General features: G+C 42.8%; 1 protein-coding gene across 2 annotated transcripts; it reads left to right on the top strand.

Annotated features, from left to right (window-relative positions):
• The first annotated feature begins 5,757 nt into the window (after positions 1-5,757).
• Positions 5,758-53,256, top strand: COL2A1 (collagen type II alpha 1 chain). 2 transcript variants are annotated; one of them, XM_072654503.1, is made up of 54 exons: positions 5,758-6,034; positions 10,614-10,820; positions 12,328-12,344; positions 12,614-12,646; positions 12,764-12,796; positions 12,902-12,955; positions 13,110-13,211; positions 14,090-14,167; positions 14,881-14,925; positions 15,027-15,080; positions 16,170-16,223; positions 17,264-17,317; positions 17,755-17,808; positions 17,961-18,014; positions 18,365-18,409; positions 18,520-18,573; positions 24,617-24,661; positions 25,057-25,110; positions 28,451-28,549; positions 29,927-29,971; positions 30,571-30,669; positions 31,282-31,335; positions 33,035-33,142; positions 33,560-33,613; positions 33,761-33,859; positions 34,498-34,551; positions 35,072-35,170; positions 35,652-35,705; positions 36,410-36,463; positions 36,876-36,929; positions 37,230-37,283; positions 37,617-37,661; positions 37,942-38,040; positions 38,293-38,400; positions 39,488-39,541; positions 39,892-39,945; positions 40,269-40,322; positions 41,275-41,328; positions 42,026-42,133; positions 43,012-43,065; positions 43,804-43,857; positions 44,968-45,129; positions 45,453-45,560; positions 46,042-46,149; positions 46,804-46,857; positions 47,229-47,336; positions 47,671-47,724; positions 47,831-47,938; positions 48,208-48,261; positions 48,928-49,035; positions 49,398-49,686; positions 50,294-50,481; positions 50,789-51,031; positions 51,602-53,256. In XM_072654503.1, exons 1-54 carry the CDS (start codon positions 5,941-5,943, stop codon positions 51,746-51,748), a joined length of 4,473 nt encoding a protein of 1,490 aa, XP_072510604.1. In that variant the 5' UTR covers positions 5,758-5,940; the 3' UTR covers positions 51,749-53,256. The 2 variants fall into 2 exon arrangements, with proteins under 2 accessions (XP_072510604.1, XP_072510605.1); XM_072654504.1 differs by lacking the exon at positions 10,614-10,820.
• Positions 53,257-66,486: the final 13,230 nt, after the last annotated feature.

Below are 66,486 nucleotides of genomic sequence, written 5' to 3'. Positions count from 1 at the left end.
TTATGAATTTGTTTTAGACTGCTCTACTTTAGTGAAGTTGTTATTTCAATTAATTTTTAGTTGGCTTTCTAGAAAAAGTGATAACCTTGTTTCTTTTTTGCAAAATGATTCGTTCAACTTTTTTTCTTCTCTTTTTGCTAAAGCTAGTAATTTATTTTTTAATATCTTATTTTTCCAATTACATATAAAAATGATTTTAAAACATTTTTTAAAAGTTTAGAGTTCCAAATTCTATCCCTCCCTTCTTCCTTCTCCTCCCCACTCCCTGGTATGGTAAGCAATCTGACGTAGGTCATACACGTGTAATTATGTAAAATATTTCCATATTAGTCATTTTGTACAAGAAGACTCAAATAAAAGAAGAAAGTGCAAAATAGCATTAAAGTTAGTATTTTCATAGTATTGGTTAGTATTAATAGTGGTAACAATGGACTTCCTTGCCTTACCCCTGATTTTATTGAAGCTTCTCTAGCATTTCTCCGTTACAGATAAAGCTAGCTCTTGATTTGATAGACAATACTTACCATATAGATGAATTGTTCATTTATTTTTATATTTTAGTGTTTTTAACATAAAATCGCTATTTATTTAAAAAGCTTTTTTTCTGAATCTGTTAATAAAACAGCATGATCTTTATTATTTCCTTTTTTTTAATTTTTTTCAAACATTGAACTAACTGCATTTCTGTCATAAATCTAATAAATCTCAAACATAATCTTTTAAACATGTTGTTGTTATCTTTTGCTAATATTTATATTAAATAATTTTGTGTTGATATGGTTTCTATTTTTCTTTCTCTGCTTCATCTCTTCCTAGTTTAGGTATCAGCATCATATCTGTCTCTGAAAGAATTTTTTTTAGGATCCCTTCTTTTACTACTATTGCAAAGAATTTTTGTGATATTGAAATTAGCTGCTCTTTCACAATTTGTAAGGATTCACTTTTAAATCCATCTGGTCTTTTTATGAAGGTGGAGATGTTAAATAAAGTTCCTTTATGACTTGTGTGATAGAGGTAGCATCCGTCTTATTTCCTCTTCACTTGTAAATTCTCCTTCAGAAATTTTTTATATTAGTAATTTGGTTTTCTTGGTTTTCCAAAATCAGTTTAGCTAATAGTTTGTCAATTTAAATTTTAAAAAATTTCTTATTTTTATTTATAAGTTCAATTATTTTCCTCCAATTTTATTACTTCTTTGATTTTCATAATTTCTATTTTCCTGTTTGGTTAGAGTGTTTTGATTTGTTCTTTCTTCCATCTTTTTAATTGCATGTTTAGTTCATTGACTTGTTCTTTTCCTTCTTACATGGATGTGTGTTTTGAAATATCAGTTTTCCCAAAGATTAGCCTGAATTCCAAAGGTTTTGGTAGATTACCTCACTGTTATAGTTTTCTTTAACAAAATTATGTGTTATTTGTATAGTTTGTTATTTGATCCTCCAATTCTTTAGGATTAAGTTTCTTAGTTTCCATACTCTCTTTAATTGACTTTTAATTGTATTGATTATAAATATATTGATTATATTTTTGAGTGATTATTATTTTATTGTGTGGTGGTCAGTAATTTCTGGGAATTTTTTGCATTTGTATAAGATATTTTTATGATATAGAACATGGTCATAAAAAGCTTATCTTTTTATTGAAATATGGGTTCATATAATATTCCATCTTATTTCCATTCAGTAATTACCAAAGATATTCAGGTCCTTAAAGGGTAAATGAAGTAATTCTCATTTACATTGTTAGATTTTCCTAAGTCTAAAAGGAGTTTATTGAGATAACCAATTATTATAACTTAATTTTCTATTTTCTCCTGTAATTTGGTTATATTTTCCCACTTAGATGCTATACTATTTAGTGCATATGTGTATATATGTATATATGAACATATGTATATATATGTATGTATGTCACTGATAATAATATGGTGCCTTTAAACATAATTTTACCGATTATTCACTGACTTGATAGGCTCTTGAGCAAACATGATTAAAGTAGAGTTTTGGGAAGGTCACAATTCTGAATAAAAATAATTCCACAGGGTACCTTGGGCTCCTCTGAATTGTGAGCTCCTTGAGAGCAAGAACTGTCTTTTGTCTTTCTTTGTATCTTTAGTGCTTAGCATAGAGTCTGGCACTTAACAGGTGCTTAATAAATGCTAGCTGCTGGGGTCAATTGGTTTAATTTGTCCACAAGAGCAGATTGCTAAATTTCCAGTATGAGCATTTAAATCTTGAAAATTGGCAAGCACTACAAATCAAGGCTTTATCTGTCGATTTATTCATTGTGTAGACTTAAGATAGTGACGGAGAAAATGTGAATAATGCAGATTCAACATAGTATCCCCTCTTCTTGCTCCCCTCCCAAGTTGGTTGTTAAACATTTATCAGCACACCTCTGCCTTGATTTCTACCTAGTTCAGGGCCAGCTGGATACATAGCTTTTCGAATCAGTTTCTTCATAGTGAGGTGCCATTGTTAAACTTTGCCTTTTCTTAATGAGAGCTTCACATTTAATGGCAGAGTAAAGGCAAACACCCTCATTTCCTACAGATTCTGACTGATTAGAGCTGAATACCTGAATGGCTAAGTGTGTAGTGTGGCCTTCCCATCTCTTTTCTATAACCAATTACTTATCTAAAGTCATAATGGCAATGAATTGTATCTCCTATCTGAAAGTCAGTGTAATTCATAAAAAAAATAAAAGTATGGTAGGCCTAAAGGCAGAAGTCCTTGGGAGGAAATAATGAATCCAATACTTAACAACTTTGTGAGGACCATAAATGCATCGTCCGAATGCATCTGAATCTAAAACAGGAATAGTAATACTTGCAGGAGCTAACTCATAGGTTTGGGTTTTTTTTTTTTTCTGCAAGGAAATCACTTTGTAAATATTAACGTGCTACAAAAATGTGACTAGGTTGGTTTTACTTTTTTCCTGTTATCTGGGACTCCAGAGATTGGAGTGGGACTCATTACAGTTTTTCATTTGATCATATACAGTTACATATTCAAGTTTCTAAGGAATGGATGGTATACTATAAATACTGAAATTTTACCTTAGTCCTTCACACTAAGATTGCTAAAAAAAAAAAAAAAAGGCAGAGAAAAGCACAAGTAGCTTGTTAAAGCATGCCTGAATTAAGTCTACTCAGAGGAAGCCGAGTTATGTTGAGAGTTCTGCCAGTCTATCCTTCAATTGCAACATTGTCTATTTTCAGTAGGACCAGAGAGGTCTGAGAGGACTGTGGGTATTGACCAGCTGCCATACTTGGGGTGGGCTCACCTCTTGGAATGTCTTTCTTTCCTCATTTTATCACTATTTTTAAATTTGTGAAGTGGGAGGAAGGGAGAGTTTTTCCTTTATATTCTACCTGCACATCTGTTTTCCAAGAAGTCTGTGTCCACATGATGCCGAAACATCCAAAAAAAAGTGAAAATCATAAATCAAAAAGCAATTTCAGGACACCAAGTAACTACTTTGATCCATTTCACTGACTGGACTTGACTTCTACACAATGTGCGTGTGTTACATTTCTAATTTTTATTTTTGCTGTTGGATGGTAAACATTCCTACCTTAAAGGGTAAATGAAGTCCTATGGCTTGGTAGGATGCCTAGGTTATGAATACTTGTATTTTGCTGAAACAAAGGCTACTGTAAAGTGACTTTGAGACATGTACAGAGTATAGTTCAATGCTTCGGTTTTAGTTCAACTGTAGCAGTTTTAGAAAATAAAGTGAACCTTCAAAAAGGACAAGCCTTAATAATTTAAATTATTTTGAGGGAAATCATAATATCTAGAGCTGAAAGGGACCTTAGAATTCATCTAGTCCAATCCTTCAGTTTGTAGATAAGGAAACGGTGACTCAGAGAAGTAATATAATTTGCCCATGATCACAGAGTCAGTTCATTGCAGATGTGGGATTAAAATCAAGGTCCTCTTATTACAAAATCAAGGTTCTTTTCAGTTCACCGAGCTGCACTGAGATTTTGAAAAAATGGATTATAGGCTTCTCTACCTTGTTAAACAGCACAAACCAAACATAATTTAACCTTGATTACTTAGGGTCATTACTGTGAGTGTCGATTACTTAGCTGGTACTGTGATGGAGTGATGCTCTTAGAGGATGTTGAAATGTGTAGGGTTATTTGTCTTTCACTCAATGATCCTAGATTTCCGTGCTTTTCCAGTTCTTGTGACCTTCAGGCACTAAGTAATTAACATTATCTCTCATTCACTCAGAAATTAAACTGCTCTCACCTAAGTAAGCTCATACAGAGGAGATCCTAACACCTATTTCAGTCTCTGATCATCTTTGTTGGTCTGTGGTCTGAGCCATAAAGGTGGCATTTGTAAATGTGTAGAGAGATTCTAGGCGAAAAGACTCCTCAGAAATAGTACATGGTGTTCTCATTAAGCCAACCATCCTGCAGCTCTAGGAACATTACAAGGCTAAGGGTTGTTGCTTTTTGGAAGTCCATATTTTCCCTCCAGCTTTCATACAAGAAACTAACAGAGCTCAGGCATAGATAACTCACTTCAGCACAAAATAAGAAATGAGAGAAGAAAAGGCAGTAGGGAGGGAGCGAGGCAGAAAGCTTGTAATATGGCAAGAATAGAAGGGAAGAGAAGGAAAGCTTTTTGGAAACTGAGACCCTTTCCTTCTGTTCTCCATACCTTATTCTAGTTGGATCTGCCTCCATCATAACCTGGGCCAAGATAACTGTGTCCCAAGATTGCCTTTGGGGAGCCACCCACCTTCAGATTCCAGTTTTCAGAATGCTCTCAAATCTCCTGCCAAGTTTCATTGACTTAATATCTGACAGAAGGGCACAAGATTCTTTCTAGAACAAAGGATCACTTGATCCCCAAGCCATCCAGTCTTCAGATTCAGAGCCTTTCCTTCTGGTCCAGGGCTCCTTGATTATCCATCTACTTCTCCCTCTTCCTAGTCACTATCCTTTACACTGGTCTTCTCTTTCAGCAACACATCCTTTCCCTTTCCTTCCCTTTGCTGATGGAGGTGCATCCAGTGTTTTAAGCTTACTCTGCCATCCCCTAGCCAGATGCACAAGTGAAGAAGCATTCTCTCTTACTCTCCCTGATTCACATGGTCAGATCCCATGGCTAGGGACCTCCGGAAGAGAGGGACATGGGGAAAGAGTTTGGATAGGGGGAAAGTCCTAAGGATTTAGCCCCGTCTTCCCTGCCTCAGTGGCCTTAAATTCCAGATTTCCATAACGGCTCCCCGCTGCCCCCTGCCTGCCCACACCTGAAGGTCCCTGTCTCTTTTCTGCTTGCTGGGCTTCCTCCCTCCTTCCCTCCTCCATCCAGGGCTCGGTGCCCTCTCCTCTGCAAACACTTCCCTCCCTCTCCTGCTCCCTGGGCAGAGCTCCGAAGGGAGGGGCCAGAGACACCCCCTCCTCCTGGCAGCCTCCTCTCCTGCTTGTGGAGGTAGGGGGGCGCTTTGCATTCCTCGGGGAGAACAGGGGTGGGGGGCGTCCAATGTGACTCTCTTTCCTCTCTCCTCAATTGGGGGCATCCTAGGAGAGGGAGGCAGAGGGGGTGTTGAAGAGAGGTGCTCTAGAGAGGGGCAGGTGTAAAATGAGGGGCAGGGTGGGAGGAATGCTTTGGCCCAGAGCCTGGTATGGGGCAGGGGGAGGGGTCGGGGGAAGAAGCTCAGGTTACAGCGCTGCTGGGGGTAAGGGGGGTGGCCCGTGCTCTCGGCTTATCCGCTGGCTCCCGGGAGGGGCAGAGCGCATATAACGGGAGCCGCAAGCGGGTGCTAGGTGCAGAGTCCTGCAAGGCTGCTTGGGACTCCCTCCTGCTTGTCCTTTTCCAGAGGGGCCGGCTGCATGAGGGCGCGGTAGAAACCGGGACCAGCACCTTCCTCCGCCGCCTCCTTCATCCTCCTCGGCAGAGGGGTCCCGGGTTAGTCATGTTTCACCTGGGGGATCCAAGGACTCTGCTGCTTCTGGTCACTGCCCAGGTGCTGCTGATAGCTGCTGTCCGGAGTCAGGACGTGGATGTCCGTAAGTCTCTCTTTTCCTTACTTTTTCTCGTAGCATCGTCCCAGCGCGACGAGGGTCCTCCTGGAGCCCGCTGGTCATTTCTCTCTACCAGCAGGTGATATGGTAGCAAGTGATATGCTCCGGGGGCCTGAAGGGGATCAGGGACCCAGGGCCCTCTCACCAGATTGTAGCCTTCTCTTAATGTCTCTTCTCTAAAGCTGGGGTGAAGATACTCTGCGGGGGTGTCTATTACAGCTGATGTCGGTAGAGTCACGGGTATGTCCTTAAATCCTTTAGGGTTATTCAATGAAAAAAAGGTTTTCCGAGAGGGTTTATAAATTCAGATTTTCTCTCTCTTCCTCTGTCTCTCTGTTTCTGTCTCTTTCTTGTCTCTTTCTCTGTGTCTCTATGTCTCTCTCTTCTTCCCCTCAGATATCCACACTAACATTCGTTCAGGCGCCTCACACTCCTCGCCTGAACAGTCAGAGGTCAGCAAACGGGTCACAGCCCATCTATCTATGGAGGAGAAGGATGGTCTGTGCCTGTTGGTTGACAAAGCAGCCAGGAGCCAAGGGGTTAACTTCCATGGTCTGGTGGGGGTGGGGGTTCAAAGGGGAACTAGACAAAGAGGATACTTTGAGATAGACTTGCCACAAAGAAAGATTTTTGTGGGGCTTTTAGAGACCTTACCCTGTCTTCCTTGCCATTACTCTTAACAAGGTGCAGTTGGGACCCAAAGGCAATCTTAAGCCACTTTCCTGCTGCATCCCATGGATCTCTCTCTCTCTCTCTCTCTCTCTCTTTCTCTCTCTCTCTCTCTCTCTCTCTCTCTCTCTCTCTCTCTCTCTCTCTCTCTCTCTCTCTCTCTCTCCCTCTCCCTCTCCCTCCCTCTCTCCCTCTCCCTGTCTCTCTCTCTCTATCCGCCTCTCTCTCTCTCTCTCTCTGGAGGCCACCTGAAGGGTAGAAAGCATTCCAGACTCACCAGGCAATTTACTCCAAACACCCGTTAAAATAGCCATCCCCCCTTTCCTAGGCTGGAGGTGGGGGTGCCATACAAAGAACTACTTTGGTACAGTTATGGAACTCTACACATCACAGTATCAGGGGGTGGTGGAAGGGAAGGCCAGTTGATTGTGTCTATAAATCTTTCATCTCCATGTAACTAAGGGTCTCAAGGTTTATAGCCCAAATCTAAGCACGGATCGCCCGCATCCTTCCTGCAACCCTCTTCGGAAAGGTTCCCCAGTCTGGGATTTTAGTCAGGACAAATGAAGCCTGGAAAGTTTATTAGGTAGAAAGGATTTTTTTCTTTTCATATTTTTTTTCTCCACGTGTTTGGGCACGTTTCCTATAGCTGGGATGCCTGCCCCCTTCTTTGTATGTTACAGATTGTAAATCAATCTTAGAGGGAAAACTTTTAAAGGGGGAAAAAGTCACTCTCCTGACGAGGCACTCTCCCTCTTCCCTGAAAGCAGGCGAGGATTCCAGAAACGATGTGGAATGCCGTCGCCCGGCACTCAGACGGAGTTTCCATTCATTAGCTGGGCTAGCTTGCCAGGGAGAGCTGGAGTGGCCACAGAAGTGCTCGCCATCAGGGGCACTTGGGAGGATAGATCAGGGGATATACGAGGCAGTCCAGTGATGTGGCATTTTCTACTCGCAGTCTGAGTAAATTATGGTCTTATCTTTGCCTGGCCACCGAATTGACACTTTCTCAACCTCAAATTCTCTTTTCTCAAACTGCCCTAACTACCGGTCTCTGAATCAGCTGTGCATTCGATCCAGTCTTTGAGAATCCCGACCCTCCACCCCCATCCCCGCCGCCAGAAAAACAAAAACCCTTCCCCATCTAAAGTCCTCCATCCAGTATCTTGAATCGCTTTCTAAAGTGGCAAAGGGCTTTCACTGCTGCCTCTTGGTTCCCAGGAATTAATTTCGGAGGTGCCTGGTTGTGCCCAGAACTTCGGTGGCTCCTCCCAGAAGGCAGTTTAGGTAATGTTGCCCCAGAGAGGCTGCCCTGCCCGCGTGTCCTGGCTGATTTTCCGCTGCTCCCCCTGGTCCCAAAGATGTGACGTGGGGAACAGGCGCAGCCTAGAGAGACGTCAAAAAATGTTAGAAACCTAGAGATCGCTAATGCCTCCCCAAGGGATTGAAGTGTTTTTGGCTCCGGTGTCTTTGACCCACATCTGCATTTCAGAGTCTGCGCCTCTGAAAGCTCTCTTCAGTTCAAGCTAGAGACCTCAATCCCCTTTTGTGAAGGTTTGTTTGCATTTGGGAGATTGGCAGCGATGGGTTCCAGATGGAGTTGAAATGCTGCCCGTATTTATTTTAAACTGGTTCCTCGCAGAGACCTGTGAATCAGGCTCTGTGTGAGCTCAGAAAAGGCTCATTCATGAGAGGAGAGGTCCGGTGGGCTCCCCCAGGCTCCCACCCTTAGCACAATGCCCCCCTCCCCCACCTCCCAGCCGCTACCGTAGGGGCTCCAGTCCTTCTCTGGATGGCAAAGGCAAACAATTCCCAGAAAGAGGTAGCTTTTTATAGGGCTCCCACAAAGGGTAACATACAGTACGGCTATAATTAGGGTAACCTTATAGGGGCCCATTGTGATGCTATCACCAGCCGTTTATTAACAGTAATTATGCCGATTAATGGTGCCGAGCTCCTCTGTCCACACCTAAGTTATCCAGTTACTACATTGACTGGATCTTAAAGCAGCAGTATTTGTACAGAAGCACACTTGCACAAGTTTCAGTCATAGATAATCACTCTGGCTTTCCTTTTCATAATTTACCTACCGTCATACCTGACACAGTTGTCCAGTTTCTGGCTTCTGCTCAGCTCCTCACCCTTCTATGCTTCCTGAGGCCAGGTCCCAGTGATCCCCACAGGAGGAATGTCAAGAGCATAGGAGGCTATTTCCCCTAGAGCTTTCCAGCTTTCCTTACAGGTATCCAGTCAACCCTGTCCCCACCTGGGTCAAGTCTCTGAGTCACCAAAGGTGAACACATCAACACCAGCAAGCTGCATTCTAGATTTCCCTTAACAGCTGAATTTTCCCAAGCAGCTTCTGCATAGCATCAGGATTTGCTTACTCTATCAATATTATAATTCTGGACTAGGATTATTTCCCCTGTGGAAAATGGAAAAATAAAAATCCCTTTATATTCAAATGGTAACACTGTCTCTTCCAGAGCAGTGAGTAGGTTGGTCTCCTTTCTGTCCTTTGCTTTAAAAGTCTCCCTTATTATTCAGTCCTTGATGCCCCTACTTTCAGGTTTTTGATGAGAAAACCAGCTCTGAGATCTCCTGAGCACATGCTGCCAATGCAGCCGGCTCTTTGGCACAGTATGCTCCGTTTCCTTGTCAACAAAGGGCTCCTTTGCAACACCAATTCCAGATGGGATGGGACAGTAAGCAAGACTCATCCTTACTCTGTTCCCTTGGCCTTTTTGGGCAGTAGGGACTGGATTGTCTAGACTTGACATGACCAGGCAATCTGTGCCCTTCCTAGCAGCTGGGGAGCTGAATGTTGTGGAAATGGAAGTTGGCTCTCTCTAAGGACACAGCTAAGTGAGGCATTAGGAACACAGACGATTCTGCATTCATTCATTCATTTATTCCACAAGGACTTTTAAAAGAAGCTATTATGATGTACAAAGCATTGTTCTGGTCACTGAGAGGAGAATACAAATATATTTAAGACATAATCCTTGCTGTTTGGGAAAGGTATGTGTGTCCGACACTTAGATCATGTGTATCTTAACATGGGAATGAGAACTTTTGCTCTATGACTCTTTAACTCCACACAGCTGTCATAATCCTAACACATTACAAGGCAGTTCTGAGCATCTCTACTCCCCCCCCCCACCCCCCTGCCCCCAGACCTAGTCCTTTAATAGGTATCTAATATTGGAGACTGTTACTTTATTTTGTGGGTAAAAGCTCTGACAGATTCAACAGAATGCCTTTGAGGTCATATGTGGTTAGCCAACCCAGTAAAACTCAGGCAAAAGGTAGGATAAACCAAACATTTCTCACTGTTTGTGTGAGAACTACCCCACTCTCCATTTCTCCTGTGTAAATTACTTCAAAGAAATGCCAATCCTGGAGGTCTCACTGGAGTCATAGTTTCTTCCTCTTGCCTCCCCCACTCTGCCCTTTTTGTAGCTCATCTACCAGGGAAGGGAGGAATTCAGGCGAGTATCCGCTTGTGAACCTTAACAGCCTACTCCCAAGAGCAACCATTCCCAAAGGGCTGAGAAACTGCAGAAAACATGCCATGTAGCCAACTCTACTAACCTCCCTTCTGTCAGCTGCATTACTGGGCCTGGATATTTCATTGGTGACTATCTTTGAGGGGAAATAATAAATCCTTTATATTCCACTTCTTAGATGTCTCAGAGATTTGAAAAAGTGGTCTTTACTGACACTGAATTTATTTTGAAGACCTGAATTTATATTTGACTTTTTGAATTGTAATGACTGCTGCAACCAATGCCAACATTATAACTCTATTTCTCCTTTTCTTTTCTGACTTTCCTCTTTCTCACCCATGACTCCTACTTTCTTCCATACTCTTACCCTCCTCCCTTTGGTACAGAAAATGCAAACAGCTGTGTTCATGAGGGGCAGAGGTATAATGATAAGGATGTGTGGAAACCTGAGCCTTGCCGAATCTGTGTGTGTGACACTGGGACTGTCCTGTGCGATGAAGTAATCTGTGAAGACATGAAAGACTGTCTCCACCCTGAGATCTCCTTTGGAGAGTGCTGCCCCACCTGCCCAACTGACCCACCTACCGCCAGTGGTCGTAATTTATTTATTTCTTGTTTCATAAATAAATTACTTGCAGTCAGAGCAAAAGCTTTCCCATGGATGGGGACCAGAGCCAGAACGTAGGGCCAATCCATGGGACTCCAGCAGCTGGGACTGAGAAGAAAGGCCACTTCTTGCTTACCCAAGACCCTTGGGACCACTCCTCTGCTAGTTGAGAGGGAATCCGAGACAGCAAAGGGGTTTTCTCTCTCCCTGCCCCTCTCTTTACTACCAGATAGTTACTGGTGGCACTGAAGCTTAGTTTAGTCAGCTTGCAGTCCATCTAATACCCTCTCAAGAGATCTAGTAATTACCATATCCACAAAGAAGATCAAAAGCTCTTTAGCCAAGCCACGAATCAAGTCTTCCTCAGTCACACACACACCATTACTCAGAGAAGCCCCTTCAAATACACAGTCACTGGACTGGGGAAGAAATCATCTGTTGGCCAGTGAGGAGACAGAAAGGGCAGTTTCTCTCTTTTTAAGTAAAGAGCTTGAATGATTTTTCCCCCTTTACATGTGCTTGTCTACCAATCAAGGACGTGTAACTAGGTGAAGTATGAACCAGGTTACAGAAGTCCTGTGTGTAGGGTGGGGCTGTGACTCTCTAGACCTATGTGGTGTGAGGTCTCAGACAATTCTTTTTAGTGTCTAGGGATGATGTTAAGGCATCTTCTTCCCCTTCCTCTCCCTTCCTCCCTCCCCATACTCATATTTACTCACCGATCTGCTCCATTTTTACAAGGGAAACAAAGTACAAATTTCTTGGTGGCTCCTCCATTGGTTTCCCTACCATCACTAGTGCAGCTTAGTTTATAAGAAACAGAGGTGATGGAGAAGCAAGAAGTTGTCTTTCTGTAACACTTTACCTACACTGACTGAACTGAGAACTAATTTTAATGGCCCAAATTTCCAAATTGTTTTGGAGGTGGTCAGTGTGAGTGAAGCGTTGCTTGCTGGTTACTTATTTTACTGGGGAAAAATAATTGGGAGATTGTAATTTGGGATCATGCTGAAATGCTTTTTTGTAACATTTGCATTTTGCTCTTTGCTGTGCTTGCTTGGAGGAGACAGGCACCTCTCTAAAGTAAGGCTTTCTAAGTAATCTTTAGCTTGGGAAGGTTGGGGGAGGGGGTGGGAAGCAAAATTAGACTGAACCAATCCTCCTATCTCGAGTGTTTCCTTTCTTTGTGGCTGATTCACTCTTCCCCTTGTTGCTGCACCACTATCTCACTTTGCTTATTCTGTTCGAGAAACCTAGAGACATTTCCACATCGAGCCACATGGCACCCAGAGTCTGAACATCCTGACAGTTCTGTGTGTAGGAATCACACATAGTTATTTTCTCAGCAAATTTCTCCCCTCCCCATTGAATCCTTTGCTGTATCTTCTTTCCTGTTTTGTGTCCTCTGAAGGGTAATCATGTGTGTAATAAGAAGTTTTATCGAGTCATCTCATAATACTTATATTCTCCCATTTTTTTCCCTTTCTAAATAGGGCATCTGGGACCAAAGGTAAGATTGCTTTTTTGTTTGTTTTTATCAGCAATTTTGCTTATATTTTCAGAGAGCTATTGTACTTGTTCTATTTGTATGTTCTTTAGAAAGTATCTCTCATGCAGTACAGCAAGCTCCCACCTCCGAAATCAGAGGTGCTTTGATCACAGTAAACTTGCTTGGGTTCCTGTTTGGTGGGGTCCCTGTAGTACAAGTGTCTATAGATTTACTCGACTAGGGTAGACTTACCGCCAACTGTCTAACCTAGGGAATATTTTGCATTACAGGGACAGAAAGGGGAGCCTGGAGATATCAAAGATGTAAGTTATCAGTTTTTCTCCATATAAAAGGCCTTGTTTCTCAGGGCCACCTGTTTTAGGAGGGGCCTGTATGTGCTTTTTCTAACTAATGGCTCTGGGTTCCTTTCTTTTATACAGGTTGTAGGACCCAAAGGACCCCCTGGCCCACAGGTGAGAAAAAAATAGAGAAATCAATCATCTTTAGCCCTTGCCCTAACTGAGTATGAGTCACTTGCAGTGCCTTGGATGTTATCTCACTGTTTCCTTCTCTTTCAGGGACCTGCAGGCGAACAAGGACCCCGAGGTGACCGTGGTGACAAAGGGGAAAAGGTAAATGAAGAAAGACCATCCATTGAGCCTCATTGCCTCCCTGTTCCTTCTGTGGTCTCACCACATGTCTGGCTACTTCCTCAAGGGCAAGCTGTGGTCAGGTGGTTACTGGGCCCATGTCACTGAACACTAATGCCTTTATCTTTATGCCAAGGGTGCTCCTGGACCTCGTGGTAGAGATGGTGAACCTGGTACCCCTGGTAATCCTGGACCCCCTGGTCCTCCAGGACCTCCTGGCCCTCCTGGCCTTGGTGGAGTGAGTATATTTATTTTACTGTCTTTCAGAAAACTGACCCCTGAATGTATATTCTCATTGGTGTACCTATTGATCTGGCTGGCTCCCAGGGTTTTCCAGTAGTAATTAGACTCATTATACAACCTCTCTAGACCCTCCAGACTATGATTTAGCACAATATTGCCTTTATTTAGTGTGAGGCAGGGGAGCTAAAGACTGCCTGATCTAGCTGAGCACTAGGGTTTTCAGTGGGGAAGAATTTACCATTGAACCTCAGAGTTGTGTGACAAATTGATTTTGGATTAAGGGGGAAAACAGTGACCAGTATCCCCTGCAGGATATCTGTCCCTGTCATATGCCAAATACTTTCCCTGTTAGTTGGATTCATGTTGCTGGGGAAAAAAATCTTAGAATTGACTAATTACATAATTTTATAGTTTGGATATTTGATGAATTTAAGCAAAATTAACCTTAAATAAGTACATAGAGACCTCCCTCATCCATTACCAAAGTCCATGGAGCCTGGTGATCTGGATTTCCCTCAGAGCACTGGTTGATTATTGGACTCTTAAATCACATAAACAGCTTTTTCTTATGTTTAGCAATGACTGTTATTAAACACACAATTATTTGATAATTTTTAAAAACTTGGTTAACTTTTTCATAAAATCGAGTGAACATAGTGAAGGAATTGAAGTAATATCGAAAAGGCAAAGAGTATGGTGACAGCAAGATGATTTAAAAGGCATTTCCAACTCTTTCTATCCTCAACAGATACTGTGTACTAGCTGGAGTTTAATCTAACAGATCTCATCCCTTTTAAGAAATAATACACCCGATAAAATGAAGAAATCCAAGAGTTTTCTTTGAGTTCCTAATGCTATCGAGTTTGTTTGCAGAATTTCGCTGCTCAGATGGCAGGAGGGTTTGATGAGAAAGCTGGAGGTGCTCAGATGGGAGTGATGCAAGGACCAATGGTAAGGAAGGCAGAAGTTATCTCAAATTGAAAGGATCCATCAATGAAGGGGACTGACTATCTTAGCACCAGAGAACCTGACTACTTCCATCAGAAAAAATCCCTGCTTACAGTAACGTCACTCTCCGTTACTTAGCAGAGAGCTGACTTAAATGTTTGGTATTAGTCTTTCTTCTTTGAGTGCACGCTGTCATATGCCAAGTAGTTTAAATGAATTACCGCAGGGGGTTGGGAGGTGGTGTTGATGATGGTAGTGGTTGGATGGGGAGGAGGGGTGCGTGTGTGGAGTCATATAGGCTGATTTGTTTAAGGGCTAACCTCTGTTGCTTTTGGAGGGAGGACTGGAGAATGTAGACAGCGGCTACTGTTCCTCAGGATCCCACAAGATTTTCAGCAGGAAATTTCAGCCCTGTGGCTTTACTTGGCACATGCTAAATGAAACTCAGAAACTTTAGTAAACAAGGCTGCTTTCCAGGAGAAAGTCAGGCTGGATTCTCTTTCTGAATGGCCTCTATGAATAAAAATAGGTGAATGTGTAGGGAAGGAGGCCATATGAAAGAGGTGGCTGACAGTGGACAGCCCCTGTAGGTCCTTCTTCCACTGTAGAATTACCCTGTTGTTTCTTGTCTGGGCTTTTTGGCTTGGATACAGAACACTGGACGATGGTGGTTAGGCATCTCCTGTTAAGGGTCCTTGTTTTGTGTTCCAATGCAGGGCCCCATGGGACCAAGAGGACCCCCTGGCCCCTCTGGCGCACCTGTGAGTATAGTGACAGCCCTGATTTTAAATGCTTTTAGACGGTTTTTCAATTCTTTCTGTAATCTTCTTGCTATGAGTGGCTAACTGACTTTCTGTTTTAGGGCCCTCAAGGATTTCAAGGCAATCCTGGTGAACCAGGAGAACCTGGAGTCTCTGTAAGTATCCAGATGTGGCTATTCCCCTTCCCCTGGGAATATCCATACAACATAACACTGTTACCCCAACCACCAACAACTTTGGGGCCTACACTCATTTCACTCCCATCAGAGAAGGCTGGCAGGGACCACCCAGGAATGTTATCACAGCATTATCTTTCTTGGGTCACTATTGCTAGCCTAAGATATCCCATTACAGTGACAAGACAAAATTGCCACACATTGCTTGGCAGGCTGAAACCTGAAATTTTGGAAACCACTGAGCCACCTAGCTGTCTAAAAGAATCCCAGGGAATAGATTTTTAAAAGTATACCCTACAGGATCACCAAAGTCAATAATCCATATTTGAAATCTTCAGGTTAAAGACACTCAAGCAAAGAGAATATGATGCTTCTCTGATCTCTACTTCTAGAGCAGATCTAGAATGAGGAAGCAGGGCCAGCAAACCCTTACTGCTGACACTGAGCAAACGCAAAGGAAATTAATTACCTTAAAAATCACCCATTGTAATTACTTTTCGAAGGATTTGGGACTAGTAAATGAGATAAGGGAAGGGCTAATTTCTAAAGAGATGTGATCACATTTCTCTCTCCTGACTCCCAGGAATGAAATCTTAGCAACCTAGATTTTTTCTTAATATTCTTCTCTTTATGAAACTGGGTGCCCTGTGCACAGGTCCCATTACATGACCAAAGGAGTTTCCACCCTTTCCTCACCCAACCCTGACTCAGCCCCAGTATAATGGGGCTACACCTCAGAGTTATATGCCATGAATATGGTCCCCACTCTTCTTGGGACCTATCAGTTAGGTTTGTGATAATTCCCATAACCCTCAGAAGTTTCTGAGCTTCCTAGAAGAACCTTCATTCTCAGCATCTGCCCACAGGGAGGCAATTTTGTATAGTTCTCTCCTACTGTTTTCCAGGACAATAACATTTGTTTAAGAGGGGAGGCAGGGAAAGTTTTTCCAAGCCTTCCTCCTGACAGTGGTAGTCAGACTGTTTAAAAGCCCTGGCTGTTGCCCATTGAATTGTGGGAGGTATTTGTCAACTGACTAAGCTCAGGATATTATCTCTCTTTGTTTCTAGGGCCCTATGGGTCCCCGAGGTCCTCCTGGTCCCCCTGGAAAACCTGGTGATGATGTGAGTATGAAATAAAACTGCTATTTTGAGAGGCAGAAGGTTGGAAGAGGAGGTTGAAAAGTATGGAGATTCTTGTTTGATGTGGTTCTTAGTATAAAAGAATCACCATTTTGTTGAATGTTGAATGATTAGAAGGGAAGGAAACCTCCCTACTTTAGGAAAGGAATTGTTTAACCCCACCTCCAGTGAGGAGAAAGACTCAAATTGTGAAGCCCTAGTCAGTGATGACTGTACTCTATGGGAGTTCATGGGATGATGGAGTCACAGAGTGAGGACTAGGAAGGATCTGAGGTCATCTAGTTCCATGTCCTGATTTTACCGAGAAGGGAACTAAGGCTTTCATAGGCTGTTGCTCCAGATGCGGTGGAAAGAAAAATGCTGGTCAGTAGCCCAAGAAATGATAGAAAAAGATCTGAAAAATAAAAGCAGGGATAGAAAAAACACAAAGAAAAAAATATGTAGAGAAAGATAAACAGTAACCGAAATGTCCAAGAGAGCTAAACTGTTTTTATTTAAATGAGTTGGAAAATAGACCAATGCATAATTTATAATTCATAACTAATGAAAAAGGAAAGAGTTGTATATATGTTATCACTTAAATCTAACTAGTGTTCATTACAGAGAGATGAGTAGTTTCCAGTATATGTAATATTTCTCAAAGTTGAATTCATGTACCTGGGGTAATAGGGATAGAGAAGTAGGCATGGTCTGGGCAGACTCAGCCGTAATAGTTTAAAATAGATCTTATTGGGTGACAGAGACATTGGAGGAAATCACAGGATAAGAACATTGGGAATTTGCTCATCGGTGAAGCAGTTGGCAAATGGAAAACAATTTTTTCTTTGGATGGGTGCAGAGGAGTAGTAAGTTCTAAAGAAGAGTTTGAGAGATTAAAAAAAATGGGTCAGCAACTAGGTAGAAAAATTCTCTAGTCTTTGAAGATGCATGGGATTAGAAATAAAAGGTGCCACTCTGAGGGTCCAAGAGTGGCCATGGTATTGTTCTGAAGTGAGCTTAGTGGCAATTCTTGCTCTCCTCAGGGTGAAGCTGGAAAACCAGGAAAATCTGGTGAACGTGGTCTTCCAGGTCCTCAGGTAAGTCTGCTAACTTTCTGCATCCCCAATACTAGCTTTTTCCTTAAAATGGAATAAAGATTTTCACTCCTAAGACCCTACTTCAGTTAGTTCATTTATACAAAGTAAGCACTCACTTAGGAAGAATTGCTTAGAAATATTTATAATTCTCCCAACCCAGCAGTGAAACAGTACTTTCCCTTATGTTTTACTAAAACTCTTAGTGGTAGGAAACGCTACTCTCTCTTTTTGATAAAACCAAGTTACATAGTGGGGAAGGGACACAATCATAGACGTGGATCTGGAGTTAAAAACCCATGAAGTCCACATTCTGGGCTTTATGTGTCCTGATTGCTTTCATTAGACTTTTCACCATTTCCTCAAAGTACTGTCCAAGAGACAGAGTTTCCACCACCTAGTGCCTCTCTGTTGCTTTACATTTTATTTTTGGTTTGCAGGGAGCTCGTGGTTTCCCAGGTACTCCTGGTCTTCCTGGTGTCAAAGGTCACAGAGTAAGTATTTTTCATAACCGGGGAGGAGGGTAGTCATACATCATGGTGGGGTAGCTGGGAGGAAAGGAAGGATTGGGGTGAAGTAGGGATATAGAGGTAGTAATGTCTCCATGTTTTGTAGGAATGACTGAATTTCCTCTCTCATTCTCTAGGGTTACCCAGGCTTAGATGGAGCCAAGGGAGAAGCTGGTGCTCCTGGTGCTAAGGTAAGGAGCTAAGAAGACACATAGAACATAGGTGCTTTGAGAGGGAACTTTTCCTTCAGTAAGAAAAATTCTACCAATCTAGAATTTACTGCAGGGAAGAAACACTAATAGACCATTTCATACTCTGTAGACAGCTTTTGTTGATGGTCTGTATTAACTTAATTTCCGTTCCTTTTTCCTGGTGGAGATTCAGTAGGCCTGGGTGCTCCCAGGAAAGAGCATAGGGAACTTTCTCAATCTGGGATGTTAATCTAGGAGTGTTTGTGCTTAGAAGACTGGTTGTACAGACACTGTTTTTACTCCCTAGGGAATAAGTTCACACATGCTAACTTGTTGCTTTTTTTCCCCAGGGTGAAGGTGGATCTCCTGGTGAAAATGGTTCTCCTGGTCCTATGGTGAGTAGAGGTTTCACTTTTCAACAGCTCTGGAGCCAGGCTTTTCCTGGCACCTGAATACACCTTGAGAAAAATCAAGAATTTTTACATTTGCTCTTGTTCTATCCCAGGGTCCCCGAGGTCTACCTGGTGAGAGAGGACGGAATGGCCCTCCTGGTGCTGCAGTAAGTGTGGAGTCACATCTCCTGCCTCAAGGGTCTGGGGTGGGCAGTAGTACCTGGGCCTAGCCTTGGGTTGGCTACTACTCTGGAGGACAGAGTGCCCCTCGATCATTTCACTTAGCCCTTTGCAAAGGTCCCACATCCTCCACTGAACCAGGTGTGTTAATTCTGAGCTCAGGCAAGGGAAATCTCTACTTTAACTAAATGCATCCTGATAAGAATTTTCCAAATTCCAGTTTCCAGAGAGAATCAGAAAGAAAACTTTTTCTTCACTTTTCTTTACCATTTAGTATTCCTCACCCAGGTGATCCCTTCTTCTCTAATTTTATAGCTTATTTTAAGTCCTCTCCTTTATTTATGGTACATTACTCCTTCCCCTGAGTTTCCTAGGCAAGGGCTACAGTGTTTTAGAGGACCTGAGACAAATCAGTTTGGTGTTGGCAGACACATACCAGCTGGTGGCATAATCTTGCCATGCTGTGTTCACTTTGCACAGACAGCTTCAGAGGAACATAAGGAATTCTAGTAGTAGTACAGATACTTTGGCAAGGAAGGGGAAAGATGTTTGGATGTCCTAGGCTCAAATGATTCTACTCACAGAATAGTGATTCTGGTTGAATGATACTGTTAACTGATGGATCATGTCTATATGGTGCTTTGAAGGTGTGCAAGGCGCTTTTACATCTTGCTTGATCTTTCATTTGAATGTGGCTCTGCCATCTGCCACCCTGGGATTGATGATTGCCTTTGTTTGTCTTACTCCTCAAGTATTTCATAGGCTGTAGAGTTGGAAGAGATCTTAGTAGTCACCCAGTCCAATTACATATTATAACATTAGATCATATTTATATAATGACTTTGGGTTTACAAAGGACTTCCCATGCAGCAACTCTGTGAGGTGGGGAGTGCTATTATTGTCCTCATTTTATAGATGAGGAAACTAAGGTTCAGATTAATGTAGATACCACAGTAGAAGAAAGAGAAGAAGGCATCTCTGCCCATTCATTTAATAAGTACTTATTGCATGCTTTGTTATTTCCATAGTATTCCTCAAGGAATTTCAGTCTCTTTTCTTAGAAGGCAAATGAGATAATTATGTAACATGCCTTATAACTGTATGCAAATTATACAAACTTTTAGCATCTAAACTATATAAAGTTGAGTTATTATTGTTACAAATATAAGTGCATGAGATAACCAGAATACAAAAGCCAGGACAAGATAATGAAATTCAAAATAAATCATGCAAAGATAGTACTCGGCAAAACGTTCACTCACTGGCAAAAGACAAAAAGGGGTATGAAACTTGAATTAATGAATGAAAAAACATTCATTAAGCATTTACTATATGCTTGGCGTTGGGCTTTTGAGGGGATTTTAGAATTTGTATTTTAATAATTGCATATGGGCAAGAGGAGGATAGAATCATAAAGGCAAGGAAGCCCCCTTGGGTGTGTGTTGGAAAGTAAAGAGAGGTGAGATTGGGTAGACATGGGAGGATCAGTTGAGGGAGGGCCTTATTTAAGAATGAGGAGCTCAGCTTTGATGTAATACACAATAGGGGACCACCTTAAGTGTTTGCCAGGGGTTCTTAATATGATGAAAATGGTGCTTTAAAAAGATCCCTTAAACTGAGTATACTTCCATCCTCAAGCTAAGGGATTTCAGCATGCTGGGCAGGAGAGGAATTTCTACATTTCTCTGAGCAGTGGCTAAAACAGTCACCAGCACATAGTGGTGCTGCTGACTATACATTTGTATAGGGAAAATTGCCCCTTCAAAGCACATCAGTAAAACAACTGGGCATGACCCTTGTTCATTAGCAAGAGTTGCCAAAGGGCATGCTCTGGAGCAGTATCACTTTGTATGAGAAGGATTAGAGACTATTTGGCCCTAGCCAAGAAGCATTGCCATTCCTGCCAATTACCAGGATCCCAGCTTGTACTATTAAAGCGTACAAGGGATTGCTTTTTAGAAGACCTCAAGTGAAGATGGTATTATGCCCTGTGAATAGATGAAGAGGGTACTTACTGGACATTTCGTCCCCCTTCTCTCCCTGTCTCCACTGGCCCAGAAAAAGAGCCAGTCCCCTCTTTTGGCTTCCTATTCTTATAGCACATCAGGATGTCACATTACAGCTTTAGTTCTGGCTTCTCTGACTGTATACCCACTGATGCTACTTCATTCTGCTTCCCCATACTGACTATCTCACAGGCTGAGAGGTGATGGTGTGGGCCATATCACTGTTGCTGGGGCTATGGCAGAATAGAGAGGGAAGCCCTTGAAGGCTGACGCTTTCTTGAACGTTGGACCTCGAGCTCCAGGGCTATGCCAAGCTGGAGCATCTGCCTCCCTGTGGTCACACACTCTCCTTGGAGCCAAACTACGTAGTAGGCCAGGTTTCTTCCCCAGGAATAGAAATAAATAGAAGTCCCAGCCTTTCCCAAGCAGGAGTTTAGTTTCCATGCACTAATTCCACAATTACTGCCCTGATCTCTCTGAGCCCACAGGTATCTGCTCCGGAGTTACTCAGGGCCATGGGAGGTTACCAACCTTTCCAAGTGGCAGGTTGATCTGGCTTCTCTGATCAGGCAATAGCAAAATATTACTATCCCCCGACCTTATTTATTTTAACCCTGTTTTCATAGATCCTCTGGCTTCTTCTTCATGCTTCAGCACTGAGCTCTTATTCAGGACGTCTGGTCTAGCTTAAAATGTCCCAGGAAGAGAATTATCCAGGAAGACCATTCTAATGTGACTTTGTCACAAGGTTTATCTCTTCCCTACTTTATCTTTACCATCACAGTCTCTAACTACCGCCTTCTCAGCTTGTTTCTTTCCTTTCAAGTCACATCTCTCATTATTTGGCCCTTTTATCCCAGGTGAACCTTTGGGTTAGAGAATTTGGGTAAGCTAAGTAAGAAAAAGTGCTTTGGACTCTGAAATTTGCGTGATAACCTCAAACTCAAAAGCCAGTGCTGGCAATGCTTGGCATAATACACTTCTGATTTATACCCACTTCCCCCCTCCTCACTCTGGTTCATCCTCAATTCCCTTCTGTGGTTTGGTGATTCTTTTCTGATCTCTCACATTCACTACATTCCTTATTTCTTCTAATCCCATCCAGTTTAATTTAACAAATATTTTGTAGGTGCCTACTCTGTGCAAGGCATCATGCTAGTTTTTGAGGTCAAAAAGAAAAGTAAGTCCTACAAAAAACCTACATTTTACTGGGAGAGGTAGTGGCCGTTTAACATAGTGGGAAGAGCTCTGGATAACTCTATGCCAGGCTGGAGCAGCTGCCTCCTTGTGGTCACACACTGTCTTTGAAGCCAGACTATGTAGCTGACCAGGCTTCTTCCCCAGGAATAGAAGTAAATAGAAGTTAGAGGACCTGGCTTCCACTCCTGCCTTTGATATTTGCTACCCGTGTGATTTTGGGCAAGTCAGTGAAGCCTCACTTTTTTCATCTAACAAAATAAAAGGGATGGACTAGATGTGATATTATAAATCAACGTTATTCAAGGGTTACTTTGAGGAAGGCAGGGACTCTACCAATAAGGGGAATCAGGAAAGGCTTCCCATAGGAGGAAGCACAAGAATTCAGCTTTGAAGGAAGAGAGGGAGATGACAAGAGTCATCCTGAAGGTGAGGATGGAGCCCATTCCAGGCTCAATGGAAGGAGATGGCATGCTGACATGGGACAACAGCAAGGAGGCCAGTTTGCCTGAGTATGTGAAAGGGAGAAACATGAGATATGATTGGAAAGGTAGCCCAGAGCCAGGCTTCTAGGATTGGTCCATTTGGGGATGATCTTTGGGCACCTTTGATCGCTGTAACTGGCATGAATAACTGACCCTGAAGATTTTGCCTAATCACTATCTTCTATGTAGATGCCTTCTAGAGACTAACTCTCACTAAGACTTTTTTGAATTAATCAAACACTTTGCAGGAGATACAGGTACCTAGAGCTTTAGGCACAAATGTAACATGGACTGTTTGTTACTGCTAGAGACATTGCTGAATAGAGCTAAGGCAGGGGATAACACTTCAGGCCAAGACTTGTTTCCAACATTCCCTGGTTAGTGGGTAACCCAGCTGTTTGAGCAAGGAACATTCTTCTCTCAATCGGGATTAGACAAATCAAGACGCTGCTCATTTTTTTTCTGCCTTCCATCCCTATTAGGTCCCTATTAGGTCAAAGTTTATTGATTTATTCATTTATTTATTTTAATTAACAAGCATATATCTTCTCTCGCTCCTACATCCCTTTCATCAATTGGTGGACAATAGAAAATAAATAAAAGTAAAACCTTTGTCCTAAATATGTGTAATCAAGCAAAGCAAATTCCCAAAATGGTCGTCTACAAATATATAGGACCCATGCTGCATCTTGAATCCATCATCCTTCAGTCAGGAGGTGAATGGCATACTTCAACTTTGGTCCTCTAGAGTCATGACTGGCCATGGCATTGATTAGAGTTCTTAAGTCTTTCAAAGCTGCTTTTGTTTATAATGGTGTTGTTACTGTATACATTGTCCTCTTGATTCTGCTAACTTGACTCTGTATGGATTCATGTAGGTCTTCCCAGGTTTCGCTGAAATCACACCTTTCATCATTTCCTTTGGAGCAATAATATTCCATTTCATTGATATACTATAAATTGTTTAGTCATTTTTTGGGTTGATGGGTACCCCTCAGCAGAGTTTTAGCAGCTGTAAACTTTGGGGGCTCCCCTAAGAGAGAGATGGGGGAGAAAGAGAAAGGGGGGAGAGAATCTTTTTTTCAAAGAGCCCATTACTGCATCAGTGGCCCATCTCTAGCACATAAAGGCAACTCCTCTGGTGTCTCCTTTAACACCAATTGGGTACTTCCCCCATGGAATCTCCTTTAGAATCTACTGTTTAATCCCCTAAACTTGGGTTTTATTATGAGAAACATGAAAGAGTCATGGGCAAGCTTTTCCTTTTGTGTTTAAGCCTCATTTGAAATGTGAACTCCAATTAAAGAAGTTAAGTTTCTTCTACGAAGTCATGCAACCAGGAGTCCTCTTTCCATGACAGTGCTCTTTCCACAATGCAACACTGCCCTAGGGAGCACAGGGATGAGTATGACCATTTTGGGGGTTCGCTAATAGTAGGCTCAGGAGGGGAAACTGAGTCTGGTGACCTTGCACAGCCCTCCCTCACTCAAAACAAAGTCAAGTGCAAGTCATGTCATCCTTTCTCTGATGTCATGGTCTTCAAAAACGAAGGACAAACACAGACAGACAGACAATAGTAGGTAATGAAAGTGCTTTAGGAGTTGGGGACAGCTCTCTATACCTCCCCTGAGATGACTTCTGAGGCAACAAGGTGTCACAGGGTGAGTGAGGGTCAGGGTGCCCTTGGAGTCCCTTAGGTGAACGTCAGTTGACAGCACTAGGACTCAGCTGCTCATGGGCCAGGAAGAGCTGGGACTGACTTCTGCCTTGGGTACGCAATGTGTGAGCCTAGCCAGGTCATTTAACTTTGAGCTTCAGTTTTTTCATCTGTAAAATGGGGATAATAACAGCACCAACCCCATAGGGTGGCTGTAAGGGTCAAATAAGAGAGAAAGCACTATGCAAAGGTCAGTTTCTCTTATTATTTAATTCAGATAAAGTATGATAAGAAGACACAGAGCCCTGGTCCATTTTTGAGCCAATGTCATGGATAGTTCCTGGATGTATTGGAAGTGGGGCTCCTGACTGCTTGTATCTACAGACAGTATACTCTCATACTCAGACAGGATGAATTCAAATGGCCGTTTGGTCTTTAAGTTCTCAAACCCAGATTGAGTGAAAACAGGCATTATTTGCAAATACTATCCAGTTTCTGGTCTGGTGTCTAGGACACTCCAAACTTAGTAACTTCCTAAATTCTTGTGTGTATGTTTGTATGTGTATATACGTATGTATGTTTGTCTGAGTGTTGGGGAAGAGGGAGTCTGTTTTTTATTGGGGTTTCTAGGCTATTGAACAGTTTCTCTCATCGACTTCCTTTTCCTTCTGTCTTTTTTCCCCAGGGTGCTCGCGGCAATGATGGTCAGCCAGGCCCAGCCGGTCCCCCTGTAAGTGGGCTGATACTCATTTTTTGTTGTTCTTGGGAGTGATGGGGGCGGGGAACGTCAGGAAATCCCAGGCTTGGGAAAGTTCGCTTTTGATCATGTTCAGAGTCAAATATTCATTTTGAACTCTGCATCTAGGCAAATGGAGGCCGAGGTGTTTCAGAGGTTCTCTTTGACCTTAGAGTGGTGCCTTTAATGAGGACCTCTGTCTGGAGACCCCTGAGGGTACTGGCGTCTGAATGCCTGCTGTGTTCTCTTTAACTGGAGACTATGGCCAGAATTTTTGTAGAGCTCAGACAGGCTAATGTGGGGGAGGGGTGAGCTAGAGGCTCACTCAGAGTCTCTGGAGTTTGGTCCCTTTCCCAGCCAGAGACTCACTACTTTTCTTTTGTCCATAGGGTCCTGTCGGTCCTTCTGGTGGTCCTGGATTCCCAGGTGCTCCAGGAGCGAAGGTAAGTCTTTGCTGCCAACACAACTGTGAATTCCCAAAACATCAATGAATCCTGCCTCCCCCCACCAGAGAGGTTTTTTTGAGCCCCTCTTCCCTTCCAAGAATCTCAATTCCCTGCCCCCACCCACTGTTACTCCCCATTTAGAGAATGATTAAAAGCAAGAATTTCTCTAGGGTCACCTGCTGGAAGAAAAAGCAAAGATAGTATGATAAACAGCTGAAGGTAAAATTACAGTCTCCAGCAAAGGAAGGGCAGACAGAGAGGTACAGGAGGGAGGGGAAAAGCGAGAGATCAGAGAGAGGATAGTCCTCCAGGAGGGGAAGGGAAGAGATCTTTCTTTCCAACAATCTTAAGAGAGGAGCTAGGAGAAGCATCAAAAAGTAAAGCAGCCAAAAGGACCAGGTCAGAGTAGGAGGAAAAGGAGTGATAATAAAATGAGTGAACATCACTTCCTTCTCTCCTTTCCTCCCTTTCTCTCTCCTTCTGCCTCTTCCAAAGTCTCATTTTGTTTCTGCCTCAATTGATAAACATGGCTTTTATGGGATCCTGTTTATTTTTAAAATAAATTCCATTAAAAAAACCGTTAAGAATTTGACAAACACAAATCCAAATCACCAATAATAAGAGAAATATAAATTAATACAATGCATTAATGTGTCTGTCCTCTCCCATAAGGCTTCCAAAAAACAGCCAATGTTTTTTGTTCTCTTTGATTATGAAATGGTTTATGGTTTGATGGTTATGAAATGGAAACTTCTGGTTGTATTAATTTATATTTCTCTTGTTATTAGTGATTTGGAGAATTTGGATGTGGTTGTTGATGGCTTGCATTTCTCCTTTTGAGAATTGCCTGTTCATTTCCTTTGTGATGTATCTACTAAGGAATGGCTCTCATTCTTGTAAATTGGAGTCAGTTCCTTGTATATTTTGGATAGCAGACCTTTATCAGAGAAATTTGCTGCAAAGACGTTTTTCCTCATTAGCTTCTACTTCTAACTCCATCTATTTTGTTTGTGCAAAAATGTTTCATTTTCATATAACCAAAATTGTCCATTTATTCTTCTGTGATCCCGTCTACCCCTTTTTTGGCCAGTAACTCTTTCCTTAGCCATAATTGTGAAAGTATCTTCTTTGTTCCTCAAATTTCTTTCTTTCTAGGACATGCATTCATTTGGAGCTTCACATATATCTATCTATCTATCTATCTATCTATCTATCTATCTATCTATCTATCTATCTATCTATATTGGGAGATCTTGGTCTAAACCCAGTTTTTGCTAGATTGCTTTCTGGCCTTCTCAGCAGTTTTTGTCAAATAATGAATGAGTTCTTACCCCGCTAGTTAAAGTCCTTGCATCTATCAAACACTATGGCATTATGTTCTATTGTTTCTGTATCTTATGTACCTAATTTATTCTAATGACTAAATTTTTAATTTTTAACCAGTGCCAAAATAGTGTTGATGCCTATTGCATTGTCTTATTGTTTAAGATCTGGTTCATCCCACTTTTTAAAAAATAATTCCTTTGAGATTCTTGACCTCTAGCTACTCCAGATGAATTTTGTTATTATTTTTCTACTTATACAAACTCTGTTAGATTGATATGGCACTGAATCTCTAAATTATATCAGTTTAGGTAGTACTATATTTTCATCATATTGGCACAGTTCAGATGTGATCAATTAATATTTCTCCATTTATTTAGATCTGTCTTCATTTCTCTAAAGATTATTTTTTAATTGTATTCATATAACTCTTGTATGTATCTTGATAGGTGGATCCCCAAATATTTTATACATTTTATACTTATTTTGAAAGCAATTGTTTTTTCTAACTCATCCTGATGGTTCTTTATATTTTCAAAATGTCTCACTGACACTTTTTTGTTTTTTGTATCACTATTTCTACCCCCTCCCCATGTCCTCCCAACCCCTCCCTACTTTCCCTAAAAAACAAACAAACAAACAAACCTTTCAAAGTCATTATAATAGAGCTCTTCAGAGGATTAATAGAGGCCAGTGGGAGATTACAGCTCAGGGAAAGGTCTCTGTGACTCAGGAGAGAATCCAGTGTGAAATTTCCTGGAAAATCTTGCTGAGTTTAGGCCAAGAGATGAATGCGGTCAAGTGGAATCAGGTTGCTTTTCCCTCTTGGGGTTTCCATGGCAACCAGACAGTAGCTGAGGCTCTGGGAGCCAGGTGAAGGAGAGCCACTGTGAAGAGGAACAGAAAAGGTGAAGGCACTTGACCTTTACAAAATAATGATTGTAAAAGGAAGATAAGAAAGTCTTGAGAAGAGGAAAAGCCAAACCCAGAAACTTGAGCAGCCTTTGCCCTCTCTTCAAATCAGTGCCCTCCCCCTCTTCCTGAATGACTTTGTTTTTAACAAACATGTTAAAAAAAATTATAATTGTCAGGAAAAAAAGTACAAGTCACAGGAAAAATTGGTTTGTTTTATACTGGATTGTCAGGGACTGATCTTGGCTGAAGCCTGAGAATTCACCCAGACTAGACTGCTCCTGGGTATATGTAATATCCTCTAGGCTGGGAGGGTCTTTGCTCCAGCACCCAGGTTTTACCCCAAACCAGTTTCATCTAGGACTTTGAGCTGCATTGGAAACACTCTAACTCTACCTTGGGGAAATGGATTTTCTGAGGTCAGCCATAGCATTAGGAGAAGGCTAAATGACTAATGACCCAGTCCATAGTCCCTTCAGCTCAACTTTGTTGAGTCTAGTCGTAGTACTCTCCTAAGCTATTCACAATGCAGAAGGGGTCTGACTCCAGATGGGGTCAAGAACCACAATTTTAGAAGAGCTGATGGGATCTTGAGTGGAAAAAGTTTAAGAAGCCCTGGTCTAGAATGACCAGGGGGTCTCAGAGAAAGAAGAAATTTGTCATGAAGCAGGTGGAGGGGGAGAAGCAGGCATCCTACCTCTTGTGGCTTCAATTTTTATGAATTTTTAAATTTTTTGCCTCTTGAAAAATTATGTATCTGAAGTCTATAGTTCCTGGCCTAATATATCCTCTCAGAACCAGCAAATGACTCAAGGTAGATGAAAGCTAAGGAAACTCACTACAAATTCAAGAATGTTCATTGGTGTATGCTTTTGTTTGTGAATGTATACACACATGTGTGGACACATGTATAGACACACAGCTATGTTTATATGTTCATGGTTGGATACACATGTGTGAACATGTATATGTGTTTGTAGGGGACCTGGAATTTTTGAAACCTGCATATAATTGGCATATAAATTTTATTTACTACCTTGGTGACCTGTTTCCTTCTCTTGCTCCCTTCATTTTACTAATGTTTATATTTCTTACTCTTTAGGGAGAAGCTGGTCCTACTGGTGCTCGTGGTCCTGAAGGTGCTCAAGGTCCTAGAGGCGAATCTGGCACCCCTGGGTCTCCTGGGCCTGCAGGAGCCTCTGTAAGTGAAAACTGCTCTCCAGCATAAATGGCCTTGGGAGGGATAAGGTTGGCCCTATGGAGGAGGGGTGCAGAAAGATAGTGAGGAAGCTGCTGGGAACAACAGGAAATCAGATCAGGACCTCTGTGCTCCCTAACTCCCTATGGCTGATGCCCTATCCAGAAAATCCAGAAAACAGGACTCCATAGGCCTTAGGGATTATTGGCAAAGGTATTACCTTATAGAAGAACATGCAGGTAAGGGAAGGATAAGACTCTACCTCCCCAATATCTCTCACATTTATCCTATCCACCTTCATTTATATGGCCACCATCCTAGTTCAGGCTCTTGTTACCTTTTCCCTGGACCATTGCAATAGCCTTCTAATTGGTGTCTTTACTGCAAGTCTCTTCTTTTGCTAATTCATTCTCCACTTGGCTGCCAAAGTGATTTTCCTAAAGCATAGGTATGACCACATCACCCCTCTGTTCAATAGCTGCCAATGACTTCCAAATACTATATGATAATTACGTAATAATTTTATAATGATCAATTGGAGACTCCTCTGTTTGGTATTTGTAATGTAGCCTTAACCTACCTTTCCAGGTATATTATTTATCATTCCCCTTCCTACATTCTTCATGTTGGCCAAACTAGCCTACTTGTTCATCATACCACATTCCATCTCCCATGCCTGGAATGAACTCTTCTTCACATCTGCCTCTTAGAAGACCTGATTTACTTGAAATCGTAGTTCAAACACTCCTACATGAGACTTTCCCACACCTAGCTTTTAATGTCCTGTCCCCATAACTTGTATCTATTTTGTACTTATTTATATCTGCACATATTGTTTCTGGAAAAACGTAATCTTTCTGTGGTCAGAAACGAGTTCATTTTTTCTGGCATTCCCTCTATCACTTAGCATACCACACAACAGATGCCTACTAAATGCTTGGCGATTGATAGATTACTTCAGTGGGTCCGAGGCTTCTGTTCCTCTCACTCCCTTCTCCAGAGGAAGGCTACCCCAGGTTCTAAGAATGCGCTGGCTTTTGTCCTGCACACCCCTACACTTCATTGCAAATCAGATGGAATAGGATTGCCTTTATTCCTTCACCCCCTAATGAGTCACAATCTCTGAAGTTTTCCTTCCGGCCAAACCCTCCAGACTCATTCTCTCCATTTTTATCTGGAGCCTTCTTTTTTTCAACCTTACCTTTCTCCTGGAAGTACTTAGCAACTTAAAGTTATCTTTTTTTCAATTCAAAGTCATCTAAAATAAAGTTATTTGTTATTTTGAGGACAGGGCTAGTCCTCAGCCTCACAATTAATTTCCCTAAGATTGAAAAGTGAGATTCTTTTTCTGCTGCTCCAATAATATCTCTCTATTTTTAGGGCAACCCTGGAGCTGATGGGATCCCTGGAGCCAAAGGATCTGCGGTAAGTGTTGCCCCCTGGCCTTTCCCCCTTCCAGTTTAGTTCCATAGCCCTAGGATGAAAAATAGACTAGCTATCTCTGAGTAGTGAGAAGAGACACCAGGGAAAGGCTCTCAGGGAAGGGATTTAGGGATTAATATTTGCTTACTTTAAAATTATCATCTAAGGCAATGAGATAGTTCTATTGTAAATGGTTCACCCTGTAAGGGACTTTATCTGATTTAATTTTTTGGAATTTGTGACTGTATGATCACTGCTTTAAAAAAAAATTGAAATCCTGGGCAGTGATGAGTGAATCATGCCTGGAGGGTTATGAGTTCCTTATCTCTGCATCCTCTAGTTAGGATGAGCTTCCAGTGAAGGTAGCATTTTAATGTTCCCTTTGGTTGAGAGCAGGGAGGTGAATTTGGTACGTGAACCATATAGCTATTCTGATCATAAGCAGTGCTCTAAAAGAGGGAGCAGAGATGGACGAGGGAATGGGAAAGAAGATGGCAGTCCTGCTTTCACTCACAAATTTACTCTAATTTCCCATTCCAAAGCCCCTGGAATGGAGTGTTCATCCCCCTTTCTCCTGACTGCTCTTTGCTTGATATTGACAGGGTGCTCCTGGAATTGCTGGTGCCCCAGGCTTTCCTGGTCCTCGTGGTCCTCCTGGTCCCCAAGGTGCAACTGGCCCTCTAGGTCCTAAAGGTCAAACGGTAAGGGCCCCAAGCTTATGAGTCCCGAAGGGCTTCCCTTGTCGCTGGGTCACAGAGCATTCCGTCCCACATCAGTTTCTTCATCTGTAAAAAGTGAGGAGTTTGGATTAGATGCTCATTAGGATCTCTTCCAATCCTAAGTCTACAATCTTACAGTCAGACTGGACCTGCCTTTCCACATCACTGAATTATGGGTCTTCTCTTTTTGGGGAGCACCAATGGCTTTAATACATACACCATTTTCATTTTTTCTTTTTTTTTTAATTTATTTATTTATTTTTAGTTTTCAACATTTTCTTCCATGCGTTTCAAAATTCCTCCCCCTCTCTCCCACCACCCTCCCCAAGAGAGCATGCAGTCTGATGTGGGTTCTACACATACATTCCTATTAAACACATTTGAACATTAGTCGTGTTGCACAGAAGAATGATCACAAATGGGAGAAAGCGTGAGAAAGAAAACAAAACAAAATAAAAAAGAAAGCAGGTTGCTTTGCTCTGCATTCTGACTCCATAGGTGTCTCTCTGGATGTGTTTGGCATTTTCCATCACACCATTTTCATTTTATAGTGGACAGGGTTACGAATGAGAACCTTTCTTTCTCTTCCTTCAGGGAGAACCTGGCATTGCTGGCTTCAAAGGTGAACATGGCCCCAAGGGAGAAACTGTAAGTATCTGGGACTGAAGCCTTTCTTTGCTGCTCTCCCTGTCTTAGAACCAGTCCATCCAGATTAGAACTCATAACCTTGGCCTTAGACCATCCAGTCACCTGGGAGACATATTCATTTTCTGAGAGCTATTTAGTAAGGTCATGAAGATGCTTCTGTACCACAGGCCAATTCTTTAGCACAGGCTAAGTTCTTGGGTGAATAGTGTTACTGATTTAAGTTTTTCCTGGTACTAGGAGGAAAGGGCAAAGATAAAGTTATATGTTTTTGCTCTATGCTTGAGCCTTGGACACATCTCTGCTATTTAGGGGGAAGATCAGGATGGTAAGGGGACTGGAGAATATCACAAATAAAGATCAGAGGACCAAGGAGGGAGATGATAGCTGTCTCTAGGTTCCTGAAGGCCTGTGATGGGATAGAATAGACTGTTTACAGTTATTCTGCTTGGTCTTAGAGGGTAGAAACATAACTTGTAGAGAAGTAGATTTAGGTTTGATATAAAGAAAAACTTAGTAACTGGTGCTCTATCCAGGAATAGAAGTTGCAGTCTTGAGAGGTCATAACCTCCTCTGCCATTGGAGGTCTTCCATTGGAGGCTAGATGATTAGTTTGGGCATGCTGTAAAGGGAATTCTTAAGTCAAGTTCAAGTTGGACAAACTCTGAGACTCCTTCCTGAGCTAAGATTCTTTGATTCCATTATCAAAATATTTCCTGGAAATCTAGGAATAGGGAACCCTAAACAATATATGGTAGATGGAGATTTTGAGTTTCTTATCTGACTACCTAGAGCCATCTATATTCTAGAAGATCTAGTCTTACTTATTGAAATTGGGGAGCAGAAGTGAGGGTATCCTGGAATAGAAGAATCAGCCAGTCTGTGTAGGTATCTGTTACAGAAAGCTCAGTGCCCTGAATGTGTCTATCAGTGTCTTAGATTTACAAGATTTTTGCTCCAATTCCAAAATGGGGGATGGTGGTGGTGGTTGTATATTGACGTTATCTATGCTCTATCATAATTTTATTTATATTGTTAAGTATTTTCCAATTATATTTTCATCTGGTTCAAGCTACACTCAAGAGTGTTGATAGCTACAATATAGCCAGGGGGAAGTATTTTTTTCATTGCTGAGCTAATTCACTTCATCTCATCTCTGGCTCAGATTTTGTACTGTAGCCGGTGAACTGAGTAAATGGAGTCAGAGACGATGGCTTATCTGTAGCGCTTGGTCTTGGCTTCCCATTGTGATGCCCCTGTGGAGATGGGGCTAGTGCCCTGCTTCCTGTAATTTCCAGAGATCCTTTCCTAACTTTGGTTTATTATTTTAATTTTTACTTTATACCTTTCCTGTTAGATAAATTCACTTAGTAATTTTCTAAATGTTTTCTCTTCCTCTTTGGTCAAGGATATCTTAGTAGACTTTGACCTTGGCCCTCTTCTTCGGCTTTGCTGCTATGTATAGATTGAATCTTTGGATTTGTTTTCTGCCACTATGCATACCATGGAACTGTCTTGTGTCCCCTCTTTCTCAAGCCCTAATCCAATTTGGTGGAAAGGGTCTTCTGTACCAATTAAATCATCTCTTAGGGATGAATTTCATCAGAACATCTTATGGGCTGCTTCGATTTACCAGAGTGGCAGCTGCCCCCAAGAACCATCCAAATCCTTAGCAAATTTTTCTTTTGTGCTTTCCCCTCAGGGTCCTGCTGGACCCCAGGGACCTCCTGGTCCAGCTGGTGAAGAAGGCAAGAGAGGTGCCCGTGGAGAGCCTGGTGCTGCTGGACCTGTGGGTCCTCCTGGAGAGCGAGTAAGTAGAACCGTCCTTCCTCAAGCTAATGGTGGGATATGGCTAAAAAGTCACCAGACTGAGAGCTACAAAGTTGGGTCCTAATACTGCCATTTACAGGGACTTACTCTGTGTGTCCTTGGGCAAATCTTGACTTCTCTGGTCCTCAGTCTTTCCTTTATTCCCTTTCCCATAACAAAAGCTGGAGATAATGATTCTGGCCCTAGTCTGTGTGCTTCCATATGATAACACACACAAAACCTTTGGGCTCCTTCATAGTTAGGTAGGAAGTTATTTTTAACACCTCACACTACTCTGCCCCTAATAAGACAGAAGTCCAAAGAACCTTGTTTCTGGGCAGATGAAGGTGATATTCTCTAGTTTCTATGACCTGAGCAGGATTTGTTCTTACTTCTTAACTTTCTTCTTTCTTCTCAGGGTGCTCCTGGTAACCGTGGTTTCCCAGGTCAGGATGGTCTGGCAGGTCCCAAGGTAAATATATTTCATTCTATCCTGAAATCTATGGATCTAACCCCAGAGCTTGTTTACCCACACAGGGCTCTTTGCTTTGGCCCTAGTCTGAATGTTATATGGGTCTCCTACTAATTCCCTCTCTTTTTTTAACATCCTCTTTGACAGGGAGCCCCTGGTGAGCGTGGACCCAGTGGTCTTGGTGGTCCCAAAGGAGCCAATGGTGATCCCGGCCGTCCTGGAGAACCTGGCCTCCCTGGAGCTAGAGTAAGTTTATTAACCTCTTTGGACAGATGCTTCTAAGATACAGATATAACTTCCATACCCATATATTAGAGATCTTAGACCCCTGCAAGGAGTATTGTTGGACACTTGTAAAATAGGCAAAGGCCAGAAAAGGTGACCAATGTAATAGTAATTTCAGGAAGGACCCAGAAGAGTGGAACAGTTTGCTTCCTTCATGTCTGTGGAGTCACATATGTACATATTAGAATTCCTTTCCCTGCCCACTTCCACATCCTTTTACAGAAAGAATATACTCTTCAAGGTCTCTGGGTGATGCTAAGCAAAAGCGAATAAAGAATATATAATCCTAGCATCAAGAGCTGGCATCCAGGGGTGACTCTGGATCTGACTCTAGTCTGTGATGCCCTTCCATTCTAAGAAGGATATTGGAGTCAGGTGCTCATTCTGTGCCACCTACCCCTTTTTTGCCTCCTTTGGATCTTATGACTAATTACCCCAGAACTAGAAATCTTGTCCCCATTGTCTTTCCTCCTGCCCCTTATGGCCATTCTCTCCCAAGAGTAGAGGAAGGGCAGACCCTGAAGGAGAATGTGAGCTAATGAGAAGAGAACATCCTCCCACTCAGGCCTCCTGATATCAGTTTTCTTTTCTCTACACAGGGTCTAACTGGTCGCCCTGGTGATGCTGGTCCTCAAGGCAAAGTTGGTCCTTCTGTAAGTTAAATGTCTTATTTTCTGGGGCTGATGGCTGAAAGATGGGAAGGAAGAATAATGTATGTCAGGAGAAAACATGTTTCTGAATATGGGTAGGGAGGGCAATGACAAGATAGGTGTGGGTGATTTGGAGTGGGGAAGGGTACAGATTGTAATAGACTGTTTGGCTAGTGAGACCCATGGGGGTAGCATATTTGAGACTTATTTATTGGGACTTTGGGAACAAACTATAGTGTATTGAATGGAGTATATGGGCCAAGAGGAAGCTAATTAGCATTGAAAAGGGATGGAGAAAGCCCAAGATGTTTGTTTTCTTTCTAGATCAGGGTTTATGAGGCAAGCACTCCAGCACGTGATTAATCTCTTTGAAACTAGAAGAGTCTTATGCTGAGCCCTTTATGGTTAGATATGGCTAGTTCAAGTTCTTGCTCTTATCTGGTCCTATGTATGTAGACTTGGAGGGACAATCTCTAGTGTCTGAAACTGATGTCCTTTTTGAAACTGATGTCCTTTTTTTCAGGGAGCCCCTGGTGAGGATGGTCGCCCTGGGCCTCCAGGACCTCAGGGAGCTCGTGGGCAGCCTGGTGTCATGGGATTCCCTGGTCCTAAAGGTGCCAATGTAAGTTATGTCTTGCCTTTTCCCCTCCCCTGTGGGATATCAGCCCTCTTGTGTTCTTTGCCATTTCTTGTTCATGAACTGCTAATCTTAGGTTGATAGAAGACATCAGTCTCAGTTTTGTGTGTAGTGCCAGCCTTCGTATTGTGCCTTCTACAAGCTTTATGCTACGTGAAGCCAAAGTACCCAAGGTCTGGTGAAACACAATTCTCCTCAGAACTACCTGCCCTCGAAGTCAGCTTTAATTTTCAATAGTCTTGGGCATGACACTGCAACATGGTGGGGAGTTCTTGGACAATCCCAATCTATTTCCTACCTCAAACTGGATATGGAATTGGCAGTGTGCTTCATCCTTGATCTGCCACCTAATTGCTTTTTGGGAGAATATTGTTTCCCAGTCAGTTTCCCAAGGACTCTGCTTGTCCAAATTGCTTTGGCTTAACTCAGACCACCTAACCACAAGACTGTGTTTTCTTTCCACAAGGGAGAAGCTGGCAAGGCTGGTGAGAAGGGACTACCTGGTGCTCCTGGACTAAGGGTAATTATGCTCACAGTTATTCCTACACCTCCACAGCAGTTGTGAGCCTAGGAAGACAAAGATGAATACTGGAAAAAAAGCATTTTAATAAACATCACTCTCAAGAAAGGAACAGATTGAGATGGCATCTTTCACTCTAGTCATTGGTTGGTTATTTTTTACAGAGCCCCAGATTGTGGTAGATTCCAGAGAAAGTCTCTGAAGGACATAGGTTTTAACCTTTGGCAACTTTGAGACAATGGATTGGTAGACATTTATAAGCCTTCATATTGGAAGAGGGATATGAAGATTAGGAAAAGATATTGAAAGCCCAGAAATGTGAAAAGAAATGAGTGTGGCATGAGAATTAATTCTAAAAATACAATGACAGAAGAAAAAGAAAGAAGTGGAATTGGGAAGGACAACACATAGATACATTGAAGTTCAAAGAAAAGATGGAAATAGAGGCAAAAAGAGATAGAATTGAAAAATGTGAGTTGATATAAAGCCTGCTAAGAAACCAGGAAGTTTAAAGATGTGTGTATTTCTATGCTATTGGAAAGTGGATTTTATTCATGGACTTGTTTTAAAAAAAAGACTTGTGGAGAAAATGGAGATGGAGAAGATATCCTGGATCCTGAAATTAGAGTGCTAGATAAACAGAAGAGGGAATATTTCTTGAGGTCATCCAAGTTCACTCTACTGGGTTTTCTTTCTTTTTTTAGGGTCTTCCCGGCAAAGACGGTGAAACAGGTGCCTCAGGACCCCCTGGACCAGCGGTAAGCATTTGCCTAATCTCTCATGGACATGGGAATTGGGTTTGAAGCCCAGAGGCAGAGAATGCCTCAGTCCATCTAGAAACGTTAGCAGATTTTGATCTGGATAGTTCCCAGACATTTTAGTCCTAAGTTAACATCAATCATACCACAGATGACCATTGGGGAATGGATAGAGCATGAAGCATCAGGTTGTTCTGAATTTCTATTGGGGTTGTCAGTGGTATAAGCTACTAAATAGGGAGAATAGCAACTTCCTCTTGGTGTGTGGTATATATACCACACATATATGTACCCCCAGTGTTGGAAAGGCCAGGAATTTCCTGGTTTCTACAATTTCTCTCTGTATTCTTTATTTCTAGGACCCCTTCCTATGTGACTCTCATCTATTTACTATTTCTCTTATTTCCTTCAGGGTCCTGCTGGTGAGAGGGGTGAGCAGGGTGCTCCTGGACCATCTGGCTTCCAGGTAAGTGCCAGATTCATTCTTTTTCCCATGGCAGGGATGGATTAGATGAGGGTTGTTTCTGGACCACAGTGTACACTGTCAAAGAGAGATGGCACCTACTGGCTGCTGAGTGAGAGGAATGGAGGGAGGAGGTGAGAGGAAGGCTGTCACTCCATCCTAGTCTCTTAGAATATTTATCCTTTGTTACTTCTCCCTGAGACCAAGTCTGAGCCAAGGGTGAAGATGCAGAGACCACTTATTGCTGTTAGGACCAAGTCACTCCTTCATCCTGTGTTTAATATGTATCTCTTTGACTTCTAGGGACTCCCTGGCCCTCCTGGCCCTCCAGGTGAAGGTGGAAAACCAGGTGATCAGGTGAGTGTCTACAACCTACTTATCTGGAGGGAGAGGATTTTTTTGATGTTCTTTGCACTCCCAGCAAGACATGTAGAATGAAGACATGTACCCTAAAAGTTCTCTGTGCTGAGAATTCTATCAAAAACCCATTGGTTGAGGTGTTCTAGCATCACTTCCATACAGAAGCAAGCAATGTAACCTGAGGTTCCCAGGCTAAGCATAATTCCCCAGTTTTCCTGAGCTCACCACGAGTCTGCCTCTGTGGGCCCCAAAGCAAACTGTTGCCTGGGTACCCAGCTCTCGTGACTTCTGGAAATTTCCTCCCCATCTTACATCCTTCTGTTTTCCCAGGGTGTTCCCGGTGAAGCTGGTGCTCCTGGCCTTGTGGGTCCCAGAGTAAGTATGATTTCTAGTTGGGTTACATTACAGCATAGACCTGGCCATTTCTGGAATATCTCCCTGGGACTTGCCCTTTCCTTTATTCTGCTCTGAATCAGAAATTCTATTCAATACCTCAAAGTCTGTTCTTCTTGCTTGATTAATACTCTCTTAGTTAAGTGCCCCTGGTCTCCTCCATCCTTATATCTGCTCCTAACTCTCCTCCACCCCTTGTCATGGAGGTGATGTCCTAATCATGTTCTACCCCCTGATCTTTCTTTGATTTCCTCTACCACAGGGTGAACGTGGTTTCCCAGGTGAACGTGGCTCTCCTGGTGCTCAGGGTCTACAGGGTGCCCGAGGTCTCCCTGGAACTCCTGGCACTGATGGTCCTAAAGTAAGTAGGTCCTGAGGATTTGGGGGCAGGGTCTTGTAATGTTGTCCTGAGATATGGCAAAGGCTCTGCTTCTACCCTCTAGAGGAAAGGATGGAGAAGAGCCCATAAAGGAGAGAGAGCTGGAAAGAGTGGGAAGGGATAGGATAGGAAAAGGTAGTATGGGCAGAGAAGATTATATGGATACAAGTGGGAGAAAGGGAAGGAAAAGACCTCCCTGCCCTTTCACATCACAAACTCTTTCTCTTTATTTAGGGTGCTACTGGTCCAGCTGGCCCTAATGGTGCTCAAGGTCCCCCAGGTCTACAAGGAATGCCGGGTGAAAGAGGTGCAGCTGGTATTGCTGGACCAAAGGGAGACAGAGTAAGTACCAGTTCTGAAGCATGAATGTTACTCCTCTCTCCATCCATCCCACTACATGCTAGATCATGTCCCTGCATTGTTTTAAAATATACTCAGGGAAGCCCACTATTGGGAAGTGGAGGGAGTTGCCATGGTCTAGAATGGCAGCCCCTAACATGACACTTTGCTGAATGGCTCAGTGGCCCCAGGGTGCATCTGGTGATTAGGATAGGAGTCTAGAAGTCAGGACATTTGGCTTCTCATGCCCACTTGAACACAAATCTGTGTGTAAGCCTGGACCAGCTTCTCTGACTTTGGGATCCAAATAATGATGTTCCTCTCCCTTTGAAGGACTTGGAGATCCTCTGGAAAGGGGCTATATAATTATATAGTCCTCTAGGGGCTAGATAATTAGTACTTCCCTGAATGGAAGTACATTCCCTGTTCTCCTGTTGTTGACCATAATCTAGATTATTGTAATGTGTCCTTGGTTTCCAGAAACTTTCCCTTTGCTACTCTCCCTCTTCTCCTATCTTCTTGATGAATTAAAGGCAAGACTCTGTGCCCCACTAATCACCTGTCCCTTTCTACTTCCACACCTTCTCCCCTCCTTGAAGCACCTATGGTGCTCACACATATCTTTCTATGGCCATATGATTCATGAGACCACTTCCCTCTGCCCCAAATAAACATCCTCCTCATTACTGCCTCTATCCTAAAAATAGTTCCTTTCTTTTGCTCCTTAGATTTGCTTTACAGATTACTGCTCACAGTCTTTAAGAGGTTCTCAGCCTCTTCTCTCCTATCTCCTTTCCATTTCACTGCATTCTTTCCAATTAAGTAAAGCATAGGGCTCCTTTATCAGCTGGAAATAAAGCTCTTCCAAGACAAACTAACCCAGCCCTGCTTATTGGTGTGAACAGTCTCCTTGACCCTGTGACCTCCTCCATGAGTGCTTGGTCCCTTCTCCAAACTTGGTCATCTCCATAGCTGGAAGTTGGATCTGGGCATTGCAGGAGAGTACTCAGGCTCTACTTAAGAAAACACTTGCACTGGAGTGGTGGATGGAGTCCAGAATCCCTATTAAGTCTTTTCTTTATCCTCTCAGGGTGATGTCGGTGAAAAAGGCCCTGAGGGAGCTCCCGGCAAAGATGGCGGCAGAGTAAGTAAAGGGAATTGTGGCAGATGGCAGAACCAATCAGAGAGTATGATTGACACTCTCCCTGGTGATTCAGTCTCTTGCACTTAACCCTAGGTATGAGAGAAATCCCAAAGCTTTTGGGGTGGTAGACCCTGCTATGGGTCAAGCAGAGGCAGAAACATTTTAAATGACAACTGGGATGGAAAAGAAAAGTAGAGTGGAGCCAATGGGAGATGATGAAATTCAGGGAGTTCAAGAGAGTCAGCTGGTTCAGTGACTGAGTCTTCATGACGGAGCTCTGCTCTGTCCCACCTACTGTCCCAGGACCTTAGAAAGTCTCACTTTCCTTACCTTATTTTCCTTTTCCATAGGGTCTGACTGGTCCCATTGGCCCCCCTGGCCCTGCTGGCCCTAATGGCGAGAAGGTGAGTTGTTATGAATTTCTCTGCCTGAGGTAACAGTTGTCAGTGTACATAGACAACATTCTAACTCAGGAGATTCCCCTCCGTATTTCTTCATTTTAAGCTCCCTAAATATATTTTTTCTCCTTGCCCATCACCTAGGACCCTTCTCTCTCTTTGTAGACTGAGGGCAAAAGAGAGGATACTATTCAGCAGGGGCTATTTGGCAAAATGATTGGGGTTTCTACTGTTCTGGGGTCTTTGTTGATGTCACAGGGTTCTTCTAAGTACCAAGGTCACTGTTGATTTCCCACTTCCCTTCATCTGGTTCTTTATCTTCTCTCTAGGGTGAATCTGGCCCCCCTGGTCCTGCTGGAACTGCTGGTGCCCGTGGTGCCCCTGTGAGTTCTTATTCCTATTATTAAGAACCCCTCCCTGATCTCCTGCTCACTTCAAACCTAGACTAGCACCCCACTTCCCTGGGTGCCCCAGAATATTTTTCTATCTAGTTGGTGCTTGGATCTCTGAAGGTTGTCTCTGGAATGTGCACCTTTCCTTCTCTTTGGGCCTGGGTGGGACCATGAAGGACATTGAATGTGATAAAACTGGATACTTGAGTTTCATTGGCCAAGGAACTACTTGCTGCTTAGGACCATTGAGCTAAAAAGTAGATTCCTGAAGCTGGATTTGTTCTTTTGTCAAAGGACTCTGGAATTTTCAGTTACTTTCTGATACCCTTTAAAAAAGCCTAGACCAAGGCATTCTTAACTTTTTTGTGTCGTGGATCCCTTTGAAAGTCTGAAGAAACCTATGCCCCACTTCTCTGAATGTTTTTAAATGCATAAAATAAAATAGATCAGATTACAAAGGAAACTAACCATATTGAAATATGGTAATCAAAATATTAAAATTTCCAAGTTCATAGACCCCTTGGAATCTGTCCACAGACTCCTTGGGGATCTATGAACAATGGTTAAGAACCCCTGCCCTAGACCTAGTCCCTAGGGCATGTTAGTGAAATATGGAGATCATTGCTTTAACAAATACAAATAGGAACTGGTCAGAAGAATTTTTATATTTGAGAAGCTTTAGTCAAAATGTAATTTTATGCCAGGGAGCATTATGATCAACAGATTACAGGACCTGACACTTGAGGTTTCAAATTTTGATGGCTATTTATTAGGACAGGGGGGGATGCTAAATCCAAATTAGGAGTCTCCCTTCTCTGTGGGTTCCCCTCATTAGCTTGCCTAGGCTTCAAGGTGGCCACAACTTTTCCTTATCTCTGGGTTCCAGGATGAGAACTAAGGCAGTCAAGTTCCTTACCTGATACTGGGATTTCTTGTATTGTAGGGTGAACGTGGAGAGACTGGACCCCCTGGCCCAGCTGGATTTGCAGGTCCTCCTGTAAGTAACTTCATCTACCTATGGAATCACTGGACCTATATGTTTGCCATTCAATTCACTATGGCCTCCAGAATGAGATGTGGATCAACTTTCCAGGGCCTCTCTAGGCTCTCCTCTGTTAGATCTGGTTTCATAGAAAGACCTGGGAGTATTTGGGGGAACACAGAGCCCCCAACCAAGGCCACATACCAAAGCCAGAAAAACCAGAGCAATCCTCTCTGTCTCTATTTCTTTCAACCCTGAGTTTTCATAGAGCTCTTCCTATCTTTCCATCTAGATAGCTTAACCTCTCAGAAGGATTTTCATGCAGTTTCTTGGATTGATCCAGAGGGATAATCATATAATGACATAATATTTTCCCATTTCAATGGAGCCCAAAGCCTATGGACCCTCATGGCATCATTCTTATAGTTAACTTTCTCTCTGTTATGGATGTTGTGTGGAGGGTGGTCTGGTAGGCCTGTGTTTCCTGGTTCTCTGTCTTTACCTGTAGGATATAAGGAGGTAGTATAATAACTATGTAAAGATCTGGAGAAAACTTCAGCTTTCTTTCTAACCCTCTCCTAATATATACGGGGGCTATGGTGTGCTTTCTGACACAACACAACACAGTACAACACACACTTCTATTAACCTGGAGAAGGGGTATCAGCTATTTTGCTCATCTCTCATCCATGTTTGTTCTTCTGTGAAACAGGGTGCTGATGGTCAGCCTGGTGCCAAGGGTGAACAAGGAGAATCTGGTCAGAAGGGAGATGCTGGTGCCCCTGGGCCTCAGGGTCCATCTGGAGCACCTGGGCCTCAGGTAGGTGGCATTAAGTTCTCTCAAGATTTTATTCTGGGAGCCTGGATTCATTACCAGGCTCCTAGAAAGAGGTACTTGGCCTGGGCTAGGGTAAGCCGGCCATAAAAAGTCAAGGTCATGGCTACGAGGGGTAGGTTGATGCTATGGAGTTGCTGCTACCTCTAGGACCTCAGGTAGTCTGACTTCATGGGGGACCTTCAGAGGGGCCTTCCCTGGGTTGGAGCCAGGCTTCCATTCAGGAACCAGCTTTCTGGGAGTAGTTTGATCCTTTTGTCTATGAGCCCAGACCTAGAGGCAGCAAAAGCCAACACCTTGATATCTGTATTTCTGAATCTCAGGGAGAAGCTACTGGAAAGATGAGTGGGAATTCAGAGAGGAAGGCTCAGGATGACTAACTCATCCCTGGAGCAAGGAGGAATTGTGTGTGTGTGTGTGTGTGTGTGTGTGTGTGTGTGTGTGTGTATGTGTGTGTGCGTGTGTGCATGTGTGTATGTGTGTGTGCGTGTGTGTGTGTGTGTATGGAACCAAGCAGAGACCACTATTTCCAATGTTCACAATGAATAGAAGTAGTTATTGCATCTCCATAGGAACTGGGGTTGGGGGTGATATATCAGGAATAACTTCCAGTAGTGCTGGCTCTGTGAGATATTACAGCAGGCTTCCAGGGAAGGTTGGCCATCTCCATCCCCAGAGATCTCCCAAAATAAGAGATGCATATTCTGACTGACTGTAGTGGTGAAATTCAGCACTTATTAGTATATTATCTGTATCTAGAATCTTTCCTTTTCTGATTTCTGGTCCCCAAAAAAGGATCCTTTAAGATAGTATGCCACTCTTATTTTACCCAACTCACTTAATTCTTTCTTTTCCCATCCTAGGGTCCAACTGGAGTGACTGGTCCTAAAGGAGCCCGTGGTGCCCAGGGTCCTCCTGTGAGTGTCATCTTGTCCCTTTTCCTTCCTTTTCCAATCTATTTTGGTAGGGAACAGAGAGAGGGGGAACTTGGAGAAGATTATAGGAAGTAAGGGAAGAAGGTCTGGGAGAATACAGGGCCCTTTCTCAGCTCCTGTCTCTGTTAGGCTTTTAAATCATCTGGAGAGCCCCTGAAAGCGTTCAGAAGAGATGGAAAGGAGTGGATAAGCCTTGTGTGCTTGTCCTAGAGACAGAGCACTTCTGTTATTCTCATTGCTGTTCTATTTGTGTTCCACTGTTTTGTTCTTTTTCTTTCCATCCTGCCAACCCCAGAAAAGGGGGGCGGCAGTTTCATGGTGGGGGTGGAGCTGGGGCTGGGGGTTGGGCTTATGCCCATGCAATAGCACATGGTGTGTTTTGGGAGCCTGCTCTGCCTTGCTTCAGACTGCTTTTTCTTTCCTTTATTGACCCCATCCCCTCTCTAGGTGGGCACTACTTTATGGGAGCAGGCTGAGAATCAGAGCCCAGTGCCTGGGCTCGGTGAGGCATCTCTAATGTCAGCACTTGGGCCCACCAGTCCTTGGGACCTATGGACAGAAAACCTCCCATGTTCTGCCTTCCTCCCTCATAGCCCCAGGACCCTAACCATAGGAGCTTCTTAGACCCCCAGAATCTAAGACTTAGAGATTTATTCTCTAAGCTTGTTCTAAGAGCTTCATCCTGGTCCTAGGTTCAATGACTTTTCTTTCCTTACTCAGGGAGCCACTGGATTCCCAGGAGCTGCTGGCCGAGTTGGACCCCCAGGTTCCAATGTGAGTGATTGATCCTGGCTGATTTCTCCCTCTGCTTCCTGGGCTGGGATGTGTATGTGTGGACTTTGGGGGTAGGGAAGAGGATGACAGGACTGAGCATCTTGGCACCACAGACTGGGACAGGCCACCCAAACCAGGCAATCAGCACACTTGCACTGAATCACCTTGTCTTTTCCTTCCTGAGTACCTGAATGGACTTGGGAGAATAGAACAGGCAAGGAATTTCTTGCACATGAAGACCGAAGCCAGCCTAACATAAGCAGCTGTGGGAAGGAAGAGGAACTATCTCTTAAGTGGGGGAGCATTTGTCCCTCATCCCCACCTTCTCCACTAATTGGGAATAACACTCTCTAGTGGGTTTGGGACTAAATGCCCACTGGAATCCACAAGTTCCTGACTCAGAGAGAACTCAATTGCCTTTAATTAACACAGCAGAGACAGTTCATTCTTCAACAGTTGGACCGGATGGACTAGATCTGAGAGATTTTTTCCTAACTCAGGTTCTGTGATTTATTGAGCATTGAGGATATGCCCAGCACTATCCTAGGCACTGTGGGAACCTGAAAACAAAAACTGAAAGCATAAGCTATAGTCCCTGCACATAAAAAACCCTTATTATCCAGCCAGGAGACAAATACAATTCATAAAAAGAGAACACTAGTCCTATAAAGCAGTAACTGAAGCAGTCTCCTAGCTGAAGTACCTCCTGATGTATGAACTCTGAGAAGTCCATCGGAGCCTCTATAGGAGTCTCTGAGGAGGGAGAGAGCTCCCTCTGAAGGGCTGACGCTTATGTCCGATATCATAGGAGCTGTGGATTTGATAGGATTTAGGTACGTGGTGGGGCATTCCAGGAATGAGTAAAGTCCTAGAGGCAGAAGGTTAGACCATTCAAATGAAGATATAGTAGATCATAAGACTGGGAAGCAGATTGGAGCCAGATTACCTTAAATGGAGGAAACAATGAAGGCTCCTGGAAGGCAAGGGTGGATTTTGCAATTCTTCTGCCCAGGGAGCCAAAGGCATATGCAGATTTTTCCTAGGTCACTAATGGATTGAAGTGGGAAGTCGTGGAGACCTGGGTCTGATTGCCTGTGTTTTCTTCTTCAGGGTAATCCTGGCCCCCCTGGTCCTCCTGGAGCTTCTGGAAAAGATGGTCCCAAAGGTGCTAGGGGAGACAGTGGTCCCCCAGGTCGGGCTGGTGATCCTGGGCTTCAAGGTCCTGCTGGAGCCCCTGGCGAGAAGGGAGAACCAGGAGATGATGGTCCCTCAGTAAGTCTAGTGGCCCATCCTTCTTCTTTCTTCTTGGGGTGCCCTATGAATATGGCCAGTGGCTGGTTCCCAAGGACTCAGCTCAGAGCTGAGCACTTTGAGCTCTCAAAGGATCAGAGGGAGCTCTCAAACCTGCCTATTCCCTCTCCTACCCACTTTCTATGGCCAGTAAATGGGGTAACTTTTGGATTAAAGCTGGGGAGGGGAAGCGGGAGGGAGAGAAAAGGACCATAATACTGAAATTCCTTGAGAAGTAATTCTGTGGGGATAGGTATGAATTGGCTTCCTTGGCTCAGCTTTAATTTTATTTCTTCTTCCTCCAGGGTCCTGATGGTCCTCCAGGTCCCCAGGGTCTGGCTGGTCAAAGAGGAATTGTTGGATTGCCTGGTCAACGTGGTGAAAGAGGTTTCCCTGGTCTTCCTGGCCCTTCAGTAAGCATTCATCTCTCTTGGTTATTGAATTGGACAGTAGTCCAGATGTTGGTCTGGAGCACTGATCAGAACAAATCATGTTGTCACTGAGGTCCCATGGGTCAACCTTCCTCCCCACATAGAAACTATTTCCAAGGTTCCCTACTCCCTCCCCCACCCTTCAAATGAGGGGATTCCTGATATATCCCTTCATTATCCTTCCTTTATTGGAACTACAGACAAGGGTGGCTAACCAAGTTCCAGGATCTACAATGGAGATGTGGGGAGAACAGTGATCCCAGAGTCAGCTTCTGCTCAGGGCCCAGTCCTGAAGACTGACTGAGACTTTATCAGCATGGCCTGGCTATCTGTCTGATAGCATCAGTTGGCTGTTGGCTTCCCAGATCTTTCACAATGGCTGAAGTGAAAGACCATAGTCCTCTTGTAGAAAACTACTAGTGGGTCTGTGAATTCAATGTGCGTATTCTTGACCTTTCTCTAGGGTGAGCCTGGCAAACAGGGAGCTCCCGGAAGTTCTGGAGATCGTGGCCCCCCTGGTCCTGTGGGACCTCCTGGCTTGACTGGTCCTTCTGGTGAACCTGGGCGTGAGGTGAGTGATGGAGCTCTACCACAGGAGAATACTCCCGCTATGCAGGAGGAAGAATTCCAAGATCTGTTTCATTCTGGCCTCTCCAGTGAACACTATCTCCATTGTAATAGAAGAAGTCATTAGGAGGGGCATTAGGAGTTACTGAAAAGTAACTCCAGGTTACTCAGCTCAGCTGGGTCAAGCTGAATGGGGCAATGACACACCTCAGTCCTGACACATTTGCTTAGAATTGCTGGCTCCTGAGCAGCCAAGGTGGCATGGGAGGATAATAATAGTAGAGGGTGACTGAATTGAACATAACTAAGGGGCAGAGGGAGTATAAGTGCTCAGGACTAGATGCTGGGAAAGAAGGGAAAAAGAAAATGAATGAGAGGAGGAAGGAGAACTTGAGAAGAAACGGGTCGACAGGGCAAGGGCCAGCCTTGAAAATTTGAGGAGGAATTTGCTTACTAAAGACCCTAATGATCTTTGAATGGGTCTGGGGAAGGACCAGCTCCATCTACAAAGAATAGATATGTTTCAGAACATTTTCCACCAGAGGACAGCTAAAGAGGTGTCGAAATGACAGAGTGCCAAGACTGGGATAGACAAAACAGGAATGGGGGAGGAGGAGAAAGGGCAACCCTGAGCTCATTTCTGTTTTCCTTTGCACAGGGAAGTCCTGGTGCTGATGGGCCTCCAGGCAGAGATGGTGCAGCAGGAGTTAAGGTGAGTGTGACTCCTTCCCATGAGGGTCACAGGAAGACAGGTACACACATCTCCTTGCCATCAATAACCACCTCTTAGGCACTTTTTCTTCACTGGGACTCAAGCCTCTGCTTCTTGGTTGCAGCAGACCAAATTAAAGTCAAACCTTGCACTGGTCCTAAGAAAATTATCTCCCAATCTCTGCTGGGAGGAGGTGGGGAAAGATGCAAGGAGAGGCAGATACAATCTCCTTTAGCCCTGGGAGAAGGTGTTAGCTCCCTTTTGGCTTGGTTGGGCTGTAACTACCAGTAGAATAGTCCTTTGAAGAGTCTTGAATGAAAGAAGGGAAGGTCCATCACCTCACAGGTAGTCTGGTATTTCTCTCCTGATAGGGTGATCGTGGTGAAACAGGTCCTGCAGGTGGTCCTGGCGCCCCTGGACCCCCTGGCTCTCCCGGACCCGTTGGACCAACAGGCAAACAAGGAGACAGAGGAGAAGCTGTGAGTGTCTTTTGTCAAAGTATATCTAGGTTTGTCTATGGGGAGCTTCATGCAAGCCACCAGGATGCAGCTACAAGTGGCAAAATGAAGATGGGGACTATATTTATTGATGTGCCCTGTCCTGAACTCCCAGCTCTGGTCCTAGGGACATCTCTGGGCAGGGTAGAGACTGAAAAGTAACTCCAGGTTACTCAGCTCAGCTGGGTCAAGCTGAATGGGGCAGTGACGAGCCTCAGGCCTGACACCTTTGCTCCGAGTTGCAGGTGGGAGGTGAGGGAACAGAATATTCTGGCTCCTGTGCTTCTCTCTGATGCTGTTCTGTTTTTCTCCCCAGGGTGCACAAGGACCCATGGGCCCTGCAGGGCCAGCTGGAGCAAGGGGCATTGCAGTAAGTGCCTGAGAATCCTGTAATGGGGCTTGTCAGTGACATAGAGGACAAACTTTGTCCTCCTGTCCAGCTTTGGCTCATACTCTTTTGTTCATCTGCTTTCTAGGGTCCTCAAGGTCCCCGTGGTGACAAAGGAGAAACTGGAGAGGCTGGCGAGAGAGGACTGAAAGGGCACCGTGGCTTCACTGGTCTCCAAGGTCTCCCTGGCCCCCCTGTGAGTACTGCTGCTAATGACTGTCTGCCCATGGTCCACTAACCTTCTCAGAACCCACTAGGGGTTTTGCCCTATGAAAGGAAGTTGGGATCATCCTGGGTCAGACTCAGAGTTTTCCCAGGGTTTGGGAGAGGTAGAAGAAAAAGAATGCAAGGGTTATTATTGATGCAGGACAGTTACTCTTACCTACCTCTTTGGGGTCAGAGAGGCCTGCTCACTTAAAGACAGAGACCTATCTATGTGCTGACCTCTGACTTTCTCCAATACAGGGTCCTTCTGGAGATCAAGGTGCCTCTGGTCCTGCTGGTCCTTCCGGTCCCCGAGTAAGTAGATTGAAGTTGTAGGGATGGGGGGAGAAAGTGGGCTCTTTGCCAGGTTTGTAAAAAAGAATCCCAAATGTGAGGTCAGGCCATGGGTTCAGTGTTCACATTTTGAGGATGGATATTTCTGGGGTCCTTGGCACATGGGACTTAATTGGATCTGATTTGTTTCCCCTGATCAGTGAGTGACCATGGCCCCATGATTGTGCCCCTTCTCTCTACACAACACTTGCCAATTCTCTGTCATGTCCCCAAAGTATATTCCTATATTCCTTCCACTTCTAATCCTTTTTTTTTGCCCTTTGGATCATTGTAACATCAAACTAGATGTAGATTAGGGGGATCTAGGGTTGTGTGTGAAGTTAGTCACCCAGAGAAGCAAAATAAGCCTCAATGACACAATCTGGGATACCACTGATCATGTATAATTACAACTAAAAAGGATCAAATGGTCATAGTGGTCCACCAACTGATCATGAGTTAGCAGCTCAGTCCTGATTTTTAAAAAACACCTGCTCCAGCATCCCCATAATAGTAGGATCTTCTCTCTGTGTGTATGTATGTGTGTATGCCTGCCTCACATCTTTATCACTTGCAGGACAGTCTCCCAGCAACTGGAGTGAGACCCAATCTTGAGGGTGCTCACCATTTCTCTTTTTTGGTCTTCAGGGTCCACCTGGCCCAGTGGGCCCTTCTGGCAAAGATGGCTCCAATGGAATCCCTGGCCCCATTGGTCCCCCTGGTCCTCGAGGTCGCTCTGGTGAAACTGGCCCTGCTGTAAGTGTCCCATCCCCATCAACATGCCCACGGAGTTTTCTGGAACCACAGCAACTCCTGGGTTCCTAATCACCTGAGGTCTATAAGTAACTACGTGGGTGGCAGGGTCCCCTTATCTTTCCTACCTGGGGTTTCCCAGGATCTTGGAAGGGCTCAAAGTCGGTAGAGTTTGGAGAAACAGGGTAATCTAGATCCTGGCCCAGTGCTGACTACATTCTCCTTTCTGGAGAGGATACTGTCAGGTCTTAGAAGAAGACCCTTTCTTCCTGGGTCCCTAGCTAGTAAGGATGTACATGAAATGGGCACACTCTCCCGACTCAAAGGTCTGATTTTTCCCTGGGGTTCTTTGTTTTTTATCATAGGGTCCTCCTGGCAACCCTGGACCCCCTGGACCTCCAGGTCCCCCTGGCCCTGGCATCGACATGTCTGCCTTTGCTGGCTTAGGCCAGAGAGAGAAAGGCCCTGACCCCCTGCAATACATGCGAGCTGACGAAGCAGCTGGCAACTTGCGACAACATGATGCTGAGGTGGATGCCACCCTCAAGTCCCTCAACAACCAGATTGAAAGCATCCGAAGCCCTGAGGGCTCTCGCAAGAACCCAGCTCGCACCTGCCGAGACCTGAAACTCTGTCATCCTGAGTGGAAGAGTGGTGAGTAATGAAGGCAGGGACCGTATGAAGCTCAGAAAGTGCCAGATTCAAGTTCTGTGGTTCTGTGGTTCTATGTAAAATGAGAAGTTACTTGGATCAGAACTCAGCATGAGGCTTCAAAAATTCCAAAGTTCCACTAAGCCCCCAGTGTTTTCTTCCTGCCCCACCTGCAGGACCTTAGTAGACTCTGCTCCAACCACCAGGCTCACTTCTCTTATGCAGTCCTTTGCATACTGAACTTTGCTGTGGTCAATTCTGTGAAAGATTAGAACCCAAGCAGACCAACCCCTCCTACTAGACCACCAGCTCCCAAACATTTTTTCCCCATGACTTCCTTTGAGTTCTTTCTCATATATCCTACATGCCTTCCATCCCCTGGGTTCTCCAACAGCCATTTCTCTTTCTCTTCACTGACCTCCTCATACCTTGCTTTGTTCCCTACTTTCTCCTCATGGTCTTTGTTGTTCCAACTAGTTAGCCTTAGTCCAGTTATCCAAGCTTCCTTCTGCCCCATGTTCCCCTCAGTATTGCAAACTGCTCTCCCTACTCAGAGTTCAACAAGTTAACAGGTGCCCAGTTCTGATCCAAGAGACCTCTCTCCCTGCAGGAGACTACTGGATTGACCCCAACCAGGGCTGCACCTTGGATGCTATGAAAGTTTTCTGCAACATGGAGACTGGTGAGACCTGCGTCTACCCCAACCCATCAAGCGTCCCCAAGAAGAACTGGTGGAGCAGCAAGGGCAAGGAAAAGAAGCACATCTGGTTTGGAGAAACCATCAATGGTGGCTTCCATGTGAGTGCCCCCACCTGTCCTGAGATTGAGATGATCCAGCGGAGTCTTGTTTTCTTATTTGTTTTGACCTTCCATTGATCTAGGCCTAGCAGCTAGGGAAAGGTAGGAATGAATGCCTCCAATTATAGAGGAAGGAAAAGAACGGTCAGAGGGACCCTCTAGGAGAACCCTACCCAATGTCTCCTTTATCCTGAAACCAGAATGCCTGTTCCCCCACACAAAGACTTCCATGAGCCATGAGGAGTCTACAATCCCTCCCCATATGACTGGCCTCTGGGCCTCCTGATGCTACTTTCTGTCCTAACAGTTCAGCTATGGAGATGACAACCTGGCTCCCAATACCGCCAACGTCCAGATGACCTTCCTACGCTTGTTGTCCACTGAGGGTTTCCAGAACATCACCTACCACTGTAAGAACAGCATTGCCTACTTGGATGAGGCAGCTGGCAACCTCAAAAAGGCCTTGCTGATCCAGGGCTCTAACGACGTTGAGATCCGGGCTGAGGGCAACAGCAGATTCACATACAGCGTTCTGAAGGATGGCTGCACGGTGAGGGTCCCCCACACAACACGAGTCAAATTGGACCTTAGATCCTCCACTGAGGATCCTCTCCTCTTTAAGTTCTAAGGCTAAGTGTGGAGTAAGGACGGGAACTAACCTACAAACAAACTATGTCTGTGACCCAGAGTCCTTGACCAAGATATCAGGTTTATCTTTGAGGAAATAGCATATAGAAGAAAGGCATGACATCTCCTGACTCCATATTCTTCTACTTTTAATGCCTCAGGAGCTAAGGATTTACATACAGTGAGTGTTCAGGATGGCTCTGAAGCTATTGCTAGCCTGAGAGAGAGTATAGTTAAGATATAAATAAGTCCCACTACCTGGAAGGATTAAATCTTAAATAGGCAAGAAAAAGAGGTCTGGAGCAAGGAGCAAGAAAGGGCTCCTCCCAGAGTACAAGGAATTTAAACTGGAAGGTTTTCCATAAGCTAGAAAAGGGGCATTTGGGTTTGGCTAGTGAGTCCCTGCCCAGGACAAGAAGTCCTTCTAATGGAACCTTGTTCTATGAGCAGTTTATACACTTACTGAACATTATCTTTTCCCCCTCTCTTCTAGAAACATACTGGTAAGTGGGGCAAGACAGTCATTGAGTACCGATCACAGAAGACCTCCCGTCTCCCCCTGATTGACATTGCACCTATGGACATTGGAGGGGCTGATCAGGAATTTGGTGTGGACATCGGCCCCGTCTGCTTCTTGTAAAAACCCAAACCCAGAAACAATCCAACACAATATGTACCAAACCCGAAGGACCTGAGTACTTTCCAATCTCCAGTCACTCTAGGACTTCTGCACTGAATGGCTAACCCCAACGGATGCCCATTCGTCCACATGCTTACATTTTGGACATTTCCCCCCCTCCTATTCCGAGAGGCCAGAACTGGGCAGACCTCGAAGTAAAACCTCGGTGATCTATTTATTTATTATCTTCCTGTAAGACCTTTTGGTCAAGGCAGAGGCGGGAAACTAACTGGTGTGAGCTAAAGCCCCCGGACTAAGCATGAACCCTTCAGGTGCCGGACAGATGCAGGAGTTGTGTGTATCATACACAATGGTGCTATTCTGTGTCAAACACCTCTGTATTTTTTAAAACATCAATTGATATAAAAAAACCTTGTTGGAAAGTACAAGTTGATCTGAGCTTTGTTCTTTTGTTTATATTCCTTCAATCCCTCTCTCTGGAGGGATGGCCAACAGTTTTTCTAACTTAAGACCTGCCCCCCTCTTGTGTGGTAGGTTTTTGTTTTTCAACCAAGATGAAGGAAATTGAGGCCACATCAGCCTCATGTTTCCCTTGTTTAAGCTACCTCACAGTAAAACGAAGCCTCTTTCTTCTTGTCAACCTTGGAGCCAAACAGAACCCAGTAGCAGAAACACACATTTAACTGGGAGTTGAGGACAGCCCTGTTTTTGAGGATGACAGTGGAACCCCCAAATTCTGGGTTTTCCCTCCTGGGGAAGGTTTAGATGGAAAGGAGTGGCAGATACAGCCTGTGCTTTGGGAGTGAGAACCATGTGTGGGCCACTGACCACTGGGTAGGAGACATCAGGGAAACTTCCCAGAGAAGGGCAAGGGTGGAGGCAGGAAAGAAGCCAGGGGGAGTAGATGCTTGAAATACAAGTGGAAAAGCTGTATGAGACAGACTTGGGTAAGGGGTAGGAGTCCCTGCTTCTCCATTCCTGTTTTCCTCAGCTAGGCTTGTGGATCAAACTGCATCCTCTCTCCTTGTCCTTTCCCCTCCCCACTACTATCAGGTGCTCCTTGCTTTCCAATGACTTTTTTTGGGGGGGGTTAACTAGAGAGTAAAAGTTATCGGCCCTGGGGGTAGAGAGGGAGGCAAGGCAATCTCAAGAAGAGCCGGGACCAAGGACTCTGCACTATTTTGTAAAATAAATTTCTAAAGATATTTGACAATGCCAATTTAAGTGTCCTAGACTAGGAGCCTCAAACACACACATAACACCCTCTCCATGGATAGTTCTTGTCCTGTCTCTGCCCTTTCTCCATTCCCTCTTCCTATTCCCTTCCTCTACAGTTAAAAAGTAGACCAATTTTCTTTCAAAAATAAAAACTAAAAAGACACCTTTGTTGGATTTGTTTGTGTATTAATTTCCACTCTATGATGTAATCTTTGTTGAATGTTTATCTTACCTGGGATATTCCATGACAAACCAAATAAGACAAATAAAAAAATGTTCATTAAAAACCAATACCCAAATGGCTCTTATTTTATGATAAATAATCCATTGCAGCAAAGGCAACCAAAGGGGAGGAGGGACAGGACCCCTACAAAAACCTACAGCAGGGGAGAAAAACCTTTATTGGACCAGAAAAACCCATATTGGACTAAACCAGACAAACAAATTGAAGTAGTTCCTGACCTCCCCTCCTACCATACTTGCAACAATTCTGTCACATCTATTTTAGAATCAAGTTCACAGGATCAAAAGACCATACATGTGACCAATGAGAAGTGACCAGAGTTGGTATTTGAACCAAGGTCCTCTGATTCTAATTTATTGTCAAACTCTCCTCTCTCAGTGGAAAAGTGATTCATTTCAACACCTATCCCACTCCAGTCTGTGGCCCCCTTGGTTGAACCAATGCCCAATCCTGTTCACTTTCTGGATGCCTAATACAATAAAGAACACCTGATAACTATTCCACGTGGGGCTGACGAGTGAAATGGAGGATGAAATGAACAATCATCCATCAATAAGCATTTGTTAAGCACCTGATATGGGCCAGACAGTATGCTAAGTGCCAGGGTTACAAAGAAGGGAAAAGATAGTCCCTGCTCTCAAGGAACTCACAGTCTATTAGAAGAGACAGTATGCTTAGAACTATGTACCAACAGAACTCATGCAGAATAAATTTGAAATAACCAATGGAGGGAAGGCATTAGAAAGAAGAAGAATCAGGAAAAGTTTCCCTTAGAAGTTGGAATTTTTGCCGAGACTTGAAGAAATCCAGGAAAGCCAGGAGGCAGAGAGAGGAATGAGAGCATTACTGGCCTGGGGGACAGCCAGTGAAAATGCCAAAGATGGGGTGCCTTGTTGGAAGAACAGCAAAGAGGGCAGTGTCACTGAATTGCAGAGAATATAGAGTAGGGTAGTGTAAGACATAAGAAGACTAGAAAGGTTGTGAAGGAAGGTTATGAAAGACTTTGAACATCAAACATAGCATTTTATATTTGATCTTAGATAAAATATAATAGTGATAGGAAGCCACTGAAATTTTCTGAGTAGAGGAGTACCATAGTCAGGTTTAAGTTTTAGTAAGTTCAATTTGACAACTGAGTAGAAAATGGATCTGAGTGCGGAGAACCTCAAGGCAGGCAGATCCACCAGCCGGCTGTGGCAAAGTCCAATTGTGAGGTGGTGAGGTCCTACTCTAGAGTGGTCTCAGTGTCAGAGGAAAGAAGGGATTTTGGGAGATGCTGCAAAAGTAAATGGACAGAGCTTAGCAACAGACTGGATATGGGGGCGTGAGGTAGTAAGGAAATAAGGGTAATACTTAAGTTGGATCTATGATTTTATCAAGATGGGTACTTACCACAAAAATATGTATCACAGTCCATACCTGCCTGCTTATGCTGTGCAACTATGGTGCTGTGGACAACATGTTGGACTGGTAGTCAGAAGACCTGAGTTCAAATCTTAACTGACGCTTAATAACTATATGATCATAGGTAAGTCATTTAACTTCTTTATGCTTCAGTTTTCTGATCTGTAAAATGAAGAAATTGTATTAGATGGTTTTTGAGATCCCTTCTATCTTTAATTCTATGATCCTAAGGTGGTACAGTGGATAGAGTGCCAGCCCTGGAGTCAGGAAGACATCTTCCCAGAGTTCATATCTGACCTGACACTTGCTAGCTATGTGACCTTGGGCAAGTCATTTAGCCCTGTTTGCCTCAGTTTCCTCATCTGTAAAATGAGCTGCTGGAGGAAATGTCAAACCACTCCAGTATCTTTGCCAAGAACACCCCAGATGGGGTTACACAGTCAAATGTGACGGAAACAACTGAAAAACAACGTGATTCTCCTACAAATTCCCCATAGGATATCATCTTCCTCCAATATGCTGGAAGCCTAGACAAAAGCCTCTGCATATACTGAAGTGAAACCCATCATTACCAAAGTCTCTTAGAAATCACAAGAAGGATATTTCCTAGTTGTTTCTAATAGAGAAATTTTAACTCAATTGGGACCTAGACCAAGTAGCAGTATTCTTGGATGCAAAAGTAGAGACAATTTGTTTAAAGCTCCAAGAATGATAGATTCTAGAGGCAGAATCAAGATGGTAGAGTGATGGTATTTTTGCTTATCTTGCACAACACACTTCCTCCCCAACAATATGAAAAATATGCTATGATGAATTTGGACAAGGAAAATCAAGAAAAACTTGAGAGTGATTTTTCCATCCCTGGACCTACGAAGATAGAGAGTTGTACAGATACTGGAATGGGGGCTGAAAACCCACAGGCTCCTAGCTGTGAAAAGAGCAGGACATAAAAAAATAGAGGTTCAAGTCAGACATTTCCCCCACCTCAAGTGCATCAATCCCAACAAAATAAAGTCCAAAGTCAAGAAATAGGAAGGAAGAATAAACAAACAAAAAACTTGATAACAAAGAGTTCCTTATGATGACAGAGAAACTGAAGGCTCAAAAACAGAAGAAGAAAATTACATCTACATGCAAAATCTTCAAAAAATGTAGGTTGGACGCAAGTCCATTAAGAATTTTTGGAAGAGTTTTTTTAAGAGAGAGATTTTTTAAAGACTAAAACTAATTTTAAAAAACCAAATAAATGTATAAGAAGAAAAATTGGAAAGGAAATGAGAATTGTGCACGAAAATTATGAAAAAGAGGTATAACACGTAACTGAAGAAAATGACTCTTTAAAAACTACAATGGGCCAAATTGAAGCTAATAACTCCATGAAACATCAGGAGATAATAAAATAAAGTCAAAAGAATGAAAAATAGAAGAAAATGTGAACTATCTCATTGAGAAAAACAACTGACTTGGAAATTAGATGGAGGAGAGATAATTTAAGAATTATTGGGCTACCTGAAAATGTTGAATAACAACAAAAAGAACTTAACATCACATTTCAAGAAATTATAAAGGAAATCTGCCTAGATAACTTAGAACAAAAGGACAAAATAGAAATGGAAAGAATTCACCAGACATCTGAAAGAAACCCTAAATTGAAAACTCCCAGGAATACTGTAGCCAAAATTCAGAACTCTCATATCAAGACAAAGATACTGCAAGCAGTCAGAAACAATTTAAATACCCAGAAAATGTAATTAGGATCACACAAGATTTAATAGCCATCACTTTAAAGAAAAAAGAGGACTAGGAATGTGATATTCTGGAAGGTAAAGTATCTAAGATTATTGCCAAGAATAATCTATCCAGAAAAAACTGAATATAATACTATAGAAGGAAAATGGACATTTAATGAAATAGAGGATTTCCAAAAATTCCTGATGAAAAGATCAGAGCTAAATAGAAAAAGTGGCATTCAGACATAGGACTCAAGAGAAGCATAAAAAGGTAAATATGAGGGAGAAGTCAAAAAAGACTAAATGAGATTAAACTGCTTAGGTTCTTTTCTTTTTTATTAAGCATTATTTTATTTCAGAAACTGGTGATACAAAGACCAAAATGGCAAAGTCCCTTTCCTTAAAGACTTTACATTCCTTTCTTAAGAAAAATATTAATTTATTTTTAGTTTTTAACATTCACTTCCATAAGTTTTAAATTTTCTCCCCCTTTTTTCCCACTCCCTCCCCAAGATGAAATACAATCTGATATGGTTCTACACACATTCCTATTAAATACATTTTCACATTAGTCATGTTGCATAGAAGAATTGTAAAGAATGAGAGAAACCATGGGAAAGAAGAACAAAACAAAACAGAAAATAGTGCACTTCACTCTGCATTTTGACTCCGTTGTTCTTTCTCTGGATGTGGATGGCAATTACCATCCTGAATCCTTTGGAATCATTTTAGGTGCTTGTATTGCTGAGAAGGGCTAAGTCTATCAAAAGCAGTCATCACACATCATGGCTGTTTGTGTGAACAATGTTCTCCTGGTTCTGCTCCTTCCACTCAGCATCAGTTCATATAAGTTCATCATTTCCTGATAGCACAGTAGTTTTCCATTGCATTCACATACCACAACTTGTTCAGCCATTCCTGAATTGATGGGCATCCCCTCAATTTCCAGTTCTTGGTCACCACAAAACGTGCTGCTATAAATATTTTTGTACACATGGGTCCTTTCCCATTTTATGATCTTTTTGGAATATAACCCTAGAAGTGGCATTGCTAGGTCAAAGGGTATGCACTGCTTACATTCTAACATGGTGAGAAGATATGCTTCACCTCTCAGAGCATTATAATCACTAAGGCCCTTAAAGAGAGTCTAATTACATAGAGGACTTGGATATGTTCCTATTATGTTTAATTCCAATGATCTCAAAAGAGTGGAAGGGTAGGGAAGAGAATGCACTGGGAGAAGTAAAAGAGAGAGGAAGAATAGGGAAAATTACCTCACATAAATGTGGCATGTGAGGGAAAGTTTTTACATTGGAGGGGGAAGTAGACAAGCGTTAGACTCAAAACATTCACTCTCATCTGAACTGGTTCAAGGAGGAAAGGATAAACATATACACATGGTTGGGTAAAGCAACTCACCTTACCTAGTACAGAAGTAGTAGAGAAAGGGGTTAAGAGAAAGAGTGAGGTGAATATGATGAGAGGTAGATAAAGAGAAGCAGTGGACAGAAGCCAAACAGACTCTTATAGAGGGGACAGGGTGAAAAAAGGATAGATATTAAAAAATAGGATAGAAGGAAATACATAGTTATCAGTCTTAATTGTGAATGGTGAAGTCATCCATAGAACAGAAAAGGATAGTAAAATGGATTAGAAAAGAGAATCTAACAATCTGTTATTTACAAAAGATACATTTGAAACAGAAAGACATATATAGAGTCAAAATGAAGGGTTATTACTAAAATAAGGGGCTGTTGTTATTATGTTTCAGCTGAAGGTAAAAAAAAATGCAAGGGTGGTGATCCTGATCTCAGATAAAGCAAAAATAGATCTATTAAAAGAGATAAACAGGGATAAACTAAACTAAAAGAGACAAACTAAACATATGTGCACCAAATAGCATAGCATCCAAGTTCTTTTTGAAAAATTAAGTGAACTACATACAGGATGTAAAAGAAAATAAAACTATTAGAGGACATGAATTTACTCCTCTCAGACCTAGATAAGCATAACCTTAAAATAAACAAGAAAGAAGTTAAAGAGATGAATAGAATTTTAGAAAAGTTAGATATAATAGACCTTTGGAAAATATTAAAGGGAAATACAAAGGAATATTCTTATTCTCAGCTGTGTTTGTACTTTCACAAAAATTGATCACGTATTGATTCATAAAACCTCACAACCAAATGAACACAAGCTGACATATTGAATGTATCTTTTTCTGACTATAATGCAACAAAAATCACATTCAGTAAAGGACTTTTGAAGCATGAATTAAAATTTAATTGCAAACTAAATAACCAATTCTTTAAAAAAAAATGAATGGGTGAAAGAACAAATCATAGAAACAATCAACAATTTCATTAAAGATAATGACAACCACAAGACAACATACTAATATTTGCGGTAAATTCAGTGTTCATGTTGATACCCTTTGAACATCCTGGCCCCTCAGTTTCTCAACCCTTATTAGTATGACAATCCATCTCCATTCTACCTCAACTACCCACAAGGATGATAATACACTAGACCCTACCATCATCTAAGACTTTTCCACCTCTATGGTCTTGAACTCTGAAATTCCCCTCTCTAATCATAATCCACTGCTCTTATATTTCTTTCACTCTCTTACTCCTAAATAGGATCTTTATCCTTATATATGACTACTTGGTCTTCCACTCCCTCTGCATCAATAGAAATAATGGATGATTTTGTTGTTCTTATTATCAATACGATAAAAACATCTGGTTGTTTTTGTTATCAATGTAGTCCTATATTGTGGAGAAAAAGACTATGAAACTATTGAATTTGTTGAGAAAAGGAGAGTGGATTGGATGATGGTAGGTGACAGTAACATTGTGATATAAACAGATGACATGAACTTCAAAAGAGGAAATGTTTCTGAGTGATAGTGAAGGAAGCAATGGCTGAAAGTAGAGTGGGGAGGGTGGCAGGTAAAAGGTGGCAAACTTTATGCCAACTCAGAGACAGTGTGGTAGAATGGGAAGAACTGGATTTGCTGACTGCACTTGCCGAATGATTTGAAGTCAGAGGTTCATGGTCAAATTCCAATCTTGCTGCAAACTACCTGTCAACCTCTCATATCCTCTGTCTTCCTATCTGAAAAAATGAAGAGATTGGACTAGATGGTATCTAAGCTCCTATCCATCTTTAAATCTGTGATCCTATGATATTCCTTGGGCTCAATTTGTGGTCTCACAGTCTTCATTTCATTCCTATAACTTAAGAGGCATCACAGAAATCCAAATCCCATTCTTAGACATTATCATCTAACCAGCTCCATAAACTCATCTTTCTCTTCTGAAGCTCCTTTCATCTACAGTAAGCAAGAAAGATTACCTAGACCCTAGGTGTGTGTGTTTGTGTGTGATGTATGTATGTATATATATATATATATATATATATATATATATATATATATATATATATATATATATATATATATATATATGTATGCATATAATTCCATTATTTAGTGAGTAGTGCCATAGTGAACAGGAGGTTAGGCCAGGCTTGGAGTGGTAAGGGAAGAACTGCCTTCAACACAAAATCCATATTCTATGAGTACCAGAAGATGGAAAGAAAATGAAAGGATAAGATGAGTTTGTTAACAACAAAATCAGAGTTAAAGGACAAGGGTCTGGGGAAGAATTGGGCTGAATAGAATAGGAAAGACATTTTTATCTTTCTGGAGGGTGACTTTAACTCACAGTGTCTAAGGAAGCAAAAAATCACTTATGATTATCTCATGCAACTGGGGTTTTTTCCACCTTATCTAAAACTGAACTTGTTATCTTTCGCTCCAAGGTCTCTCTTTTCCCTAACTTTCCTATTACTGTCAAGGGTACCAGTATCCTCTTGGTCACCTAGGCTGATGAACTAAGTGTTATCTTTGACTCCTCACTCTTTTCACCCTGTGTTTCAGATCCTGTCTGAATCCTGTCTATTTCTACTCTTGTAACATGACTTTGTATATGCCTCCATGTTCCTATCTAACCCTGTGTAACAGCAAGGACCCCATCATACACAGGAGGGCCTGCTGTACAGGTTCTTAGATCTGCTTTTCTAAAAGGAAAGCAGCGTTTGAGGGGATCAGCAATGTACTTTAATCAAGCACATACATCATTCATTTAGTTCAAGGGAAAAAGTCAGCATCCTGAACTTCAGAGAAAATACAAACAGAAATTACAAGCAGAAGTTACAAATGGAAAGACCAACAGACAGGGCTTTCAACTGTCTGACCATGGACAATACATACATCGTTACCAGAGAGAGAAGCACCAACATCTGGGTTTTCAAAGCCAGGGGCTCCTTATCAGCTACCCAAAGTCTCATCTTGTACATCAACCTTCTTCCAAAAAATCAACCCCAAAGTAAAACCTTACCTCAGAGTATATATACACTTTTCAGATCCAGAGGGCACAACCCTCATGACTTAGTGCCTCATTAGAAATTAACAAAGGTATCTGAGGCCTATTAATGGGTGGGGAAGATCTTTAACTCTTTCCCCCACCCACCATTAACCTTACAATAACATTATACCCTGTCACCACCCTGATTTAGGCCCTCATTATCACACTCCTATATTATTGCAGTAGCCTGATAGTTGATCACCTTACCTCAAGTCTCTCCCCTCTCCCGTCTGTTCTCCGTTCAGCTGTTAAAGTGATCTTCCTAAAACTCTTCCCTGGCTTCTTTCATGTCCTGGCTAAAATATAAGCTTCTACAGGAAGCATTCCCTGGATCCTTTTCTTTCTAGTACTTCCCATCTGTTGATTATTTCCTATTTATCCTTTATTTAACTTGTTTGCACATAGGTTGGGTTTTTTTTTTGTTGCATGTTATCTCTTCCGTAAGATTATAAATTTCTCAAGGTCAGGCACTTTGTCAGCCTTTCTTTGTATCCCCAGAGCTTAGTACAATGCCTGACACATAATGAGCATGTCATAAATGTTAGTTGATGGATTGACTAGCTGCCTCATGTGACACAGTAACATGTGTTAGGCCTTTGATGCTATTTCACAAATAAAATCAGTCACTGCAGCTATGCAGAAGATAGTCTATATGTATACTCAGTGTCTAAAACTGAGTCGCACATTATTCTGATGGATTCATGCCTTTGGCTAGGAAATCTCCAAATATGTGGTTATGAATAAAGTTCAATATTCCTACTAGCAATAGTACCTGCATTACTGGATCCAAAGTAATCTATGTGAATCATTCTTGGGGACCTCCTTAATACCAGCTATCAATGGCTCCATGCCACTTCCATCGCCCTTAGCATCAGGGAACATCAAAATCTGACTTTCTCAAAAGTCCATCAGCTCCAACTGCAAACAGGCCCTCAAAGACAAAATTGTTTTTTTTCTTAACATGGAAAGAATTTGTAGTATAACTCTTAGTTCTGTCTTTAGCATAGCTCCTGTAATGCTCCACTGAAAGAGTAAAGACTAAGTAAATCCTTGTTACTTAGATTTTCTTCCCAAGAATAATTCACATCCTCACACTAGATGGTGCAATTGGGCCTCAGTGGAGAAACAATGACCTCCACATTAAAGCAGTAACTTGTATCAAAAGGCTCTCTCTTCAAGTGGTGAATAGTCTACCCTGAGGACTACTTTTCACCAGCAATGAATTACTCTCCAAGTCTCGGTTTAGGACACAATAAATACCAGGCACCAACACATTTTCTTCACTCACAGCAAGGACTTACAAGCATGGTATTTGCTGATTCCTGGACAGCAAGAAGGGCACATCCAACACGCACGTGTACCTTTTTTAACGTAAAAAATTTTCTTCAATAACTCCTTAGAAGAATTTCCTAGAGTCTCGTCCTCACAGATGTATCTTTAGCTTATATTGTTCTGTCTCTTCACCTGGCCTTTGTCCAGCCAGGCCACTTTTCACAACACACTGTAAATTCTCACAGAGAAAGAATTGAATTTAGTTTTAAATTTGAAATGAATTTAATATAAATAATATAACATGTAATACAATACAAATAAAATACATTTAAATAATTTAATACATTTAGTTTTAGATTTAGAAAATCTGTGTTGAAACCTCAACTCTGCTACTGATCTATGACTGTCACCTTCAGCTTCAGTTTCCTTATATGCAAAATGAGGGGGAATTGACCAGAAAGTCTCCTAAGTCCCTTCCAGTGTATTCTCTGGTTTACATCTTGATTCCTACCCACAATGATCATCCCCTCATCCCCTTCCCCCAAACCACAGATTACCAGCCCTAGAGGCAATGTGAAGGAGAGAAGGGAAAGGCACATGGTCAAGTTTGTTATTCCAAATTGAATTCCTGGAAGCTTATGGAAGGGAGAAGGGAATGAGTGAGAGGAACAAGGCTCATAGCAACACCTAACTTCAAGTTTCTGGCCCCAAGAGGATCCTTCCACCATTCCTAAATCCCCAGGGACCTCAAGCCACGGAGTGTGGTTTAGAATCCAGGTGTCCCTCTGTCCACTGTGGCCCTGAGGTTGGAGCCAAGATCAGAGTGTATGTAAAGTACTTTGCAAATGTTGAAGCTCTCCATAAATACCCGTTATCATTATTGTTAACCTAAACTCACCAGGTCTGCAGTCTACTGATTAATCCCTTCCTTGAACCTTCTACGGCATTCTTGCTGAGCTCAAGCAAGGTTTATAGAGCAATAGAAAGGAGTGCTGACAAATGTTTAACAGCTGGGCTCCCTGCAGGGGAAAACGTATGCACACACTTTTAAGTTTATCTGCATTATCAACACTTTCTTAAGTCTAGGCAATTGACAAAACAATAACTCAAGCCCTCATGTGTGGTGATTGCCCACAAGATACACCTAGCTCCCATGTACCTCTGGCTTGGAGGGGGTCTATGAGATGTACCATGGTGAGCTCACTGCTCACTTACCTGTCCTGTCCCACCCAGGATTGCTCCATCTGTTCTAGCAGAGGGCCCATTGGCAAGAGGACCTAATAATCCTGGGTTGCTAAGAAGATAACAGGAAGATGTATTCTGTTGGGCGGTTGGGTAGAGATAGATGATAGTACTTAGAGCTGGAGGAAACCTTGGAGATGGGATTTGGAGGCAGAGGACTTGAAGTCCAATCTAGCCTCCCCTTTCTGCCTGTGAGGCCCAAGCAGAATGCTTACTTAATCTTTCTCGTTCTCGTTTTCTTCCTCCATAAAACAAGGGACTGGGAACAAAGGATTTTGGGCTACAAGGGACTTTGGATCTCATTTAGCCAACTGCCTCATTTTACAGATGATAAAATTGAGGTCTGGAGAGATTAAAGTGATTTGCTCAAGGTCACAAGCAGTAAGTAGTAGCAGACATTCAAAGCCAGCTCCTTGGACTCTGGCCAGCATCATTTGCACCTTGTTGGTGAGCACTTTTTAATGAGCTAGTTCCTTTACAAAATTTACTTGTAAGGCAGGGAGCCATTGGGCTTGCGATCTCTTTCAGTTGCCCTTTATACAGGGTACATGATAAAAGTTGAACTGAAATGCAGCAGGAAAAATTGAGATTGGACTCAGAAAAGATCTTACTGATCATGAAGGGCTGTGAAATCTATCTTCTCTACCCCTGAAGCATTTACCTTGGGAAGATTTGGGAATCAGATAATAAATAGTCTAGACTAAAAGAATATGCCTGGAAGCACAGGGAAAGACTGGCAGGCAGCCTCTAGGGTCTCCAACACAGTTAGGACTTCTTGCTAAAATTAGTGTATATTTCATACATAAAATCTGTTTTGCATGGACTATATCCTATTCACTTTATTTTATTGAGAGTCATAAGGCTCTGACCTTGATTAGGTTACCTTGCTAAGATTAACAAGGACTTCATTCTGGCATTGTTAATAGCAACATTAGTATTAGGTGGTGTAGTGGACAGAGCTCTGGGCCTGGCTTCAGATGTCTAACTGAGTGATGCTGGGCAAGTCACTTAAATTCAATTTGTCTCAGTTTCCTCAACGATAAGATGGGAATAATGATAAACACTTACCTTGCTGGGTTATTGTGAAGATCAAATGAGATAATATTTGTAAAATACTTAGCCCAGTGATACATAAATGCTTATTCTTTTGCCCTTTGCTGCTAAGTTGTAAACTCACTTTGTTCTGGGTACTCCTTGACCCCTTGTAGGTACCACATTTGAGGATAAATGACTAGTTCATAGCCTTTGGAATTGACCTGAGAAGGAGATCTGGAGAGAGCAAGAAAGAGATGAACAGACACAGAAAGGCTTCAGTTCCCTGAAGACAAGCACGTACGTCCGGTAAGAGAGGAACGACGTGATTCCAGAGATGTCCATGGGCAGAGGCCCTGGCAGGGTTCCTCACCGGCCACAGTGCAGTGGCAGTAGAGGAATCAAGTCAGAAAAAACTTTTTTTTTTTAAATTAATTAATTCCTTTTTAGTTTTCCAAATTCACTTCCATAAGCTTTCGAGTTTTACATTTTCTCCCCCTCTCTCCCCTCCCTCTTCCCCAAGACAGCAACCATCAGCAGTTCCCCTTCAAATTCATGTAGGAATGTGTTGGCATTTCTCATGGGCTCTCCATATACATTCATATTAAACGTATTTTCACATGAGTCATGTTGCAAAGAAGAACTAGAACCCACGGGAGGACCCATGAGAAAGAAGAAACAAAACCAAGCAACAGAAAGGGAGAGCACAGAGCATGCTTCCATCTTCAGTCAGACTCCAGACGTACTTTCTCAGGATGTGGATAGCATTTTCCATCAGGAGTCTTTTGGAGGTAAGCAAAAGTTTGTTAAGTGCCTGCTATGTGTCCTGCTCCGTGCTAAGGACCGGGGAAAGAAAGAAAGGCAAAGGATAGTTCCTGCTCACAGGAACTCACAATCTAATAGGGAAGACAACATGTACAAACAAGATACAAATATGTGTGGATATCACATGTATTTTATATGTATATACATGACCCATGTATGAATGTATAACACACATGTTGTATAAATAACACACATGTGTGTATATAACACACCTATTATTGTGCGTATATAACATGTGTATTATATGTGTGTATAACATGCATATTAAATGTATATGTGTAACACGCATATGTGTATATACGTGTGTACGTATGTATTTGGAGATACTCTACAGAGGGAAGGCACTAGGCTTAAGGGGGATTGGGAAAGATTTCTTGTAGCAGGTGGGATTTTAGTCTGAAGGGAGTCAGAGACAGGGAGATGGGAAGAGAGAAAATTCCCAGCACAAGGACATCCAGTGAAAATACAAGAAGTCAAGGAGGCCAGTGCTGGGAGATCATAGAGTATGTGGAGGGGAGTGAGGCTTAAGAAGACTGATAGAGTAGGAAGGGGCCAGATTATGAAGGACTTTATAAGTCAAAGAGGAAATAAGGAGCCGTTGGAGTTTATTGGACATGGAGAGGATGGTAACAAAGTCAGACTTCCACTTCAGGAATGTGACAGCTGAGTGTAATATGGACTGGAGTGGGGAGAAACTTGAGGCAGGGATACCAACCAGGAAGCTATTGTAGTAGTCTAGGCATGAGGTGATGAGAGTCTGCAAGGGGATGGCAGTGACCCAGGAATTCTAGATCAAAGAGAGCACTTCCTGGTCTAGGCTTTTGGACTCAGAGAAAGAGTTGTTTGACAATGCTAAGTTTCTAGATCCAAACTCCTAGGGATACAGTAGGAGTTTCTGAATAATGCCAAGTTTCCTGGAGAGAAATCCTTGGATAAAGCAAGAGCTGGAGCTGAAGCAAAGGACATAGTTTAAATGTGGAAATCCAGACCTTCACTAGTACTGTGAGTTAGGTATAGTCTGCAGATCTAGGGAGAGTGCGGTCAGTTCTCTAGCAGCCTTGAGTGTTTTTCTGTCTTGGGAAGCATGCCTTAATTTTTTTGTGGCACTCTAAGTTCAGAAGTGTCTGAGGTTCTGGAAAGTGTTGTTGTTGAAGAAGACCATGCATCAGAGAAATGATGACATGACTTGTACTTGACTTTGTATTGAGTGAGAGAGGGTTGCGCAGGTCACCAGCCTCACTACTCCTCCAGAGTCATTTGAATCCAGTGACCAGTTATTCATCAGGATGAAGATGACCAGGATGCAGTGGGAGACCTTGGCCCCTTACATCAAGGTCT

Source organism: Notamacropus eugenii, chromosome 3 (genome assembly GCF_028372415.1).
Source record: "Notamacropus eugenii isolate mMacEug1 chromosome 3, mMacEug1.pri_v2, whole genome shotgun sequence".
NCBI classification, from domain to species: domain Eukaryota; kingdom Metazoa; phylum Chordata; class Mammalia; order Diprotodontia; family Macropodidae; genus Notamacropus; species Notamacropus eugenii.
This window is presented reverse-complemented; position numbering and strand designations above follow the sequence as displayed.

What these genes read in the sequence shown, in the direction of transcription:
- COL2A1 (XM_072654503.1), top strand. Translation starts at nt 5,941, where the DNA reads ATGTTTCACCTGGGGGATCCAAGGACTCTGCTGCTTCTGGTCACTGCC. An exon ending in GAGTGATGCAAGGACCAATG is followed by an intron (nt 14,168 to 14,880) that starts GTAAGGAAGGCA and finishes GTTCCAATGCAG; the next exon opens with GGCCCCATGGGACCAAGAGG. An exon ending in CCGGCAAAGATGGCGGCAGA is followed by an intron (nt 39,542 to 39,891) that starts GTAAGTAAAGGG and finishes CCTTTTCCATAG; the next exon opens with GGTCTGACTGGTCCCATTGG.